Source organism: Loxodonta africana, chromosome 9, assembly GCF_030014295.1.
Source record: "Loxodonta africana isolate mLoxAfr1 chromosome 9, mLoxAfr1.hap2, whole genome shotgun sequence".
NCBI lineage: Eukaryota > Metazoa > Chordata > Mammalia > Proboscidea > Elephantidae > Loxodonta > Loxodonta africana.
In genome coordinates, this window is record NC_087350.1 from 95,740,092 (window position 1) to 95,812,180 (window position 72,089).

The 72,089-nt window shown below is 41.1% G+C and overlaps 3 protein-coding genes across 3 annotated transcripts; all 3 read right to left on the reverse strand.

Annotated features, from left to right (window-relative positions):
* Positions 1-10,021: 10,021 nt before the first annotated feature.
* LOC135232370 (interferon omega-2-like) lies at positions 10,022-10,751 on the reverse strand. The gene has a single exon (XM_064290906.1). It carries the CDS (start codon positions 10,749-10,751, stop codon positions 10,164-10,166), a length of 588 nt encoding a protein of 195 aa, XP_064146976.1. The 3' UTR covers positions 10,022-10,163.
* A 22,010-nt stretch (positions 10,752-32,761) lies between these two features.
* On the reverse strand, positions 32,762-34,798 carry LOC135232311 (interferon omega-2-like). The gene has a single exon (XM_064290431.1). It carries the CDS (start codon positions 33,533-33,535, stop codon positions 32,948-32,950), a length of 588 nt encoding a protein of 195 aa, XP_064146501.1. The 5' UTR covers positions 33,536-34,798; the 3' UTR covers positions 32,762-32,947.
* A 20,938-nt stretch (positions 34,799-55,736) lies between these two features.
* LOC135232312 (interferon omega-2-like) lies at positions 55,737-56,803 on the reverse strand. The gene has a single exon (XM_064290432.1). It carries the CDS (start codon positions 56,518-56,520, stop codon positions 55,933-55,935), a length of 588 nt encoding a protein of 195 aa, XP_064146502.1. The 5' UTR covers positions 56,521-56,803; the 3' UTR covers positions 55,737-55,932.
* Positions 56,804-72,089: the final 15,286 nt, after the last annotated feature.

Consider the following 72,089-nt stretch of genomic DNA (forward strand, 5'->3'; position numbering starts at 1 on the left):
TGCCTCTGCCCTACTCTTACGCTGGTTCCCCCCACAGGGTGAAGGAGGAAAGAAAAGCAAGGAACGAACATAGCTTAAAACAAAACTTGACGTCTCCCAACCACCACCACCAACCCAGTTTTGGAGACAAGCAATCTAAAGATTGGGCAACCCGAGGCAAAGTTTTGACAGACCCCTCCTAAATTGAAGGCCCTCTCATGCTCCCTGAGCTATTCACACACACACACACACACACACACGCAAACTTCCTGATTAAATTCTTCACTTACCATATTGCCCAGATTACCTTAAAACCTCCCAAATTCTGCCCAAATAGATACCGCCCCCTTGCTGTCCATTGGCAATCACTGTGTTCTCTGAAATCCCTTTACCCATGTCTGAGCTCTGTCTTACTACCGAGGCAATGTCGAAAAGATGCAAGGTGATTATTCAAGGTGGCAGTGAGAATTTTCTCCAAGTTATAAACGTAAGCCGCCTAATCTCCTAGTACAAACACGTTTGCAAAACAGACAATTTAAGAAAAAGTTCACGTACCATCAGACAGGAGATATTTCCTCTGATTTCCCCTGCAGTTCCACACCCAGATTGGCAGTCTCTACTGCCTCCTGCTGTTCCTAAGATATTCACTGGCTAATTTCTTTCAGAAGTAGACTGCCAGTTCCTTCTTCCTATTCTGTCTTAGTCTGGAAGCTCAGCTGAAACCAGTCTACCATAGGCGACCCTGCTGAAATTTGAATACCATTGTCATAGCTGCCACCATCACAGCAATTCTCCTGCCCCCTCGGTACGACAAACTTACAGTCGCATGCTGCTGACACTGAAGTAATTTATGCCTTCGCATACTTATTCAAACTTTATGCTCAGCCAATAATCTCAGAAGCTGGACTATACGAGAAGAATTTGGCATCAGGATTGTAGGAAGACTCATTAACTACCTCTGGTATTCAGATGACACAACCTTGCTTGCTGAAACTCAACAGGACTTGAAGCACTTACTGATGAAGATCAAAGACCACAGCCTTCAGTATGGATTCCACCTCAAGATAAAGAAAACAAAAAAATTCTCACAACCAGACCAATAAGCAACATGATGAAAAACTGAGAAGAGATTGAAGTTCTTAAGGATGTCATTTTACTTGGACCCAAAATCAACACCCATGGAAGTAAAAAAAAAAAAACTTTTTTTCTTTTTTGTAGCAGTCAAGAAATCAAACAACACATTGAATTGGGCAAATGTGCTGCAAAAGACCTCTTTCAAGTATTAAAAAGCAAAGATATCACCTTGAACACTAAGGTGCGCCTGACCCAAGCCATGGTGTTTTCAGGTGCCTCACATGCAGGTAAAAGTTGCACAATGAATAAGGAAGACTGAAGAAGAATTGATGTCTTTCAGTTATGTTATTGGCAAATAATATTGAATATGTTATGGACTGCCAAAAGAAGAAACAAGTCTGTCTTGGAAGAAGTACAGCCAGAATGCTCCTTAGAAGCAAGGATGGTGAGACTTTGTCTCTCATGCTTTGAACATGTTATCAGGAGGGGCCACTTCTTGGAGAAGGACATCATGCTTGGTAAAGTAGAGGGTCAGTGAAAAAGAGGAAGACCCTCAACAAGGTGCGTTGACACAGTGGCCGCAACAACGTGCTCAAGCATAACAGTGATTGTGAGAATGGCACAGGACCAGCAGTGTATCATTCTGTTGTACACAGGGTTACCATGAGTCAGAACCGACTCGACGGCAGGTGACGACAACCTGACAACTGCCTCTTGTATCCCACAGGGTGTAGAGGGTGTGATTAATCACAAATTTGCTCAGCAGAGAGGGTTGGAAGCAAGGAACACATTTTCCCCTTTTCTCTCTCCACATAGCTGCCTGTTGTCCAAAGACGACATGCCACGCCTGAAGCTGGAAATATTTTTCTTGTCTAAGACACATAAAAAAGGTAAACAAATTACTTTATTCCAACATTGGGGTCAGTTCTTTCCAGAAACAGCCTCTCTTAACTCTGGAAAAATATTCACTGGTAGGGGACAGAATTCTGGCTACACTTGGCTTCACAGACTTGGCCACTGTTTTAGCCTGTCTTGGCCAGTAATTTGTCCTCTTTCTCTGTGAATGTTTAGAAGCCCATAGGTAAAAATGAATACATAAAGTCCGCGACTTACAATGGAGTTCTTTTCTGAGGTCTCTGCATAAGTCGGTCCTGATGTAAGTTGAATACCTCTTTTTTGTTTTTTATTTTTCATTATTATCACTTTTTCTTATGAGTATATTTTGAAATCCAGTCTTTTTCTTTAGGTGTTAAAAACATGACATATAAACTTACAGATACATTTTAATACATACAAACATTAAAAAAGTCACAAATCATAAAAATTTACTCTGAGGATGAAGAAGAGTTGGACGATGTTGGCATTTTGTCAGTTGCAGTAATAACGCTACTTGTGGAACATTCTGGATCATCTCGGTTATCACTGGAGGCAGGGGTAGGCTTCCTACTCAGAAAATGAGTGAGTGTTGTCTATATGCTTCTATTATTTTTTTCTTCATGTATTTCGCAGCAACATCTCACAACTTCCCAAATCTGCCTAAAAACTTTAGCAAAGTGATAAGCATTTGGGTCCATGTTTTCAAGCAACTGAAGTCCCTGATTTTGTTTGGAAAAGAATTCTGATAATCGTTTCCCTGTAAAAATTTTTGACAACATCTCTCCTTCCTCTTCCTCATTTTTTCTTTCTACTTCAGCATTTCTTTCCTCTTCAAAGTACAGTAAGTTCTGATCTGTCAATATCCTGCAGTGTTTTGAACAGTAAATCATAACTGAACATCTGCGTATGATAACATCAGTGAATCACACACTACGACATCGTATGTAGTATACATTCCTAACAATAAGATGTACCAAAAATCTATCAGATGTGCCGTTCATCATAACTCAAATATGACATAAGTTGGGGACTGTCTGTGCTGTTTCTACTTCCTTTGAAAATTTACTGTTCTATCCAGGGAAGGAGCCCTGGTGGCCCAGCTGTTAAGAGCTCGACTGGTAACCAACAGGTCAGCAGCTCAAACCCACCAGCCCCTCCACAGGAGAAGGATGTGGTAGTCTGCTTCCATAAAGACCTAAACATAAAGACTAAAATGATAAAGATCATGGAAGAAAAAATAGGGACAACGTTAGGAGGCCTAATACTAGGCATAAACAGAATACAAAACATTACCAAAAATGACGAAGAGAAACCAGATAACTGGGAGCTCCTAAAAATCAAACAGCTATGCTCATCTAAAGACTTCACCAAAGAAGTGAAAAGACCACCTAAAGATTGGGAAAAAAATTTCAGCTGTAACATCTCCGACCAGAGCCTGCTCTCTGTAATCTATATGATTCTCCTAAAACTCAACCACAAAAAGACAAACAACCCAATCAAAAAGTGGGCAAAGGATATGAACACGCATTTCACTAAAGAAGATATTCGGGCAGCTAACAGATACATGAGAAAATGCTCTCAATCATTAGCCTTTAGAGAAATGCAAATTAAAACTGCGATGAGATTCCATCTCACTCCAACAAGGCTGGCATTAATCCAAAAAACACAAAATAATGAATGTTGGAGAGGCTGCGGAGAGATTGGAACTCTTATACACTGCTGGTGGGAATGTAAAATGATACAACCGCATTGGAAATCTATCTGGCGCTTTCTTAAAAAGTTAGAAATAGAACATCCATAAAATGCAGAAATCCCACTCCTCGGAATATACCCTAGAGAAATAAGAGCCTTCACACAAACAGATATATGCACACCCATGTTTATTGCAGCTCTGTTTTCAATAGCAAAAAGCTGGAAGCAACCAAGGTGTCCATCAATGGATGAATGGTTAAATAAATTGTGGTATATTCACACAATGGAATACTACGCATCGATAAAGAACAGTGACGAATCTGTGAAACATTTCATAACATGGAGGAACCTGGAAGGCATTATGCTGAGCGAAATTAGTCCGAAGCAAAAGGACAAATATTCTATAAGAGCCCTATTATAAGATCTTGAGAAATAGTATAAACTGAGAAGAACACATACTTTTGTGGTTATGAGCGGGGGAGGGAGGCAGGGTGGGAGAGAGTTATTTACTGATTAGTTAGTAGATAAGAACTACTTTAGGTGAAGGGAAGGACAATGCTCAATACACGGAAGGTCAGCTCAACTGGACTGGACCAAAAGCAAAGAAGTTTCCAGGATAAAGTGAATGCTTCAAAGGTCAGCGGAGCAGGGGCGGGGGTCTGGGGAACATGGTTTGAGGGGACTTCTAAGTCAATTGGCAAAATAATTCTATTATGAAAACATTCTGCATCCCACTTTGAAATGTGGCGTCTGGGGTCTTAAATGCTAACAAGCGGCCATCTAAGATGCAGCAATTGGTCTCAACCCACCTGGAACAAAAGGGAATGAAGAACACCAAGGTCACACAATAACTATGAGCCCAAGAGACAGAAAGGGCCACATGAACCAGAGACTTACATCATCCTGAGACCAGAAGAACTAGATGGTGCCCCACCACAACCGATGACTGCCCTGATAGGAAGCACAACAGAGAACCCCTGAGGGAGCAGGACAGCAGTGGGATGCAGACCCCCAAATTCTCATAAAAAGACCAGACTTAATGGTCTGACTGAGACTAGAGGAATCCCAGCAGTCGTGGTCCCCATACCTTCTGTTGGCACAGGACAGGAAACATTCCTGAAGACAACTGATCAGACATGGAAGGGATTGGACAATGGGTTGGAGAGAGATGCTGACGAAGAGTGAGCTACTTGTATCAGGTGGACACTTGAGACTGTGTTGGCATTTCCTGTCTGGAGGGGAGATAGGAGGGTAGAGAGGGTTAGAAACTGGCAAAATAGTAATGAAAGGAGAGACCGGAAGGAGGGAGTGGGCTGACTCATTAGGGGGAGGGTAAGTAGGAGTATGGAGTAAGGTGTATATAAGCTTATATGTGACAGAGTGACTTGATTTGTAAACGTTCACTTAAAGCTCAATAAAAATTATTAAAAAAAAAAGATTACAGCCCCGGAAGCCCTATGGGGCAGCTCCCTCTGGGGTTGTTATCATCTGAAATCGGCTCCGTGGCACTGGGGTTCCATCAGGGTGTCGTGGGCGTCACAGAGAGTTAAGCACTGGGCTACTAACCGAAAGGTACCGTTCAGAGGGGCCTTGGAAGGAAGGACTGATTGTCTGCTTCTGAGAGATCACAGCCTTGAAAACCCTGCTCTGCAACACTTGGAAACCCTACTCTGCCACGTGTGGGAGCCCTACTCTGCAACGCATGGGAACCTTACTCTGCAACACCTGGGAGCCTAACTCTGCAGCACATGGTAACCTTACTCTGCAACATAGTGGGTACCTGTGCATTGAAATCCACTGGATGGCAACTGGTAGCTGTTACATCATTATACTAGGGACATTCCCTCATTTGCATGTTTTGCTTTCGATTGGTGGCTTTATACACGGAGGAACGGAAAAGTGAAAACCGGAAACCACAAAGGACCCGGAAGCAGCTGCCTGAATGCACAGTCCAGGTTGATGAGGAGTGAAGGAGGAAAGCACCCTGGGGTTCTCTGCATTGCAGAGGAAGGAAACTATTGTGATATGGGAGTGAAAGAAAGGGATTCAGAAAGCTGGGAAAGAAGAGGGGAGTGTGCCAGGTATCAGAATCAGCAAATAAATAATGCATACCTAATGTATGACTCAATGGCAGTGGGTGGGTTTTTAATGTATGATATAAGAAACCCTGGTGTCGCACTGGTTAAAGCACTCAGCTGCTAACAAAATGGTTAGTGGTTCGAACCCACCAGTCTGTGGGAGAAAGGTCTGCTTCTGTACAGATTTATAGCTTTGGAAACCCTACGGGACAGGTCTACTCTGTCCTGTAGGACCACTATGAGTCCAAATCAACTTGATGACAGTGGGTTTGATTTTTTGTTTGGGTGGCACAATTGTTAAGCACCTGCCAGCTAACCAAAAGGTTGGCAAACTCACCAGCCAATCTGCAAGAGAAAGACCTGGCAATCTGCTCCCATAAAGATTACAGCCTAGGAAATCCTATTGGGTCAGTTCTTCTGTGCCTTATAGGGTCACTGTGAGTCGGAATTGACTCAATACCACACAACCACAACAAAAGTGTATGATACATTACATTCCAGAAAACTGGGGCTCAGACAGGTTAAGTTCATTAACCAGGATCACACATATATCCTGGCAGAATTTACATTCAGTGAGGAAATTTATATTGCATGCGTGTGAAATTTCTTATGTTTCATATTTTAGATCTTTAAAAAGTTTTAATGCATGTTTTGTTCCCCAAATTACACTCTCTTGCTCCCTGGACTGTCTTTTATTACTGGATACTCTCTCCTTTCTGCTTGTTTTCACTTAATTTTGGTCTTTAGACACTGAGAGAGTGAAATTTTCTGATCCACTTTTATTTTTCCATCTTTTGACAAAACTGGTCCAGACTATTCTACTCACTCATTGCATTTAGATTATCTGTGCATCCCTAGAGGCTCATTATGTTCCTGTGCCCCCAGTATAGAATCACAAACTAATATCTCCAAGATGTAACATTGTTGGAGGTTCCGGGTCCACATATGCATCAACCAACGAGGTGTCTGCCTTTAGAAGTTTCATGGGCACCTTCGAGTGAACATCTGTTTTCCCCTCTTGTTCAAGCTTCTGGTGAGAGAATCCCTTGTCCTCCATGTCTCCACATAACAGGAAACATGACTGAAATTCATTAGCCATGATCACTGTTTCTATGTCTTTCTCTGGAAAATTGAAAGCTCTAAGAGGTTAGGAATCGTGTTTGCTTTATTTACCTCTGTATTCCAGAATAGTCACATACTCGGCCGTAGAGACATGCTGTTTTTAAATATCACTTGACTAGAATGAATGAATGAGTAAATTTCTCATCCATTTTTCACACTGAGATGCAAATTCAGGTTATTTCCTTTTTTAAGAAAAAGCAAAAAAAACATCTTCTGTCAAGGAATTTAATAAATCAAACAAAAAATAATTAGACAAAATGTAAGGGTGAACATATTTTGTCATGCTTTAATATGTGATGAACCTGAACATGATATTCTATGAAGCAAAACTATTTTAATATCCAACATAATTGTTGTTGTTGAGTCGGTTCCGACTCATAGCGACACTATGCACAAAACAACGAAACACTGCCCTGTCCTATGCCATCCTTGCAATCGATGTTATGCTTGAGCTCATTGTTGCAGCCACTGTGTCAATCCACCTTTGTTGAGGGTCTTCCTCTTTTCTGCTGACCCCGTACTCTGCCAAGCATGATGTCCTTCTCCAGGGACTGATCCCTCCTGACAACATGTCCAAAGTATGTAAGACGCAGTCTCGCCATCCTCACCTCTAAGGAGCATTCTGGCCACACTTCCTCCAAGACAGAATTGTTCATTCTTTTGGCATTCCATGGTATATTCAATATCTTTGCCAACACCACAATTCAAAGGCGTCGACTCTTCTTCTATCTTCCTTATTCATTTTCCAGCTTCCACATGCTATGATGTGATTGAAAATACCATGGCTTGGGTCAGGCGTACCTTAGTCTTCAGGGTGAGGTCTTTGCTCTTCAACATTTTGAAGAGGGCCTTTGCAGCAGATTTGCCCACTGCAATGCGTCTTTTGATTTCTTGACTGCTGCTTCCATGGCTGTTGATTGTGGATCCAAGTAAAATGAAATCCTTGACAACTTCAATCTTTTCTCCGTTTATCATGATGTTGCTCATTGGTCCAGTTGTGAGGATTTTTATTTTCTTTATGTTGAGGTGTAATCCATACTGAAGGCTGTGGCCTTTGATCTTCATTAGTAAGTGCTTCAAGTCCTCTTCACTTTCAGCAAGCAAGGTTGTGCTATCTGCATAATGTAGGTTGTTAATGAGTCTTCCTCCAATCCTGATAACCCGTTCTTCTTCATATAGTCCATCATACAGATTAAATAGGTATGGTGAAAGAATACAACCCTGACGCACACCTTTCCTGCCTTTGAACCAATCAGTATCCCCTTGTTCTGTCTGAAAAACTGCCTCTTGATCTATGCTAATTTTCCTCTTGAGCACAATTCAGTGTTCTGGAATTCCCATTCTTCCCAATGTTATCCATAGTTTGTTAGGATCCACACAGTCGAATGCCTTTGCATAGTCAATAAAACACAGGTAAACATCCTTCTGGCATTCTCTGCTTTCAGCCAAGATCCATCTGACATCAGCAATGATATCCCTGGTTCCACTTCCTCTTCTGAAACCAGCCTGAATTTCTGGCAGTTCCCTGTCGATATACTGCTGCAGCCGCTTTTCATTAATATCATCTATATAGATAGATAGGTAGATATGTTGTTGTTGTTCCAGGAGCACTTGCTAACCTCGTTTTTTTTTTTTTTTTTAATTGTGATTTAGGTGAAAGTTTACAGAGCAAATTAGTTTATCATTAAACAGTTAATATACACATTGTTTTGCAACTTTGGTTACAAACCGCATGATATGCCAACTCTCTCTCCTTCTCCATCCCAGGTTCCCTGTTTCCATTTGTTCCATTTTCCTGGCTCCTCCTGCATTCTCATCTTTGCTTCTCAGCTGTTGTGTCCATTAGTTTCCTATACATGATTGACCTAGGAAGCACTTCCTCACATGTATTATTGTTGACCCTATAAACCTGTCTAATCTTTGGCTGAAAGATGAACCTCAGGAATGATTTCAGGACTGAGTTAAAAGGCTGTCGGGGGCTATATTCTGGGGGTTTCTCCAGTCTCTGTCAGAGCAGCATGCCTGGTCCTTTGTGTGTGTGTATGAATTTGAATTTCGTTCTAAATTTTTCTCTCACTCTATCCAGGACCCTCTCTTGTGATCCCTGCCAGAGCCAGGTGGTGGTAAATGGGCACCATCTAGTTTTTCTGGCCTCAGTCTGGTGAACGTTGTGGTAGTTGTGTCCCTTAGTTCTTTGAACTAATCTTTCCCTTGTGTCTTTGGTCTTCTTTATTCTCCTTTGCTCTAGCCAGAATGGAATTTTTATATATTTTTATTTCTCTCTCCCCCTTTTTCTTATATAAAAATTCTTAGGTTATATTTATCAAAAAACGAAAAACAACTCATTTTTGCTGAAAAAAAGTGCTTCTATCCATAAATCTTTTCAAAACTAAATGAACCCTATAAAATTAACCTTATCAAAATATTTTTTAACAATTCCCAGGCTCTCATGATCCGATATACAAAAACGAATCCCAAACTCATACCTCCATCAATAGCATTTTTGCACATGGTAGAGCCGTGTATCCAACTGCTGGTAAGACTCCTGTCAATAAAACTTCATGTCTCCCAGGCACTTTAGAAAGGACATCTAATATTTCCTTTTCTTCCCAGCATCTTTCATAGCTAAAGTTATTGTGTAAGAACATCATTTTTAAAAAATTCTTTCAGTAGTATTTAATATAGTTGGAATTAAGTAGACTTCCGTATTGTTTTTATGTTTCTTTCCGCGTATTACTGAAAGTTCTAGCACGGAGAGAATCGTGTTTGATTCATTCACCTGGATTTGACGGCAATTATATAATCTACCACTTACTCATTGGACACACATGGCATGAATACAATGAATGAGTGAGTAAATACATTTTACCATCTGTTCTCCAATTTCTTTTACAAAATTAGGGCTTTGATTTTATTCTTCAAGAATGAATTCAAGAAATTTTCTTTGATAAGAATTTATTACATAAGACATAATACAAATTTAATTAAATAAATAATAGAAAGGTGGATATGTTTTATAAATTTTAATACAATGTAAATTTGGAATTTTTTAAGACAAAAATGTAGATATTACAAATTTGGTAACAAGCCAGAAAAAATCAATAAACATAAATAAATAAATAAATAAATAGGGAGGCAGACAGATAGTCAGGACAGTCATCTCCTAAAGACTGATGTCCTTGGAGCTGAATATTTTTCTCATATACTTTTTTAATACTGCTGTCAAAGAAATTGCTGGATTTAAACTCATAAATTGTGACTAGAGCAGAAATAAGCATCTTCTGAAATGACCAGAGATATGCATGCAAGTGCGATAGGGCATATCAGTCATTGTAAGTGAAGTCAAGATGAACTCATGTCACCATCCTTTGTTCTTAACCTTTCTTGCAATTTTGTCGAAGAAGAGAAGGATCTCCTGATTTCCACTCTGACAACTTCCCAGGCACACTCACTGTATTCCTTCTCTTTCAGATAGGAACAGATTCCCTCAAAGTACTCCTTCACAGCCACTTCAGGGGCCTCAATGGGCAGGACAGATTTTTCCTCTTCCGTTGCCTGCACGAAGCAGGTCTCCAAGTCTTTCTGCTGTTTAAGGAGTCCACTGAGGAGCTGGTGCAGGCGGGTAGTGTTCCAAGGAGAAAAGGAGTCCTTTCTATGGAAGAGTTCAAAGATCTGCTGGAGCATCTCGTGGAGGAAAGCGATGGCCTGGGCCTTCTGGAGCTGGCTGCCATCCACCATCTCCTGGGGGAATCTGAAGTCCTTTCTGTCATTCAGACAGAAGAAAGTGGGGAGTCTCTTCATTTGGTCCAGAAGGTCAACGGTTTTCTCACTAGCCAGGCTGTGGTTTTGAGGCAGATCACAGCCCAGAGATAGAGCAGGGCCACAGCCGAACACCACCAGGGCTGTCAGTAAAGAGAGCAGGAGGGCCATTGGGAGAACTGAGGATGCTGCTGGCGCAACTGAGCTGGGCGTTTGGTTGAACCTTGGAACCTAGGTTCTCTGAAGACATTCGTTCTATCATGGCTTTTATATAGGGAACATAAGAGTTCTCATTTTCGAAACCATCCTCAATATTAAACTTTTGCTTCCCTTTTTTCGTTTTCATATAAGCATTTTCCATATGGCCTGAGAAGATGTCATCAAAGTCTAAATTTTTGCAATAGAACTTTAATTTTCTCAGTAAATTTCAGGTGTTCCAATGTAAGTGGATACTTGTAAAAAGCATCTTTGTCATATAGTCCACAATTTAGGTGGATATGTAAATACTCTTATACACACCATCTATATGTATATACACACATTACTCTTCTTTGTGCTGGGAACAAAGCCCTCATCCTGGGCTTTCTTTTTGCCCCCCTTACTTTACATAGGAAGTCAAAGTCAGACTCCCTCAGCCCCATGGCTTTTGTCACAAGTAAGCTCTTTAGGACAAAGCCTAGATTTTGTTCTCTGTTTTATTCATAGCTGAGCCTGATGATTATTAGTGAATAAGAATCTCCAACTGTTCTCTACCTTCTACAATACAATCATGTAGGTCTGTGTGCTTTTGCTTCACCAGGGCCACAAGGTTAGTAGTTTAATAGCCATTGCCCTTTCTTTCCACTCTTTCTTACTGGATGTCTACAGTCCTCCTCAGGCTGTGCCAGTACCCGCAGCAGGAATCCTAGTTCCTTGCAGGTGCTTATGGGTGTAGAGATTCTAATTACAAGATGAATTTATTGTCAACCTTTCCCCAGCACTACCTCACTCACAAGGTAATTATCACAGTGTAACACCCTCTCCTTTAGGGTGACAGAGTGTTCTTAAACAAAACTTCCCTGGACTCACTTGCTGAGGGCCACTGACCACATCCAGATGGCTTTAGACCCTTTTTACTGAGGAGGAATTTTTTGGTTGTCAAAATCATTAATTCTGGCGGAGCCAAGATGGCGGACTAGGCAGACGTTAGCTCGGATCCCTCTTACAACAAAGACACGGAAAAACAAGTGAATCGATCACATACATAACAATCTACGAACGCTGAACAACAAACACAGATTTAGAGACGGAGAACGAACTAATACGGGGAAGCAGCGATAGTTTCCAGAGCCTGGAGCCAGAGTACCAGTCAGGTACGGCACAAGCACAGAGACCTGCTCCACCCCCCTGAACTAACCCCGGGAGGGGGACCAGCTGGTTCCACGGGCGGCGTGGGACGCAGCCGGTAGGAGAAGTCCCCGGGAGGCAGTGACTGATCTTGGAGCAGAAAGAGCAGCATCCGAGCCGGGGAACCGTCCCGCAGGGATTTGGACTGCACGCAGGTACGCCATAAACATGGAGAGTTGCTCCACCCCCTGAACTAACCCCAGGAAGGGGACCAGCCGGGTCGCGCGGGCGGCGTGGGACGCAGCCGGTAGGAGAAGTCCCCGGGAGGCAGCGACTGGTATTGGAGTGGGGAGAACAGCGTTCCAGCCGGGACACTCGGTCGCGGCACAAGCACAGGGAGCTACTCCACCCATCTGAACTAACCCCGGCAGGGGGCCCACCTGGTTCACGGGGGCGGCACGGCCACGCGGCTGGAGAGACGAGAAGTCCCCGGGAGGCAGCGACTGATTTTGGAGTTGAGAGTGCACCGTCCCAGTAGGGGAGCCTTGACGCTGGGCGTGGGGCTGGAAGCGGAGGATCTGACCGTGACTCCAGCGGGCCAGACCCCCTGGGGGCAATCTCCACACAGCCAGCACACATAGGCGACGCGCCCGCGGGAATCTCAGATATAACAGTCATTCCAAGCAAGACAAGCAACTCTGGCTATATTCTGAGGTGCTACTCTCCTATCTCTCTGTTCCCTCCCCCACCCTCCCCAGGCGGCTTCATTAACATCTGAATAGCCTGAGCCAGAGGGAGAACTCTGAAAGGGATCTGACTGCATTTTTTTTTTAGCGGATTTTCTGGAAAAACTAGTTTCCCAGTGATGGCTCGGAGACAACAATCCATATCAAGCCACTTAAAGAAGCAGACCGTGACAGCTTCTCCAACCCCCCAAACAAAAGAATCAAAATCTTTCCCAAATGAAGATACAATTTTGGAATTATCAGATACAGAATATAAAAAACTAATTTACAGAATGCTTAATGATATCACAAATGAAATTAGGATATCTGCAGAAAAAGCCAAGGAACACACTGATAAAACTGTTGAAGAACTCAAAAAGATTATTCAAGAACATACTGGAAAAATTAATAAGTTGCAAGAATCCATAGAGAGACAACACGTAGAAATCCAAAAGATTAACAATAAAATAACAGAATTAGACAACACACTAGGAAGTCAGAGGAGCAGACTCGAGCAATTAGAATGCAGACTGGGACATCTGGAGGACCAGGGAATCAACACCAACATAGCTGAAAAAAAATCAGATAAAAGAATTAAAAAAAATGAAGAAACCCTAAGAATTATGTGGGACTCTATCAAGAAGGATAACCTGCGGGTGATTGGAGTCCCAGAACAGGGAGAGGGGACAGAAAACACAGAGAAAATAGTTGAAGAACTTCTGACAGAAAACTTCCCTGACATCATGAAAGACGAAAGGATATCTATCCAAGATGCTCATCGAACCCCATTTAAGATTGATACAAAAAGAAAAACACCAAGACATATTATCATCAAACTCACCAAAACCAAAGATAAACAGAAGATTTTAAAAGCAGCCAGGGAGAAAAGAAAGGTTTCCTTCAAGGGAGAATCAATAAGAATATGTTCTGACTACTCAGCAGAAACCATGCAGGCAAGAAGGGAATGGGACGACATATACAGAACACTGAAGGAGAAAAACTGCCAACCAAGGATCATATATCCAGCAAAACTCTCTCTGAAATATGAAGGGGAAATTAAGATATTTACAGACAAACACAAGTTTAGAGAATTTGCAAAAACCAAACCAAAGCTACAAGAAATACTAAAGGATATTGTTTGGTCACAGAACCAATAATATCAGATATCAGCACAACACAAGGTCACAAAACAGAACGTCCTGATATCAACTCAAATAGGGAAATCACAAAAACAAACAAATTAAGATTAATTAAAAAAAAAAAAATACACATAACAGGGAATCATGGAAGTCAATAGGTAAAAGATCACAATAATCAAAAAGAGGGACTAAATACAGGAGGCATTGAACTGCCATATGGAGAGTGATACAAGGCGATATAGAACAATACAAGTTAGGATTTTACTTAGAAAAATAGGGGTATATAATGAGGTAACGACAAAAAGGTATAACAACTCTATAACTCAAGATAAAAGCCAAGAAAAACGTAACGACTCAACTAACATAAAGTCAAACACTATGAAAATGAGGATCTCACAATTTACTAAGAAAAACGCCTCAGCACAAAAAAGTATGTGGAAAAATGAAATTGTCAACAACACACATAAAAAGGCATCAAAATGACAGCACTAAAAACTTATTTATCTATAATTACCCTGAATGTAAATGGACTAAATGCACCAATAAAGAGACAGAGAGTCACAGACTGGATAAAGAAACACGATCCATCTATATGCTGCCTACAAGAGACACACCTTAGACTTAGAGACACAAACAAACTAAAACTCAAAGGATGGAAAAAAGTATATCAAGCAAACAATAAGCAAAAAAGAAGAGGAGTAGCAATATTAATTTCTGACAAAATAGACTTTAGACTTAAATCCACCACAAAGGATAAAGAAGGACACTATATAATGATAAAAGGGACAATTGATCAGGAAGACATAACCATATTAAATATTTACGCACCCAATGACAGGGCTGCAAGATACATAAATCAAATTTTAACAGAACTGAAAAGCGAGATAGATACCTCCACAATTATAGTAGGAGACTTCAACACACCACTTTCGGAGAAGGACAGGACATCCAGTAAGAAGCTCAACAGAGACACGGAAGATCTAATTACAACAATCAACCAACTTGACCTCATTGACTTATACAGAACTCTCCACCCAACGGCTGCAAAATATACTTTTTTTTCCAGCGCACATGGAACATTCTCTAGAATAGACCACATATTAGGTCATAAAACAAACCTTTGCAGAGTCCAAAACATCGAAATATTACAAAGCATCTTCTCAGACCACAAGGCAATAAAACTAGAGATCAATAACAGAAAAACGAGGGAACAGAAATCAAATACTTGGAAAATGAACAATACCCTCCTGAAAAAAGACTGGGTTATAGAAGACATCAAGGAGGGAATAAGGAAATTCATAGAAAGCAACGAGAATGAAAATACTTCCTATCAAAACCTCTGGGACACAGCAAAAGCAGTGCTCAGAGGCCAATTTATATCAATAAATGCACACATACAAAAAGAAGAAAGAGCCAAAATCAGAGAACTGTCCCTACAACTTGAACAAATAGAAAGTGAGCAAGAAAAGAATCCATCAGGCACCAGAAGAAAACAAATAATAAAAATTAGAGCTGAACTAAATGAATTAGAGAACAGAAAAACAATTGAAAGAATTAACAAAGCCAAAAGCTGGTTCTTTGAAAAAATTAACAAAATTGATAAACCATTGGCTAGACTGACTAAAGAAATACAGGAAAGGAAACAAATAACCCGAATAAGAAACGAGAAGGACCACATCACAACAGAACCAAATGAAATTAAAAGAATCATTTCAGATTATTATGAAAAATTGTACTCTAACAAATTTGAAAACCTAGAAGAAATGGATGAATTCCTGGAAAAACACTACCTACCTAAACTAACACATTCAGAAGTAGAACAACTAAATAGACCCATAACAAAAAAAGAGATTGAAACGGTAATCAAAAAACTCCCAACAAAAAAAAGTCCTGGCCCGGACAGCTTCACTGCAGAGTTCTACCAAATTTTCAGAGAAGAGTTAACACCACTACTACTAAAGGTATTCCAAAGCATAGAAAATGACGGAATACTACCCAACTCATTCTATGAAGCCACCATCTCCCTGATACCAAAACCAGGTAAAGACATTACAAAAAAAGAAAATTATAGACCTATATCCCTCATGAACATTGATGCAAAAATCCTCAACAAAATTCTAGCCAATAGAATCCAACGACACATCAAAAAAATAATTCACCCTGATCAAGTGGGATTTATACCAGGTATGCAAGGCTGGTTTAATATCAGAAAAACCATTAATGTAATCCATCACATAAATAAATCAAAAGACAAAAACCACATGATCTTATCAATTGATGCAGAAAAGGCATTTGACAAAGTCCAACACCCATTCATGATAAAAACTCTCACCAAAATAGGAATTGAAGGAAAATTCCTCAACATAATAAAGGGCATCTATGCAAAGCCAACAGCCAATATCACTCTAAATGGAGAGAACCTGAAAGCATTTCCCTTGAGAACGGGAACCAGACAAGGATGCCCTTTATCACCGCTCTTATTCAACATCGTGTTGGAAGTCTTAGCCAGGGCAATCAGGCTAGACAAAGAAATAAAAGGTATCCGGATTGGCAAGGAAGAAGTAAAGTTATCACTATTTGCAGATGACATGATTATATACACAGAAAACCCTAAGGAATCCTCCAGAAAACTACTGAAACTAATAGAAGAGTTTGGCAGAGTCTCAGGTTATAAAATAAACATACAAAAATCACTTGGATTCCTCTACATCAACAAAAAGAACACCGAAGAGGAAATTACCAAATCAATACCATTCACAATAGCCCCCAAGAAGATAAGATACTTAGGAATAAATCTTACCAAGGATGTAAAAGACCTATACAAAGAAAACTACAAAGCTCTACTACAAGAAATTCAAAAGGACATACTTAAGTGGAAAAACATACCTTGCTCATGGATAGGAAGACTTAACATAGTAAAAATGTCTATTCTACCAAAAGCCATCTATACATTTAACGCACTTCCGATCCAAATTCCAATGTCATATTTTAAGGGGATAGAGAAACAAATCACCAATTTCATATGGAACGGAAAGAAGCCCCGGATAAGCAAAGCACTACTGAAAAAGAAGAAGAAAGTGGGAGGCCTCACCTTACCTGACTTCAGAACCTATTATACAGCCACAGTAGTCAAAACAGCCTGGTATTGGTACAACAACAGACACATAGACCAATGGAACAGAATTGAGAACCCAGACATAGATCCATCCACGTATGAGCAGCTGATATTTGACAAAGGACCAGTGTCAATTAACTGGGGAAAAGATAGCCTTTTTAACAAATGGTGCTGGCATAACTGGATATCCATTTGCAAAAAAATGAAACAGGACCCATACCTCACACCATGCACAAAAACTAACTCCAAGTGGATCAAAGACCTAAACATAAAGACTAAAACGATAAAGATCATGGAAGAAAAAATTGGGACAACCCTAGGAGCCCTAATACAAGGTATAAACAGAATACAAAACATTACCAAAAATGATGAAGAGAAACCCGATAACTGGGAGCTCCTAAAAATCAAACACCTATGCTCATCTAAAGACTTCACCAAAAGAGTAAAAAGACCACCTACAGATTGGGAAAGAATTTTCAGCTATGACATCTCCGACCAGCACCTGATCTCTAAAATCTACATGATTCTGTCAAAACTCAACCACAAAAAGACAAACAACCCAATCAAGAAGTGGGCAAAGGATATGAACACACATTTCTCTAAAGAAGATATTCAGGCAGCCAACAGATACATGAGAAAATGCTCTCGATCATTAGCCATTAGAGAAATGCAAATTAAAACTACGATGAGATTCCATCTCACACCAGCAAGGCTGGCATTAATCCAAAAAACACAAAATAATAAATGTTGGAGAGGCTGCGGAGAGATTGGAACTCTCATACACTGCTGGTGGGAATGTAAAATGGTACAACCACTTTGGAAATCTATCTGGCGTTATCTTAAACAGTTAGAAATAGAACTACCATACAAGCCAGAAATCCCACTCCTAGGAATATACCCTAGAGATACACGAGCCTTCATACAAACAGATATATGCACACCCATGTTTATTGCAGCTCTGTTTACAATAGCAAAAAGTTGGAAGCAACCAAGGTGTCCATCAACGGATGAATGGGTAAATAAATTGTGGTATATTCACACAAGGGAATACTACGCATCGATAAAGAACAGTGACGAATCTCTGAAACATTTCATAACATGGAGGAACCTGGAAGGCATTATGCTGAGCGAAATGAGTCAGAGGCAAAAGGACAAATATTGTATAAGACCACTATTATAAGATCTTGAGAAATAGTAAACCTGAGAAGAACACATACTTTTGTGGTTACGAGGGGGGGAGGGAGGGAGGGTGGGAGAGGGTTTTTTATTGATTAATCAGTAGATAAGAACTGCTTTAGGTGAAGGGAAAGACAACACTCAATACATGGAAGGTCAGCTCAATTGGACTGGACCAAAAGCAAAGAAGTTTCCGGGATAAAATGAATGCTTCAAAGGTCAGCGGAGCAAGCGCGGGGGTCTGGGGAACATGGTTTGCGGGGACTTCTAAGTCAATTGGCAAAATAATTCTATTATGAAATCATTCTGCATCCCACTTTGAAATGTGGCGTCTGGGGTCTTAAATGCTAACAAGCAGCCATCTAAGATGCAGCAATTGGTCTCAACCCACCTGGAGCAAAGGAAAATGAAGAACACCAAGCCCACATGACAACTAAGAGCCCAAGAGACAGAAAGGGCCACATGAACCAGAGACCTACATCATCCTGAGACCAGAAGAACTAGTTGGTGCCCGGCCACAATCGATGACTGCCCTGACAGGGAGCTCAGCAGAGGACCCCTGAGGGAGCAGGAGATCAGTGGGATGCAGACCCCAAATTCTCATAAGAAGACCAAACTTAATGGTCTGACTGAGACTGGAGGAATCCCGGCGGCCATGCTCCCCAGACCTTCAGTTGACACAGGCCAGGAACCATCCCAGAAGACAACTCATCAGAAATGAAAGGGACTGGTCAGCGGGTGGGAGAGAGATGCTGATGAAGAGTGAGCTAATTATATCAGGTGGACACTTGAGATTGTGTTGGCAACTCTAGCCTGGAGGGGGGATGGGAGGATAGAGAGAGAGGGAAGCCGGCAAAATTGTCAAGAAAGGAGAGACTGAAAGGGCTGACTCAAGACGGGGAGAGTAAGTGGGAGTAGGGAGTGAGATGTATCTAAACTTATATGTGACAGACTGATTGGATTTGTAAACGTTCACTTGAAGCTTAATAAAAGTTATTATAAAAAAAAAAAAAATCATTAATTCTCCAGAACGTTCACCTGTGCTCCTAGGGTGTTGGTGTGAAGGACACTAGTTATCATTGCTGACCTCCGCCTCTCCTGACCTATTGCCTTAGTTATCTAGTGCTGCTGTAACAGAAATACCACAAGTGTATGGCTTTAATGAACAGAAATTTTTTCTCTCACAGTCCAGTAGGCTACAAGTCCAAATTCAGGGCATCAGCTGCAGGGGAAGTCTTTTGCTTTCTGTTGACTCTGGATGAAGGTCTTTGTCATCAATCTTTCCTTGGTTGAGGGTCTTCCCAGGTGCAGGGGCCCAGGGTCCAAAGGATGCCCTCTGCTCCCAGTGCTGTTTTCTTGGTGGTATGAAGTCCTCTTCTCTGTCTGCTCGCTTCTCTCTTTTATATCTCAAAAGAGATTGGCTTAAGACACAATCTAACCTTGTTGATTGAGTTCACATAACTGCTGCCTATCCCTCCTCATCAACATCGTAGAGATAGGATTTACAGCACATAGGAAAATCACATCAAATGACAAAATGGTGGATGATCACACAATACTGGGAATCTTGGCCTAGCCAAATTAAGACGCACATTTTGGGGGAATAAAATTCAACCCATGACACCTCTGTACATAGCTACTAAATATGTCTATGGCCTTCAGATGCTAATAGCACAAGTTTTTCTTGTCTATGTCGGTAGAGGAATAACCCAATTGTAATTCTTTTACTTTTAGTAGCCAAATAATTTTTATTTTGCCAAGTACCTCTTTTATTAGTCAACTCTCTTACTTAAACTATTGAACAGTTGTTGAGCTTGAAGTTTCTGAGCTAGACACAGTCTTTCTTTTACATTAGTGATTTTTCATTTTCAATTTTTGTTAACTTTTTTCATGTGTGGGTTATTGGGCAAGGTTGTCTTGCTGCCTCTGCATTACTCCATTTCATCTTGCGGTTAATACAAAAAAAGGGAAGCAAAAGAAAGGCAAAGGGACTGTATCATTTTTCTCTATGACTTTCAGGATGCCAGATTTTTTGTTTCTTATTTCAACTTTCCTAAAAAGCAAAATCTGACAGTTGTTTGTGGGCCTAAAGAAAACAAATATTAAGTCTGACTGTCACAAAAGTGAAAGGAGGGAAGTGACTTTTTAGATGACAAAATAATGCCGTGAAAGCTAATAAAATTGGGGACTAAGGACTATGGTAGATGAGAAGAAGGAAGGTAATATTGAAGTAAGCAAAGGCAGCAAAATGGTTGCTACTGCCGGCAGCTTAAGTGGGTCAATGGACAGCCTTCAGCTTTGCAAAACCAACTCTCTGATTTATCTTTCACTTAACCCACATGTCTTCAGCTCTGGGGAGAGAAAGGAGTCAGATAATGCCTGAGTGCCCCTCTCGAGCATTTCACCGAGGTAAAGAAATTTACTCAAGCGATGAGTAGAATAGTTTCAGGAACTAGAATTAAAAGAAAGGGAATTGGGTGATTCAAAGAGATTCTGTTCTTAATCTGGATACTTATAAAAATGATATTTAAAAATGATAACAGCAAATTTTATTGTCTTGCTAAGTATGGACCACCCTTTGTTCTAAGATATGTACAAATATGAACAGAATTGTCTAGGCAACACTACGTGGATTATACTCATTTATTAAAATTGTCTAGAGAAATGAACTAGTCAGAAGATAACAAAGTTCTAAGGTAAAAACCATACAAAGAGATGAAATAATGATTTATCTGGAAGGGCCCATTAAAGGAAGTGTGGGATAGAAATGGACATGGAATTTATGAACAAAAGAGAGACCATGGCATTAAATCAGTAGTGCTGGGAAGGTCAAGTGACAAAGGATTCTGGGTTCCAACTCAAATGCCAACGTTTTGCCGTCTCTTATTTTACAAGGGACAGAAGGCATGGTGTAAATGGTTTAAACTACGCGGACTCCTATATATCCATTTACTTTTAACTCAAGTTTTCTTCTGTATAAACAAAATAAGAATAAACAAAAAGCAAATAACAATTTTCACTCTGAAGATTACCGTGGATACGGGCTCTGACTTTTCTCCTTCAGGGCCTCCCTGATTCCACGGACGCGCGTCTCCAAGGCCAATCTGTTCTCATTACCAAGGACAACAGCTCAGTTTCTCACCTTTTGTCCAAACTGAACTTCCCGTTGTCTACTGACTAGTAGATGTTTTTTACTTGCTTTTAGGCCCCAATTCTTAGGAAAGGTTCCAAACACTAAGCTTAAATGTGCCCACCCAGTGCACTATGTACCTACTGGAAAGAAAAGAAAGAGAATTCATCCAGCAATGTCACTTTTCAATTAACTAAAATAAATCAATGAATTTCCACAAGAGTCTTCACTGCCGTTAGAAATTGTGATATTCCAGTATATACGTTACTAACACTTGCTCTGCTGAGAAAACTGTGCCTTACTTGTTGCTAAGTACTCAAATGCCATCCTGTGACCCTTTTGTTCAAGTGTTGTTTCATTTTGTTTTTAGAAGGAGGCTGCAATATGACCTGAATTTAATAGCTTTGTTGGATCGCATTGGCTCCATGAATCACTTTCCCTGGGCTGTGATGACTTGCTGCATTCTGGGAAGGAAAGGAAAGCGTGCTGCTGGCACTGGAGTAACTCTGTTCCCCTCCCATGCTCTATGGGCTGCTGTGATATCAGTGGCATGGGTGCTGGGGGCACTGATGATGTCCATGTCTCTATTGGAGAGCTTCATGCTCTCGGGCTTCTCCTCCTGTGAGTCCAAATGATTTGAAGACATAATTGACTTACTGCTGCCTATTCTCCTGTTCCACCTCTTGAAGCCCTGCCACGTTCTAGTCAACACTTTAAACACCTCATTTCTCCTTTGAAGCTCTCAAACTGCAACTGACTCTTTCAACGTGCTTCAAGTTCCATGACGTACACTTTGGTTTTTGAGTAAATGAGAGCCCTGTGCCTGCCGCATCTCCTGCTTGTAGAATTGGAATGTGGACGTGCCTAAGTGAGGCATAGGTGAGCTCCTGGATTCTTCACCAGTTCATTCGATGTAGATGTGTGGTCAGTGAAGGTGATAAAGCTCCCTCTAGTTACTGTGTTTCTGTGGTCAGCTGGTCATCCATGGGATATTGTTTGCTTCAGTGCAAGGCTTGGCATGTAGAGAGAGTCGAGGCATGGCGATATTCACACTTTTGATCCCTGTGTCCCCAAACTCAGCTATCTCCAGCTGATAATGCAACGCGGCCCCCTAAAGCCATTCTAGGGAACTGCAGCAACAACCAGGGCCCCTTGGCCCCCTTCTCTGGTTCAGCACCTTGGTAGTTAACATCAAGCAAAACTGAGGGACCTGTGTAGGGCTGGTGTGTGGTGAGTGCCTTGCTGCTGTCAGGATCCCAAACCCACCCTTGTTCTCCAATGTTTTCAAATATATAACAGATTCATCACTTATGGATATGACCATAATGTGGTTATAGAAACTTGTGAGGCATAGAGACAGTACAGCACCAAATCATAGGACTTTTGCTCCCCAAACATAAAATAACAACAATCAAAAAGTAAAATTATGTTCAAAAAAAAAAAAAAAAGCATCATCCAATAGATGGAAGAGATCAAAATATTTGAAAGGTATTAAGCAATCACAGAGAAAGAGCCAGGTAAATCCAAAACTTTTCATGCCTCTGCCCTACTCCTACGCTGGTTCCCCCCACAGGGTGAAGGAGGAGAGAAAAGCAAGAAACAAACATAGCTTAAAACATAACTTTGCGTCTCCCAACCACCACCACCACCACCACCACAACCCAGTTATGGAGAGAAGCAATCTAAAGATTGGGCAAGCCGAGGCAAAGTTTTCAAAGCCCCCTCCTAAATTAAAGGCCCTCTTGTGCTCCCTGAGCAATTCACACACACACACATACGCACGCACGCACGCAAACTTCCTGAATAAATTCTTCACTTACCGTATTCCCCAGGTTACCTTAAAACCTCCCAAATTCTGCCCAAATAGATACCGCCCCCTTGCTATCCGTTGGCAATCACTGTGTTCTCTGAAATCCCGTTAACCATGTCTGAGCTCTATCTTACTACTGAGGCAATGTCGAAAAGATGCAAGGTCATTATTCAAGCTGGCAGAGAATTTTCTCCAAATTATAAACGTAAGCCTCCTAATCTCCTAGTACAAACACGTTTGTAAAACGGACGATTTAAGAAAAAGTTCATGAACCATCAGACAGGAGCTATTTCTTCTGATTTCCCCTGGAATTCCACACCCAGAATGGCAGTCTCTACTGCCTCCTGCTGTTCCTAAGATATTCACTGGCTAATTCCTTTCAGAAGTAGACTGCCAGTTCCTTCTTCCTATTCTGTCTTAGTCTGGAAGCTCAGCTGAAACCAGTCAACCATAGGCGACCCTGCTGAAATTTGAATACCATTGTCATAGCTGCCACCATCTCAGCAACTCTCCTGCCCCCTCAGTACGACAAACTTACAGTCGCATGCTGCTGACACTGAAGTAATTTATGCCTTCGCATACTTATTCAAACTTTATGCTCAGCCAATAATCTCAGAAGCTGGACTATACGAGAAGAATTTGGCATCAGGATTGTAGGAAGACTCATTAACTACCTCTGGTATTCAGATGACACAACCTTGCTTGCTGAAACTCAACAGGACTTGAAGCACTTACCGATGAAGATCAAAGACCACAGCCTTCAGTATGGATTCCACCTCAACATAAAGAAAACAAAAAAATTCTCACAACCAGACCAATAAGCAACATGATGAAAAACTGAGAAGAGATTGAAGTTCTTAAGGATGTCATTTTACTTGGATCCAAAATCAACACCCATGGAAGTAAAAAAAAAATTTTTTTTTCTTTTTTGTAGCAGTCCAGAAATCAAACAACACATTGAATTGGGCAAATGTGCTGCAAAAGACCTCTTTCAAGTATTAAAAAGCAAAGATATCACCTTGAACACTAAGGTGTGCCTGACCCAAGCCATGGTGTTTTCAGGTGCCTCACATGCATGTAAAAGTTGGACAATGAATAAGGAAGACTGAAGAAGAATTGATGTCTTTGAGTTATGTTGTTGGCAAATAATATTGAATATGTTATGGACTGCCAAAAGAAGAAACAAGTCTGTCTTGGAAGAAGTACAGCCAGAATGCTCCTTAGAAGCAAGGATGGTGAGACTTTGTCTCTCATGCTTTGAACATGTTATCAGGAGGGACCAGTGCTTGGAGAAGGACATCATGCTTGGTAAAGTAGAGGGTCAGTGAAAAAGAGGAAGACCCTCAACAAGGTGCATTGACACAGTGGCCGCAACAACGGGCTCAAGCATACCAATGATTGTGAGAATGGCGCAGGACCAGCAGTGTATCATTCTGTTGTACGCAGGATTACTATGAGTCAGAACCGACTCGACGGCAGGTGACGACAACCTGACAACTGCCTCTTGTATCCCACAGGGTGTAGAGGGTGTGATTAATCACACATTTGCTCAGCAGAGAGGGTTGGAAGCAAGGAACACATTTGCCCCTTTTCTCTCTCCACATAGCTGCCCGTTGTGCAAAGACGACATGCCATGCCTGAAGCTGGGAATATTTTCCTTGTCTAAGACACATAAAAAAGGTAAACAAATTAGTTTATTCCAACATTGGGGTCAGTTCTTTCCAGAAATAGCCTCTCTTATCTCTGGAAAAAAATTCACTAGTAGGGGACAGAATTCTGGCTACACTTGGCTTCACAGACTTGGCCACTGTTTTTGCCTGTCTTGGCCAGTATTTGGCCCTCTTTCTCTGTGAATGTTTAGAAGCCCATAGGTAAAAATGAATACATAAAGTCCGCGACTTACAATGGAGTTCTTTTCTGAGGTCTCTGCATACGTCGGTCCTGATGTAAGTTGAATACCTCTTTTTTGTTTTTTAGTTTTCATTATTATTACTTTCTCTTATGAGTATATTTTGAAATCCAGTCTTTTTCTTTAGGTGTTAAAAACATGACATATAAACTTACAGATACATTTTAATACATACAAACATTAAAAAAGTCACAAATCATAAAAATTTACTCTGAGGATGAAGAAGAGTTGGACGATGTTGGCATTTTTGTCAGTTGCAGTAATAACGCTACTTGTGGAACATTCTGGATCATCTCGGTTATCACTGGAGGCAGGGGTAGGCTTCCTACTCAGAAAATGAGTGAGTGTTGTCTATATGCTTCTATTATTTTTTTCTTCATGTATTTCGCAGCAACATCTCACAACTTCCCAAATCTGCCTATCAACTTTAGCAAAGTGATAAGCATTTGGGTCCATGTTTTCAAGCAACTGAAGTCCCTGATTTTGTTTGGAAAAGAATTCTGATAATCGTGTCCCTGTAAAAATTTTTGACAACATCTCTCCTTCCTCTTCCTCATTTTTTCTTTCTACTTCAGCATTTCTTTCCTCTTCAAAGTACAGTAAGTTCTGATCTGTCAATATCCTGCAGTGTTTTGAACAGTAAATCATAACAGTGAACATCTGAGAATGATAACATCAGTGAATCACACACTACGACATCGTATGTAGTATACATTCCTAACAATAAGATGTACCAAAAATCTATCAGATGTGCCGTTCATCATAACTCAAATATGACATAAGTTGGGGACTGTCTGTGCTGTTTCTACTTCCTTTGAAAATTTACTGTTCTATCCGGGGAAGGAGCCCTGGTGGCCCAGCTGTTAAGAGCTCGACTGGTAACCAACAGGTCAGCAGCTCAAACCCACCAGCCCCTCCACAGGAGAAGGATGTGGTAGTCTGCTTCCATAAAGACCTAAACATAAAGACTAAAATGATAAAGATCATGGAAGAAAAAATAGGGACAACGTTAGGAGCCCTAATACTAGGCATAAACAGAATACAAAACATTACCAAAAATGACGAAGAGAAACCAGATAACTGGGAGCTCCTAAAAATCAAACAGCTATGCTCATCTAAAGACTTCACCAAAGAAGTGAAAAGACCACCTAAAGATTGGGAAAAAAATTTCAGCTGTAACATCTCCGACCAGAGCCTGCTCTCTATAATCTATATGATTCTCCTAAAACTCAACCACAAAAAGACAAACAACCCAATCAAAAAGTGGGCAAAGGATATGAACACACATTTCACTAAAGAAGATATTCGGGCAGCTAACAGATACATGAGAAAATGCTCTCAATCATTAGCCTTTAGAGAAATGCAAATTAAAACTGCGATGAGATTCCATCTCACTCCAACAAGGCTGGCATTAATCCAAAAAACACAAAATAATGAATGTTGGAGAGGCTGCGAAGAGATTGGAACTCTTATACACTGCTGGTGGGAATGTAAAATGGTACAACCGCATTGGAAATCTATCTGGCGCTTTCTTAAAAAGTTAGAAATAGAACATCCATAAAATGCAGAAATCCCACTCCTCGGAATATACCCTAGAGAAATAAGAGCCTTCACACAAACAGATATATGCACACCCATGTTTATTGCAGCTCTGTTTTCAATAGCAAAAAGCTGGAAGCAACCAAGGTGTCCATCAATGGATGAATGGTTAAATAAATTGTGGTATATTCACACAATGGAATACTACGCATTGATAAAGAACAGTGACGAATCTGTGAAACATTTCATAACATGGAGGAACCTGGAAGGCATTATGCTGAGGGAAATTAGTCCGAGGCAAAAGGACAAATATTCTATAAGAGCCCTATTATAAGATCTTGAGAAATAGTATAAACTGAGAAGAACACATACTTTTGTGGTTACAAGGCGGGGAGGGAGGGAGGGTGGGAGAGGGTTATTTACTGATTAGTTAGTAGATAAGAACTACTTTAGGTGAAGGGAAGGAAAATGCTCAATACACGGAAGGTCAGCTCAACTGGACTGGACCAAAAGCAAAGAAGTTTCCGGGATAAAGTGAATGCTTCAAAGGTCAGCGGAGCAGGGGCGGGGGTCTGGGGAACATGGTTTGAGGGGACTTCTAAGTCAATTGGCAAAATAATTCTATTATGAAAACATTCTGCATCCCACTTTGAAATGTGGCGTCTGGGGTCTTAAATGCTAACAAGTGGCCATCTAAGATGCAGCAATTGGTCTCAACCCACCTGGAACAAAAGGGAATGAAGAACACCAAGGTCACACAATAACTATGAGCCCAAGAGACAGAAAGGGCCACATGAACCAGAGACTTACATCATCCTGAGACCAGACGAACTAGATGGTGCCCCGCCACGACCAATGACTGCCCTGATAGGAAGCACAACAGAGAACCCCTGAGGGAGCAGGACAGCAGTGGGATGCAGACCCCCAAATTCTCATAAAAAGACCAGACTTAATGGTCTGACTGAGACTAGAGGAATCCCAGCAGTCGTGGTCCCCATACCTTCTGTTGGCACAGGACAGGAACCATTCCTGAAACAACTGATCAGACATGGAAGGGACTGGACAATGGGTTGGAGAGAGATGCTGACGAAGAGTGAGCTACTTGTATCAGGTGGACACTTGAGACTGTGTTGGCATTTCCTGTCTAGAGGGGAGATAGGAGGGTAGAGAGGGTTAGAAACTGGCAAAATAGTAATGAAAGGAGAGACCGGAAGGAGGGAGTGGGCTGACTCATTAGGGGGAGGGTAAGTAGGAGTATGGAGTAAGGTGTATATAAGCTTATATGTGACAGAGTGACTTGATTTGTAAACGTTCACTTAAAGCTCAATAAAAATTATTTAAAAAAAAAGATTACAGCCCCGGAAGCCCTATGGGGCAGCTCCCTCCAGGGTTGTTATCATCTGAAATCGGCTCCGTGGCACTGGGGTTCCATCCGGGTGTCATGGGCGTCACAGAGAGTTAAGCACTGGGCTACTAACCGAAAGGTACCTTTCAGAGGGGCCTTGGAAGGAAGGACTGATTGTCTGCTTCTGAGAGATCACAGCCTTGAAAACCCACAGCTCTGCAACACTTGGAAACCCTACTCTGCCACGTGTGGGAGCCCTACTCTGCAACACACGGGAACCTTACTCTGCAACACCTGGGAGCCCTACTCTGCAACGCATGGGAACCTTACTCTGCAACACCTGGGAGCCTAACTCTGTAGCACATGGTAACCTCACTCTGCAACATATTGGGTAGCTGTGCATTGAAATCCACTGGATGGCAACTGGTAGCTGTTACATCATTATACTAGGGACATTCCCTCATTTGCATGTTTTGCTTTCGATTGGTGGCTTTATACACGGAGGAACGGAAAAGTGAAAACCAGAAACCACAAAGGACCCGGAAGCAGCTGCCTGAATGCACAGTCCAGGTTGATGAGGAGTGAAGGAGGAAAGCACCCTGGGGTTCTCTGCATTGCAGAGGAAGGAAACTATTGTGATATGGGAGTGAAAGAAAGGGATTCAGAAAGCAGGGAAAGAAGGGGGGAGTGTGCCAGGTATCAGAATCAGCAAATAAATAATGCATAGCTAATGTATGACTCAATGGCAGTGGGTGGGTTTTTAATGTATGGTATAAGAAGCCCTGGTGTCGCACTGGTTAAAGCACTCGGCTGCTAACAAAACAGTTAGTGGTTCGAACCCACCAGTCAATCTGTGGGAGAAAGGTCTGCTTCCGTACAGATTTATAGCTTTGGAAACCCTACGGGACAGGTCTACTCTGTCCTGTAGGACCACTATGAGTCCAAATCAACTTGATGGCAGTGGGTTTGATTTTTTGTTTGGGTGGCACAATTGTTAAGCACCTGCCAGCTAACCAAAAGGTTGGCAAACTCACCAGCCAATCTGCAAGAGAAAGACCTGGCAATCTGCTCCCATAAAGATTACAGCCTAGGAAATCCTATTGGGTCAGTTCTTCTGTGCCTTATAGGGTCACTGTGAGTCGGAATTGACTCAATACCACACAACCACAACAAAAGTGTATGATACATTACATTCCAGAAAACTGGGGCTCAGAAAGGTTAAGTTCATTAACCAGGATCACACATATATCCTGGCAGAATTTACATTCCGTGAGGAAATTTATATTGCATGCGTGTGAAATTTCTTATGTTTCATATTTTAGATCTTTAAAAAGTTTTAATGCATGTTTTGTTCCCAAAATTACACTCTCTTGCTCCCTGGACTGTCTTTTATTACTGGATACTCTGTCCTTTCTGCTTGTTTTCACTTAATTTTGGTCTTTAGACACTGAGAGAGTGAAATTTTCTGATCCACTTTTATTTTTCCATCTTTTGACAAAACTGGTCCAGACTATTCTACTCACTCATTGCATTTTGATTATCTGTGCATCCCTAGAGGCTCATTATGTTCCTGTGCCCCCAATAAAGAATCACAAACTAATATCTCCAAGATGTAACATTGTTGGAGGTTCCGGGTCCACATATGCATCAACCAACGAGGTGTCTGCCTTTAGAAGTTTCATGGGCACCTTCGAGTGAACATCTGTTTTCCCCTCTTGTTCAAGCTTCTGGTGAGAGAATCCCTTGTCCTCCATGTCTCCTCATAACAGGAAACATGACTGAAATTCATTAGCCGTGATCACTGTTTCTATGTCTTTGTCTGGAAAATTGAAAGCTCTAAGAGGTTAGGAATCGTGTTTGCTTTATTTACCTCTGTATTCCAGAATAGTCACGTACTCGGCCGTAGAGACATGCTGTTTTTAAATATCACTTGACTAGAATGAATGAATGAGTAAATTTCTCATCCATTTTTCACACTGAGATGCAAATTCAGGTTATTTCCTTTTTTAAGAAAAAGCAAAAAAACCCTCTTCTGTGAAGGAATTTAATAAATCAAACAAAAAATAATTAGACAAAATGTAAGGGTGAACATATTTTGTCATGCTTTAATATGTGATGAACGTGAACATGATATTCTATGAAGCAAAACTATTTTAAATATCCAACATAATTGTTGTTGTTGAGTCGGTTCCGACTCATAGCGACACTATGCACAAAACAACGAAACACTGCCCTGTCCTATGCCATCCTTGCAATCGATGTTATGCTTGAGCTCATTGTTGCAGCCACTGTGTCAATCCACCTTTGTTGAGGGTCTTCCTCTTTTCTGCTGACCCCGTACTCTGCCAAGCGTGATGTCCTTCTCCAGGGACTGATCCCTCCTGACAACATGTCCAAAGTATGTAAGACGCAGTCTTGCCATCCTCGCCTCTAAGGAGCATTCTGGCCACACTTCCTCCAAGACAGAATTGTTCATTCTTTTGGCATTCCGTGGTATATTCAATATCTTTGCCAACACCACAATTCAAAGGCGTCAACTCTTCTTCTATCTTCCTTATTCATTTTCCAGCTTCCACATGCTATGATGTGATTGAAAATACCATGGCTTGGGTCAGGCGTACCTTAGTCTTCAGGGTGAGGTCTTTGCTCTTCAACACTTTGAAGAGGGCCTTTGCAGCAGATTTGCCCAATGCAATACGTCTTTTGATTTCTCAACTGCTGCTTCCATGGCTGTTGATTGTGGATCCAAGTAAAATGAAATCCTTGACAACTTCAATCTTTTCTCCGTTTATCATGATGTTGCTCATTGGTCCAGTTGTGAGGATTTTTATTTTCTTTATGTTGAGGTGTAATCCATACTGAAGGCTGTGGCCTTTGATCTTCATTAGTAAGTGCTTCAAGTCCTCTTCACTTTCAGCAAGCAAGGTTGTGCTATCTGCATAATGTAGGTTGTTAATGAGACTTCCTCCAATCCTGATAACCCGTTCTTCTTCATATAGTCCATCATACAGATTAAATAGGTATGGTGAAAGAATACAACCCTGACGCACACCTTTCCTGACTTTGAACCAATCAGTATCCCCTTGTTCTGTCTGAAAAACTGCCTCTTGATCTATGCTAATTTTCCTCTTGAGCACAATTCAGTGTTCTGGAATTCCCATTCTTCCCAATGTTATCCATAGTTTGTTAGGATCCACACAGTCGAATGCCTTTGCATAGTCAATAAAACACAGGTAAACATCCTTCTGGCATTCTCTGCTTTCAGCCAAGATCCATCTGACATCAGCAATGATATCCCTGGTTCCACTTCCTCTTCTGAAACCAGCCTGAATTTCTGGCAGTTCCCTGTCGATATACTGCTGCAGCCGCTTTTCATTAATATCATCTATATAGATAGATAGGTAGATATGTTGTTGTTGTTCCAGTAGCACTTGCTAACCTCTTTTTTTTTTTTTAATTGTGATTTAGGTGAAAGTTTACAGAGCAAATTAGTTTATCATTAAACAGTTAATATACACATTGTTTTGCTACTTTGGTTACAAACCGCATGATATGCCAACCCTCTCTCCTTCTCCATCCCAGATTCCCTGTTTCCATTTGTTCCATTTTCCTGGCTCCTCCTGCATTCTCATCTTTGCTTCTCAGCTGTTGTGTCCATTAGTTTCCTATACATGATTGACCTAGGAAGCACTTCCTCACATGTATTATTCTTGACCCTATAAATCTGTCTAATCTTTGGCTGAAAGATGAACCTCAGGAATGATTTCAGGACTGAGTTAAAAGGCTGTCGGGGGCTATATTCTGGGGGTTTCTCCAGTCTCTGTCAGACCAGCATGCCTGGTCTTTTGTGTGTCTGTGTGAATTTGAATTTCGTTCTAAATTTTTCTCTCACTCTATCCAGGACCCTCTCTTGTGATCCCTGCCAGAGCCAGGTGGTGGTAAATGGGCACCATCTAGTTTTTCTGGCCTCAGTCTGGTGAACGTTGTGGTAGTTGTGTCCATTAGTTCTTTGGACTAATCTTTCCCTTGTGTCTTTGGTCTTCTTTATTCTCCTTTGCTCTAGCCAGAATGGAATTTTTATATGTTTTTATTTCTCTCTCCCCCTTTTTCTTACATAAAAATTCTTAGGTTATATTTATCTAAAAACAAGAAACAACTAATTTTTGCTGAAAAAAAATGCTTCTATCCATAAATCTTTTCAAAACTAAATAAACCCTATAAAATTAACCTTATCAAAATATTTTTTAACAATTCACAAGCTCTCATGATCCGATATACAAAAACGAATCCCAAACTCATACCTCCATCAATAGCATTTTTGCACATGGTAGAGCCGTGTATCCAACTGCTGGTAAGACTCCTGTCAATAAAACTTCATGTCTCCCAGGCACTTTAGAAAGGACATCTAATATTTCCTTTTCTTCCCAGCATCTTTCATAGCTAAAGTTATTGTGTAAGAACATCATTTTTAAAAAATTCTTTCAGTAGTATTTAATATAGTTGGAATTAAGTAAACATCAGTATTGTTTTTATGTTTCTTTCCCTGTATCACTGAAAGTTCTAGCACGGAGAGGATCGTGTTTGATTCGTTCACCTGGATTTGACGGCAATTATATAATCTACCACTTACTCATTGGACACACATGGCATGAATACAATGAATGAGTGAGTAAATACATTTTACCATCTGTTCTCCAATTTCTTTTACAAAATTAGGGCTTTGATTTTATTCTTCAAGAATGAATTCAAGAAATTTTCTTTGATAAGAATTTATTACATAAGACATAATACAAATTTAATTAAATAAATAATAGAAAGGTGGATATGTTTTATAAATTTTAATACAATGTAAATATGGAATTTTTAAAAACAAAAATGTAGATATTACAAATTTGGTAACAAGCCAGAAAAAATCAATAAACATAAATAAATAAATAAAGAGGGAGGCAGACGGATAGTCAGGACAGTCATCTCCTAAAGACTGATGTCCTTGGAGCTGAATATTTTTCACATATACTTTTTTAATACTGCTGTCAAAGAAATTGCTGGATTTAAACTCATAAATTGTGACTAGAGCAGAAATAAGCATCTTCTGAAATGACCAGAGATATGCATGCAAGTGCGATAGGGCATATCAGTCATTGTAAGTGAAGTCAAGATGAACTCATGTCACCATCCTTTCTTCTTAACCTTTCTTGCAAGTTTGTCGAAGAAGAGAAGGATCCCCTGATTTCCACTCTGACAACTTCCCAGGCACACTCACTGTATTCCTTCTCTTTCAGATAGGAACAGATTCCCTCAAAGTACTCCTTCACAGCCACTTCAGGGGCCTCAATGGGCAGGACAGATTTTTCCTCTTCCGTTGCCTGCACGAAGCAGGTCTCCAAGTCTTTCTGCTGTTTAAGGAGTCCACTGAGGAGCTGGTGCAGGCGGGTAGTGTTCCAAGGAGAAAAGGAGTCCTTTCTATGGAAGAGTTCAAAGATCTGCTGGAGCATCTCGTGGAGGAAAGCGATGGCCTGGGCCTTCTGGAGCTGGCTGCCATCCACCATCTCCTGGGGGAATCTGAAGTCCTTTCTGTCATTCAGACAGAAGAAAGTGGGGAGTCTCTGCATTTGGTCCAGAAGGTCAACGGTCTTCTCACTAGCCAGGCTGTGGTTTTGAGGCAGATCACAGCCCAGAGATAGAGCAGGGCCACAGCCGAACACCACCAGGGCTGTCAGTAAACAGAGCAGGAGGGCCATTGGGAGAACTGAGGATGCTGCTGGCGCGACTGAGCTGGGCGTTTGGTTGAACCTTGGAGCCTAGGTTCTCTGAAGACATTCGTTCTATCATGGCTTTTATATAGGGAACATAAGAGTTCTCATTTTCGAAACCATCCTCAATATTAAACTTTTGCTTCCCTTTTTTCGTTTTCATATAAGCATTTTCCATATGGCCTGAGAAGATGTCATCAAAGTCTAAATTTTTGCAATAGAACTTTAATTTTCTCAGTAAATTTCAGGTGTTCCAATGTAAGTGGATACTTGTAAAAAACATCTTTGTCATATAGTCCACAATTTAGGTGGATATGTAAATACTCTTATACACACCATCTATATGTATATACACACATTACTCTTCTTTGTGCTGGGAACAAAGCCCTCATCCTGGGCTTTCTTTTTGCCCCCCTTACTTTACATAGGAAGTCAAAGTCAGACTCCCTCAGCCCCATGGCTTTTGTCACAAGTAAGCTCTTTAGGACAAAGCCTAGATTTTGTTCTCTGTTTTATTCATAGCTGAGCCTGATGATTATTAGTGAATAAGAATCTCCAACTGTTCTCTACCTTCTACAATACAATCATGTAGGTCTGTGTGCTTTTGCTTCACCAGGGCCACAAGGTTAGTAGTTTAATAGCCATTGCCCTTTCTTTCCACTCTTTCTTACTGGATGTCTACAGTCCTCCTCAGGCTGTGCCAGTACCCGCAGCAGGAATCCTAGTTCCTTGCAGGTGCTTATGGGTGTAGAGATTCTAATTACAAGATGAATTTATTGTCAACCTTTCCCCAGCACTACCCCACTCACAAGGTAATTATCACAGTGTAACACCCTCTCCTTTAGAGTGACAGAGTGTTCTTAAACAAAACTTTCCTGGACTCACTTGCTGAGGGCCACTGACCACATCCAGATGGCTTTAGACCCCTTTTACTGAGGAGGAGTTTTTTGTTGTCAAATCATTAATCCTCCAGAACGTTCACCTGTGCTCCTAGGCTGTTGGTGTGAAGGACGCTAGTTATCATTGCTGACCTCCGCCTCTCCTGACCTATTGTCTTAGTTATCTAGTGCTGCTGTAACAGAAATACCACAAGTGTATGGCTTTCACAAAGAGAAATTTATTCTCTCACAGTCCAGTAGGCTACAAGTCCAAATTCAGCGCATCAGCTGCAGCGGAAGTCTTTTGCTTTCTGTAGACTCTGAATGAAGGTCTCTGTCATCAATCTTTCCTTGGTTGAGGATCTTACCATCTGCAGGGGCCCCGGGTCCAAAGGATGCCCTCTGCTCCCAGAGCTGTTTTCTTGGTGGTATGAAGTCCCCTTGTCTGTATGCTCCCTTCTTTCTTTTATATCTCAAAAGAGATTGGCTTAAGACACAATCTAACCTTGTTGATTGAGTTCACATAACTGCTGCCTATCCCTCCTCATCAACATCGTAGAGATAGGATTTACAACACTTAGGAAAATCACATCAAATGACAAAATGGTGGATGATCACACAATACTGGGAATCTTGGCCTAGCCAAATTAAGATGTACATTTTGGGGGAATAAAATTCAACCCATGACACCTCTGTACATAACTACTAAATATGTCTATGGCCTTCAGATCCTAATAGCAAAAGATTTTCTGGTCTATGTAGGTAGAGGAATAACCCAATTGTAATTCTTTTACTTTTAGTAGCCAAATCATTTTTATTTTGCCAAGTACAGCTTTTATTAGTCAACTTTCTTACTGAAACTATTGAACAGTTGTTGTGCTTGAAGTTTCTGAGCTAGACACAGTCTTTCTTTTACATTAGTGATTTTTCATTTTCAATTTTTGTTAACGTTTTTCATGTTGTGGTTTACTGGGCAAGGTTGTCTTGCTGCCTCTGCATTACTCCATTTCATCTTGCGGTTAACACAAAAAAAGGGAAGCAAAAGAAAGGCAAAGGAACTGTATCATTTTTCTCTATGAGTTTTAGGATGCCAGATTTTTTGTTTCTTATTTCAACTTTCCTAGAAAGCAAAATTTGACAGTTGTTTGTGGGCGAAAAGAAAACAAATATTAAGTCTGACTGTCACAAAAGTGAAAGGAGGGAAGTGACCTTTTAGCTGACAAAGTGATGACGTGAAAGCTAACAAAATTGGGGACTAAGGACTATGGTAGATGAGAAGAAGGAAGGTAATACTGAAGTAAGCAAAGGCAGCAAAATGGTTGCTACTGCCAGCAGCTTAAGTGGGTCAATGGACAGCCTTCAGCTTTGCAAAACCAACTCTCTGATTTATCTTTCACTTAACCCACATGTCTTCAGCTCTGGGGAGAGAAAGGAGTCAGATAATGCCTGAGTGCCCCTCTCGAGCATTTCACCGAGGTAAAGAAATTTACTCAGGTGATGAGTAGAATGGTTTCAGGAACTACAATTAAAAGAAAGGGAATTGGGTGATTCAAAGATATTCTGTTCTTAATCTGGATATTTATCAAAATGATATTTAAAAATGATAACAGCAAATTTTATTGTCTTGCTAAGTATGGACCACCCTTTTTTCTAAGATATTTACAAATATGAACAGAATTGTCTAGGCAACACTATGTGGATTATACTCATTTATTAAAATTGTCTAGAGAAATGAACTAGTCAGAAGGTAACAAAATTCTACAGTAAAAACTATAGAAAGAGTTGAAATAATGATTATCTGGAAGGGCCCATTAAAGGAAGTGTGGGATAGAAATGGACATGCAATTTATGAACAAAAGAGAGACCCTGGCATTAAATCCATAGTGCTGGGAAGGTCAAGTGACAAAGGATTCTGGGTTCCAACTCAAATGCCAAAGTTTTACCATCTCTTATTTAACAACGGACAGAAGGCATGGTGTAAATGGATTAAACTACGCAGACTCCTATAAATCTATTTACTTTTAACTCAAGTTTTCTTCTGTATAAACAAAATAAGAATGAACAAAAAGCAAACAACAATTTCCACTTTGAAGATTGCCGTGGATACGGGCTCTGACTTTTCTCCTTCACGGCCTCCCTGATTCCATGGATGAGCGTCTCCAAGGCCAATCTGTTCTCATTACCAAGGACAACAACTCAGTTTCTCACCTGTCTTCCAAACTGAACTTCCCGTTGTCTACTGACTAGTAGATGTTTTTTACTTGCTTTCGGGCCCCAATTCTCAGGAAAGGTTCCAAACACTAAGCTTAAATGTGTCCACCCAGTGCACTATGTACCTACTGGAAAGAAAAGAAAGAGAATTCATCCAGCAATGTCACTTTCAATTAACTAAAATAAATCAATGAATTTTCACTGCCATTAGAAATTGTGATATTCCAGTATATACATTACTAACATTTGCTCTGCTGAGAAAACTGTGCCTTACTTGTTACTAAGTACTCAAATGCCATCCTGTGACCCTTTTGTTCAAGTGTTGTTTCATTTTGTTTTTAGAAGGAGGCTGCAACATGACCTGAATTTAATAGCTTCCTTGGATCGCATTGGCTCCATGAATCATTTTCCCTGGGCTGTGATGACTTGCTACATTCTAGAAAGGAAAGAAAAGTGTGCTGCTGGCACTGGAGTAACTCTCGTGCCTTCCCATACTCTATGGGCTGCTGTGATATCAGTGGCATGGGTGCTGGGGGCACTGATGATGTCCATGTCTCTATTGGAGAGCTTCATGCTCTCGGGCTTCTCCTCCTGTGAATCCAAATGATTTGAAGACATAATTGACTTACTGCTGCCTATTCTACTGTTCCACCTCTTGAAGCCCTGCCATGTTCTAGTCAACACTTTAAACATCTCATTTCTCCTTTGAAGCTCTCAAACTGCAACTGACTCTTTCAACGTGCTTCAAGTTCCATGACGTACACTTTGGTTTTTGAGTAAATGAGAGCCCTGTGCCTGCCGCATCTCCTGCTTGTAGAATTGGAATGTGGACGTGCCTAAGTGAGGCATAGGTGAGCTCCTGGATTCTTCACCAGTTCATTCGATGTAGATGTGTGGTCAGTGAAGGCGATAAAGCTCCCTCCGGTTACTGTGTTTCTGTGTTCAGCTGGTCATGCATGGGATATTGTTTGCTTCAGTGCAAGGCTTGGCGTGTAGAGAGAGTCGAGGCATGGCGATATTCACACTTTTGATCCCTGTGTCCCCAAACTCAGCTATCTCCAGCTGATAATGCAACGCGGCCCCCTAAAGCCATTCTAGGGAACTGCAGCAACAACCAGGGCCTCTTGGCCCCCTTCTCTGGTTGAGCACCTTGGTAGTTAACATCAAGCAATACTGAGGGACCTGTGTAGGGCCGGTGTGTGGTGAGCGCCTTGCTGCTGACAGAATCCCAAACCCACACTTGATCTCCAATATTTTAAAATATATAACAGATTCATCACCTATGGATATGACCATAATGTGGTGATAGAGATTTGTGAGGCATAGAGACAGCACAGCACCAAATCATACAACTTTTGCTCCCCAAACATAAAAATAAGAACACTCAAAATGTAAAATTGCGTGGGGGCGGGGCCAAGATGGCGGACTATGTGGACGCTACCGCAGATCCCTCTTGCAACAAAGACTCAGAAAAACAAATGAATCAATCACATACATAACAATCTATGAACCCTGAACAACAAACACAGATTTAGAGACAGAGAACGAACAAATACGGGGAGGCAGCAATTGTTTTCAGAGCCTGGAGCCAGCTTACCAGGCAGGTGACCTTTGGCGCCCGTTTTGGGGCAGAGCCCAGGGGGGCAGATGGCACAAACAAGGGGCCCAGCCCTGGCCCCCAAACTCATTCCGGGAGGGGGCCCTGCCGGTTCGCATGGGCGGCGTGGCGGCGCAGCCGGTGGGAGAAGTCCCCAGGAGGCAGTGACAGGTCTTGGAGCAGGGAGAGCAGCGTCCCAGCCGGGAAGCCGTCCCACTGGGATTTTGGCGGGGTGCGGGCACGGCATAAGTGCGGGGAGCTGCTCCACCCCCCTGAACTAACCCCGGAAGGGGGCCCACCCGGTTCGGGTGGGCGGCGTGGCGACGCAGCCCGTGGGAGAAGTCCCCGGGAGGCAGTGACAGGTCTTGGAGTGGGGAGAGCAGCGTCCCAGCCGGGGAGCCGTCCCACCGGGATTTTGGCGGGGCGCGCACGGCATAAGCTGGGGAGCTGCTCCACCCCCCTGAACTAGCCCCGGGGGGGGCCCAGCCGGTTCGCGGAGGCGGCGTGGTGATGCGGCCGGTGGGGGAGGTCCCCGGGGAGGCAGCAACTGGTCTTGGAGCGGGAGAGCGGCATCCCAGCCGGGATGCGCAGTCGCGGCACAGGCGCGGGGAGCTGCTCCGCTCGCCTGAGCTGACCCCGGGGAGGACCAGCCGGTTCGCCGGGGCGGTGCGGCGACATGGCGGGACGGGGAGTCCCTGGGAGGCAGCGACTGATTTTGGAGTCGGGAGTGCACTGTCCCAGTAGGGAAACCTTGACGTTGGGCGTGGGGCTGGCAGCGGAGGATCTGACCGTGACTCCAGCGGGCCAGACCCCCCGGAGGCAATCTCCACACAGCCAGCACACATAGGCGACACGCCCTGTGGAAATCTCAGATATAATAGTCATTCCAAGCAATACAAGCAACTCTGGCTATATTCTGAGGTGCAACTCTCCTATCTCTCTGATCCCTCCCCCACCCTCTCCAGGTGGCTTCATTAATATCCGAATAGCCTGAGCCAGAGGGAGGACTCTGATAGGGATCTGACTGCATTTTTTTTTAGCAGATTTTCTGGAAAAACTAGTTTCCCGGTGATGGCTCGGAGACAGCAGTCCATATTAAACCTCATAAAGAAGCAGACCATGACAGCTTCTCCAACCCCCCAAACAAAAGAATCGAAATCTTTCCCAAATGAAGATACAATCCTGGAATTATCAGATACAGAATATAAAAAACTAACTTACAGAATGCTTCAAGACATCACAAACGAAATAAGGCAAACTGCAGAAAAAGCCAAGGAACACACTGATAAAACTGTTGAAGAACTCAAAAAGATTATTCAAGGACATAGTGGAAAAATTAATAAGTTGCAAGAATCCATAGAGAGACAGCATGTAGAAATCCAAAAGATTAACAATAAAGTTACAGAATTAGACAACGCAATAGGAAGTCAGAGGAGCAGACTCGAGCAATTAGAATGCAGACTGGGACATCTGGAGGACCAGGGAATCAACACCAACATAGCTGAAAAAAATCAGATAAAAGAATTAAAAAAAATGAAGAAACCCTAAGAATCATGTGGGACTCTATCAAGAAGGATAAGTTGCGGGTGATTGGAGTCCCAGAACAGGGAGGAGGGACAGAAAACACAGAGAAAATAGTTGAAGAACTCCTGACAGAAAACTTCCCTGACATCATGAAAGACGAAAGGATATCTATCCAAGATGCTCATCGAACCCCATTTAAGATTGATCCAAAAAGAAAAACACCAAGACATATTATCATCAAACTCACCAAAACCAAAGATAAACAGAAAATTTTAAAAGCAGCCAGGGAGAAAAGAAAGGTTTCCTTCAAGGGAGAAACAATAAGAATACGTTCTGACTACTCAGCAGAAACCATGCAGGCAAGAAGGGAATGGGACGACATATACAGAACACTGAAGGAGAAAAACTGCCAGACAAGGATCATATATCCAGCAAAACTCTCTCTGAAATATGAAGGCGAAATTAAGATATTTACAGAGAAACACAAGTTTAGAGAATTTGCAAAAACCAAACCAAAGCTACAAGAAATACTAAAGGATATTGTTTGGTCAGAAAACCAATAATATCAGGTACCAGCACAATACAAGGTCACAAAACAGAACGTCCAGATATCAACTCAAATAGGGAAATCACAAAAACAAATTAAGATTAATTAAAAATAATAATAATAACACACATAACAGGGAATCATGGAAGTCAATAGGTAAAAGATCACAATAATCAAAAAGAGGGACTAAATACAGGAGGCATTGAACTGCCAGATGGAGAGTGATGCAAGGCGATATAGAACAATACAAGTTAGGTTTTTACTTAGAAAAATAGGGGTAAATAATAAGGTAACCACAAAAAGGTATAACAACTCCATAACTCAAGATAAAAGCCAAGAAAAACGTAACGACTCAACTAACATAAAGTCAAACACTATGAAAATGAGGATCTCACAATTTACTAAGAAAAACGCCTCAGCACAAAAAAGTATGTGGAAAAATGAAATTGCCAACAACACACATGAAAAGGCATCAAAATGACAGCACTAAAAACTTATTTATCTATAATTACTCTGAATGTAAATGGACTAAATGCACCAATAAAGAGACAGAGAGCCTCCGACTGGATAAAGAAACACGATCTATCTATATGCTGCCTACAAGAGACACACCTTAGACTTAGAGACACAAACAAACTAAAACTCAAAGGATGGAAAAAAATATATCAAGCAAATAATGAGCAAAAAAGAAGAGGAGTAGCAATATTAATTTCTGACAAAATAGACTTTAGACTTAAATCCACCACAAAGGATAAAGAAGGACACTATACAATGATAAAAGGGACAATTGATCAGGAAGACATAACCATATTAAATATTTATGCACCCAATGACAGGGCTGCAAGATACATAAATCAAATTTTAACAGAACTGAAAAGTGAGACAGACACCTCCACAATTATAGTAGGAGACTTCAACACACCACTTTCGGAGAAGGACAGGACATCCAGTAAGAAGCTCAATAGAGACACGGAAGACCTACTTACAACAATCAACCAACTTGACCTCATTGACTTATACAGAACTCTCCACCCAACTGCTGCAAAGTATACTTTTTTTTCTAGCGCACGTGGAACATTCTCTAGAATAGACCACATAGTAGGTCATAAAACAAACGTTTGCAGAGTCCAAAACATCGAAATATTACAAAGCATCTTCTCAGACCACAAGGCAATAAAACTAGAAATCAATAACAGAAAAAGTAGGGAAAAGAAATCAAATACTTGGAAAATGAACAATACCCTCCTGAAAAAAGACTGGGTTATAGAAGACATCAAGGAGGGAATAAGGAAATTCATAGAATGCAACGAGAATGAAAATACTTCCTATCAAAACCTCTGGGACACAGCAAAAGCAGTGCTCAGAGACCAATTTATATCGATAAATGCACACATACAAAAAGAAGAAAGAGCCAAAAGCAGGGAACTGTCCCTACAACTTGAACAAATTGAAAGTGAGCAACAAAAGAATCCATCAGGCACCAGAAGAAAACAAATAATAAAAATTAGAGCTGAACTAAATGAATTAGAAAACAGAAAAACAATTGAAAGAATTAACAAAGCCAAAAGCTGGTTCTTTGAAAAAATTAACAAAATTGATAAACCATTGGCTAGACTGACTAAAGAAATACAGGAAAGGAAACAAATAACGCGAATAAGAAACGAGAAGGACCACATCACAACAGAACCAAATGAAATTAAAAGAATCATTTCAGATTACTACGAAAAATTGTACTCTAACAAATTTGAAAACCTAGAAGAAATGGATGAATTCCTGGAAAAACACTACCTACCTAAACTAACACATTCAGAAGTAGAACAACTAAATAGACCCATAACAAAAAAAGAGATTGAAACGGTAATCAAAAAACTTCCAACAAAAAAAAGCCCTGGCCCGGACAGCTTCACTGCAGAGTTCTACCAAACTTTCAGAGAAGAGTTAACACCACTACTACTGAAGGTATTTCAAAGCATAGAAAATGACGGAATACTACCCAACTCATTCTATGAAGCCACCATCTCCCTGATACCAAAACCAGGTAAAGACATTACAAAAAAAAGAAAATTATAGACCTATATCCCTCATGAACATAGATGCAAAAATCCTCAACAAAATTCTAGCCAATAGAATCCAACAACACATCAAAAAAATAATTCACCATGATCAAGTGGGATTTATACCAGGTATGCAAGGCTGGTTTAATATCAGAAAAACCATTAATGTAATCCATCACATAAATAAAACAAAAGATAAAAACCACATGATCTTATCAATTGATGCAGAAAAGGCATTTGACAAAGTCCAACACCCATTTATGATAAAAACTCTTACCAAAATAGGAATTGAAAGAAAATTCCTCAACATAATAAAGGGCATCTATGCAAAGCCAACAGCCAATATCACTCTAAATGGAGAGAACCTGAAAGCATTTCCCTTGAGAACAGGAACCAGACAAGGATGCCCTTCATCACCACTCTTATTCAACATCATACTTCAAGTCCTAGCCAGGGCAATTAGGCTAGACAAAGAAATAAAGGGTATCTGGATTGGCAAGGAGGAAGTAAAGTTATCACTATTTGCACATGACATGATCTTATACACAGAAAACCCTAAGGAATCCTCCAGAAAACTACTGAAACTAATAGAAGAGTTTGGAAGAGTCTCAGGTTATAAAATAAACATACAAAAATCACTTGGATTCCTCTACATCAACAAAAAGAACACCGAAGAGGAAATAACCAAATCAATACCATTCACAGTAGCCCTCAAGAAGATAAAATACTTAGGAATAAATCTTACCAAGGATGTAAAAGACCTATACAAAGAAAACTACAAAGCTCTACTACAAGAAATTCAAAAGGACATACTTCAGTGGAAAAACATACCTTGCTCACGGATAGGAAGACTTAACATAGTAAAAATGTCTATTCTACCAAAAGCCATCTATACATATAACGCACTTCCGATCCAAATTCCAATGTCATATTTTAAGGGGATAGAGAAACAAATCACCAATTTCATATGGAAGGGAAAGAAGCCCCAGATGAGCAAAGCATTACTGAAAAAGAAGAAGAAAGTAGGAGGCCTCACTCTACCTGATTTCAGAACCTATTATACAGCCACAGTAGTCAAAACAGCCCGGTACTGGTACAACAACAGGCACATAGACCAATGGAACAGAATTGAGAACCCAGATAAAAATCTATCCATGTATGAGCAGCTGATATTTGACACAGGACCAGTGTCAGTTAATTGGGGAAAAGATAGTCTTTTTAACAAATGGTGCTGGCATAACTGGATATCCATTTGCAAAGGAATGAAACAGGACCCATACCTCACACCATGCACAAAAACTAACTCCAAGTGGATCAAAGACCTAAACATAAAGACTAAGACGATAAAGATCATGGAAGAAAAAACAGGGACAACACTAGGAGCCCTAATACAAGGCATAAACAGAATACAAAACATTACCAAAAATGACAAAGAGAAACCCGATAACTGGGAGCTCCTAAAAATCAAACACCTATGCTCATCTAAAGACTTCACCAAAAGAGTAAAAAGACCACCTACAGACTGGGAAAGAATTTTCAGCTATGACATCTCAGACCAGCACCTGATCTCTAAAATCTATATGATTCTGTCAAAACTCAACCACAAAAAGACAAACAACCCGATCAAGAAGTGGGCAAAGGATATGAACACACATTTCACTAAAGAAGATATTCAGGCAGCCAACAGATACATGAGAAAATGCTCTCGATCATTAGCCATTAGAGAAATGCAAATTAAAACTACGATGAGATTCCATCTCACACCAACAAGGCTGGCATTAATCCAAAAAACACAAAATAATAAATGTTGGAGAGGCTGCGGAGAGATTGGAACTCTTATACACTGCTGGTGGGAATGTAAAATGGTACAGCCACATTGGAAATCTATCTGGCGTTATCTTAAACAGTTAGAAATAGAACTACCATACAACCCAGAAATCCCACTCCTCGGAATATACCCTAGAGATACAAGAGCCTTCATACAAACAGATATATGCACACCCATGTTTATTGCGGCTCTGTTTACAATAGCAAAAAGCTGGAAGCAACCAAGGTGTCCATCCACAGATGAATGGGTGAATAAATTGTGGTATATTCACACAATGGAATACTACGCATCGATAAAGAACAGTGACGAATCTGTGAAACATTTCATAACACGGAGGAACCTGGAAGGCATTATGCTGAGCGAAATTAGTCAGAGGCAAAAGGACAAATATTCTATAAGACCACTATTATAAGATCTTGAGAAATAGTAAAAACTGAGAAGAACACATACTTTTGTGGTTACGAGGGAGGGAGGGAGGTAGGGAGGGAGAGGGTTTTTTATTGATTAATCAGTAGATAAGAAATGCTTTAGGTGAACGGAAAGACAACACTCAATACATGGAAGGTCAGCTCAACTGGACTGGACCAAAAGCAAAGAAGTTTCCGGGATAAAGTGAATGCTTCAAAGGTCAGCGGAGCAGGAGCGGGGGTCTGGGGAACATGGTTTGAGGGGACTTCTAAGTCAATTGGCAAAATAATTCTATTATGAAAACATTCTGCATCCCACTTTGAAATGTGGCGTCTGGGGTCTTAAATGCTAACAAGCGGCCATCTAAGATGCATCAATCGGTCTCAACCCACCTGGAGCAAAGGAAAATGAAGAACACCAAGGTCACACGACAACTAAGAGCCCAAGAGACAGAAAGGGCCACATGAACCAGAGACCTACATCATTCTGAGACCAGAAGAACTAGATGGTGCCCAGCCACAACCGATGACTGCCCTGACACCACAACAGAGAACCCCTGAGGGAGCAGGAGATCAGTGGGATGCAGACCCCAAATTCTCATAAAAAGACCATGCTTAATGGTCTGACTGAGACTAGAGGAGTCCCGGCGGCCATGCTCCCCAGACCTTCTGTTGGCACAGGAGAGGAACCATCCCTGAAGACAACTCATCAGACATGAAAGGGACTGGTCAGCGGGTGGGAGAGAGATGCTGATGAAGAGTGAGCTAATTATATCAGGTGGACACTTGAGAGTGTGTTGGCAACTCTTGTCTGGAGGGAGGATGGGAGGATAGAGAGAGAGGGAAGCTGGCAAAATTGTCAAGAAAGGAGAGACTGAAAGGGCTGACTCAATGAGGGGAGAGCAATTGGGAGTACGGAGTAAGATGTATGTAAACTTATATGTGACAGACTGATTGGATTTGTAAATGTTCACTTCAAGCTTAATAAAAGTTAATAAAAAAGTAAAATTATGTTCAAACAAAAAAAAAAAGGTCATCCAATAGATGGAAGAGATCAAAATATTAGAAAGGTATTAAGCAATCACAGAGAAAGAGCCAGGTAAATCCAAAACTTTTCATGCCTTTGCCCTACTCTTACGCTGGTTCCCCCCACAGGGTAAAGGAGGAAAGAAAAGCAAGGAATGAACATAGCTTAAAACAAAACTTGGCGTCTCCCAACCACCACCACCAACCCAGTTTTGGAGACAAGCAATCTAAAGATTGGGCAACCCGAGGCAAAGTTTTGACAGACCCCTCCTAAATTGAAGGCCCTCTCATGCTCCCTGAGCTTTTCACACACACACACACACACACACACACACACACACACACACACACGCAAACTTCCTGATTAAATTCTTCACTTACCATATTGCCCAGGTTACCTTAAAACCTCCCAAATTCTGCCCAAATAGATACCGCCCCCTTCCTGTCCATTGGCAATCACTGTGTTCTCTGAAATCCCTTTACCCATGTCTGAGCTCTATCTTACTACTGAGGCAATGTCGAAAAGATGCAAGGTGATTATTCAAGGTGGCAGTGAGAATTTTCTCCAAGTTATAAACATAAGCCGCCTAATCTCCCAGTACAAACACGTTTGTAAAACGGACAATTTAAGAAAAAGTTCACGTACCATCAGACAGGAGATATTTCCTCTGATTTCCCCTGCAATTCCACACCCAGAATGGCAGTCTCTACTGCCTCCTGCTGTTCCTAAGATATTCACTGGCTAATTTCTTTCAGAAGTAGACTGCCAGTTCCTTCTTCCTATTCTGTCTTAGTCTGGAAGCTCAGCTGAAACCAGTCTACCATAGGCGACCCTGCTGAAATTTGAATACCATTGTCATAGCTGCCACCACCTCAGCAACTCTCCTGCCCCCTCAGTACGACAAACTTACAGTCGCATGCTGCTGACACTGAAGTAATTTATGCCTTCGCATACTTATTCAAACTTTATGCTCAGCCAATAATCTCAGAAGCTGGACTATACGAGAAGAATTTGGCATCAGGATTGTAGGAAGACTCATTAACTACCTCTGGTATTCAGGTGACACAACCTTGCTTGCTGAAACTCAACAGGACTTGAAGCACTTACTGATGAAGATCAAAGACCACAGCCTTCAGTATGGATTCCACCTCAACATAAAGAAAACAAAAAAATTCTCACAACCAGACCAATAAGCAACATGATGAAAAACTGAGAAGAGATTGAAGTTCTTAAGGATGTCATTTTACTTGAATCCAAAATCAACACCCATGGAAGTAAAAAAAAAAACTTTTTTCTTTTTTGTAGCAGTCAAGAAATCAAACAACACATTGAATTGGGCAAATGTGCTGCAAAAGACCTCTTTCAAGTATTAAAAAGCAAAGATAGCACCTTGAACACTAAGGTGCGCCTGACCCAAGCCATGGTGTTTTCAGGTACCTCACATGCACGTAAAAGTTGGACAATGAATAAGGAAGACTGAAGAAGAATTGATGTCTTTCAGTTATGTTATTGGCAAATAATATTGAATATGTTATGGACTGCCAAAAGAAGAAACAAGTCTGTCTTGGAAGAAGTACAGCCAGAATGCTCCTTAGAAGCAAGGATGGTGAGACTTTGTCTCTCATGCTTTGAACATGTTATCAGGAGGGGCCACTTCTTGGAGAAGGACATCATGCTTGGTAAAGTAGAGGGTCAGTGAAAAAGAGGAAGACCCTCAACAAGGTGCATTGACACAGTGGCCGCAACAACGGGCTCAAGCATAACAGTGATTGTGAGAATGGCACAGGACCAGCAGTGTATCATTCTGTTGTACACAGGGTTACCATGAGTCAGAACCGACTCGACGGCAGGTGACGACAACCTGACCACTGCCTCTTAGTATCCCACAGGGTGTAGAGGGTGTGATTAATCACAAATTTGCTCAGCAGAGAGGGTTGGAAGCAAGGAACACATTTTCCCCTTTTCTCTCTCCACATTCCTGCCCATTTTCCAAAGTGGACATGCCATGCCTGAAGCTGGGAATACTTCCCTTGTCTAAGACACATAGAAAAGGTAAACAAATTAGTTTATTCCAATATTGGAGTCAGTTCTTTCCAGAAACAGCCTCTCTTAACTCTGGAAAGAAATTCACTGGTAGGGGACAGAATTCTGGCTACACTTGGCTTCACAGACTTGGCCACTGTTTTTGCCCGTCTTGGCCAGTAATTGGCCCGCTTTCTGTGTAAATGTTTAAAAGGCCACAAGTAAAAATGAATACATAGAATCCGCGACTTACAATGGGGTTCTTTTCTGAGGTCTCTGTATAAGTCGGTCCTGATGTAAGTTGAATACCTCTTTTTTCTTTCTTAGTTTTCATTATTATTACTTTTTATTATCAGAATATTTTGAAATCCAGTCCTTTTCTTTAGGGGTTAAAAACATGACATATAAACTTACAGATACATTTTAATACATACAAACATTAAAAAAGTCACAAATCATAAAAATTTACTCTGAGGATGAAGAAGAGTTGGACGATGTTGGCATTTTGTCAGTTGCAGTAATAATGCTACTTGTGGAACGTTCTGGATCATCTGGGTTATCACTGGGGGCAGGGGTAGGCTTCTTACTCAGAAAATTAGTGAGTCTTGTCTATATGCTTCTTCTATTTTTTTCTTCATATATTTTGCAGCAACATCTCACAACTTCCCAAATCTGCCTGTCAACTTTAGCAAAGTGATAAGCATTTGGGTCCATGTTTTCAAGCAACTGAAGCCCCTGATTTCGTTTAGAAAAGACTTCTGCTAATCATTTCATGTAAAAATTTTTGACATCTCTCCTTCCTCTTCCTCATTTTTTCTTTCTTCTTCAGCATTCCTTTCCTCTTCAAAATACCGTAAGTTCTGATCTGTCAATATCCTGCAGTGTTTTGAACAGTAAATCATAACTGAACATCTGAGAATGATAACATCAGTGAATCACACACTACGACATCGTATGTAGTATACATTCCTAACAATAAGATGTACCAAAAATCTATCAGATGTGCCGTTCATCATAACTCAAATATGACATAAGTTGGGGACTGTCTGTGCTGTTTCTACTTCCTTTGAAAATTTACTGTTCTATCCGGGGAAGGAGCCCTGGTGGCCCAGCTGTTAAGAGCTCGACTGGTAACCAACAGGTCAGCAGCTCAAACCCACCAGCCCCTCCACAGGAGAAGGATGTGGTAGTCTGCTTCCATAAAGACCTAAACATAAAGACTAAAATGATAAAGATCATGGAAGAAAAAATAGGGACAACGTTAGGAGCCCTAATACTAGGCATAAACAGAATACAAAACATTACCAAAAATGACGAAGAGAAACCAGATAACTGGGAGCTCCTAAAAATCAAACACCTATGCTCATCTAAAGACTTCACCAAAGAAGTGAAAAGACCACCTAAAGATTGGGAAAAAAATTTCAGCTGTAACATCTCCGACCAGAGCCTGCTCTCTATAATCTATATGATTCTTCTAAAACTCAACCACAAAAAGACAAACAACCCAATCAAAAAGTGGGCAAAGGATATGAACACGCATTTCACTAAAGAAGATATTCGGGCAGCTAACAGATACATGAGAAAATGCTCTCAATCATTAGCCTTTAGAGAAATGCAAATTAAAACTGCGATGAGATTCCATCTCACTCCAACAAGGCTGGCATTAATCCAAAAAACACAAAATAATGAATGTTGGAGAGGCTGCGGAGAGATTGGAACTCTTATACACTGCTGGTGGGAATGTAAAATGATACAACCGCATTGGAAATCTATCTGGCGCTTTCTTAAAAAGTTAGAAATAGAACATCCATAAAATGCAGAAATCCCACTCCTCGGAATATACCCTAGAGAAATAAGAGCCTTCACACAAACAGATATATGCACACCCATGTTTATTGCAGCTCTGTTTTCAATAGCAAAAAGCTGGAAGCAACCAAGGTATCCATCAATGGATGAATGGTTAAATAAATTGTGGTATATTCACACAATGGAATACTACGCATCGATAAAGAACAGTGACGAATCTGTGAAACATTTCATAACATGGAGGAACCTGGAAGGCATTATGCTGAGCGAAATTAGTCCGAAGCAAAAGGACAAATATTCTATAAGAGCCCTATTATAAGATCTTGAGAAATAGTATAAACTGAGAAGAACACATACTTTTGTGGTTATGAGGGGGGGAGGGAGGCAGGGTGGGAGAGGGTTATTTACTGATTAGTTAGTAGATAAGAACTACTTTAGGTGAAGGGAAGGACAATGCTCAATACACGGAAGGTCAGCTCAACTGGACTGGACCAAAAGCAAAGAAGTTTCCGGGATAAAGTGAATGCTTCAAAGGTCAGCGGAGCAGGGGCGGGGGTCTGGGGAACATGGTTTGAGGGGACTTCTAAGTCAATTGGCAAAATAATTCTATTATGAAAACATTCTGCATCCCACTTTGAAATGTGGCGTCTGGGGTCTTAAATGCTAACAAGCGGCCATCTAAGATGCAGCAATTGGTCTCAACCCACCTGGAACAAAAGGGAATGAAGAACACCAAGGTCACACAATAACTATGAGCCCAAGAGACAGAAAGGGCCACATGAACCAGAGACTTACATCATCCTGAGACCAGAAGAACTAGATGGTGCCCCGCCACAACCAATGACTGCCCTGATAGGAAGCACAACAGAGAACCCCTGAGGGAGCAGGACAGCAGTGGGATGCAGACCCCCAAATTCTCATAAAAAGACCAGACTTAATGGTCTGACTGAGACTAGAGGAATCCCAGCAGTCGTGGTCCCCATACCTTCTGTTGGCACAGGACAGGAAACATTCCTGAAACAACTGATCAGACATGGAAGGGACTGGACAATGGGTTGGAGAGAGATGCTGACGAAGAGTGAGCTACTTGTATCAGGTGGACACTTGAGACTGTGTTGGCATTTCCTGTCTGGAGGGGAGATAGGAGGGTAGAGAGGGTTAGAAACTGGCAAAATAGTAATGAAAGGAGAGACCGGAAGGAGGGAGTGGGCTGACTCATTAGGGGGAGGGTAAGTAAGAGTATGGAGTAAGGTGTATATAAGCTTATATGTGACAGAGTGACTTGATTTGTAAACGTTCACTTAAAGCTCAATAAAAATTATTTTAAAAAAAAAGATTACAGCCCCGGAAGCCCTATGGGGCAGCTCCCTCCGGGGTTGTTATCATCTGAAATCGGCTCCGTGGCACTGGGGTTCCATCCGGGTGTCGTGGGCGTCACAGAGAGTTAAGCACTGGGCTACTAACCGAAAGGTACCTTTCAGAGGGGCCTTGGAAGGAAGGACTGATTGTCTGCTTCTGAGAGATCACAGCCTTGAAAACCCACAGCTCTGCAACACTTGGAAACCCTACTCTGCCACGTGTGGGAGCCCTACTCTGCAACACACGGGAACCTTACTCTGCAACACCTGGGAGCCCTACTCTGCAACGCATGGGAACCTTACTCTGCAACACCTGGGAGCCTAACTCTGTAGCACATGGTAACCTCACTCTGCAACATATTGGGTAGCTGTGCATTGAAATCCACTGGATGGCAACTGGTAGCTGTTACATCATTATACTAGGGACATTCCCTCATTTGCATGTTTTGCTTTCGATTGGTGGCTTTATACACGGAGGAACGGAAAAGTGAAAACCAGAAACCACAAAGGACCCGGAAGCAGCTGCCTGAATGCACAGTCCAGGTTGATGAGGAGTGAAGGAGGAAAGCACCCTGGGGTTCTCTGCATTGCAGAGGAAGGAAACTATTGTGATATGGGAGTGAAAGAAAGGGATTCAGAAAGCAGGGAAAGAAGGGGGGAGTGTGCCAGGTATCAGAATCAGCAAATAAATAATGCATACCTAATGTATGACTCAATGGCAGTGGGTGGGTTTTTAATGTATGATATAAGAAACCCTGGTGTCGCACTGGTTAAAGCACTCGGCTGCTAACAAAATGGTTAGTGGTTCGAACCCACCAGTCTGTGGGAGAAAGGTCTGCTTCTGTACAGATTTATAGCTTTGGAAACCCTACGGGACAGGTCTACTCTGTCCTGTAGGACCACTATGAGTCCAAATCAACTTGATGGCAGTGGGTTTGATTTTTTGTTTGGGTGGCACAATTGTTAAGCACCTGCCAGCTAACCAAAAGGTTGGCAAACTCACCAGCCAATCTGCAAGAGAAAGACCTGGCAATCTGCTCCCATAAAGATTACAGCCTAGGAAATCCTATTGGGTCAGTTCTTCTGTGCCTTATAGGGTCACTGTGAGTCGGAATTGACTCAATACCACACAACCACAACAAAAGTGTATGATACATTACATTCCAGAAAACTGGGGCTCAGAAAGGTTAAGTTCATTAACCAAGATCACACATATATCCTGGCAGAGTTTACATTCCGTGAGGAAATTTATATTGCATGCGTGTGAAATTTCTTATGTTTCATATTTTAGATCTTTAAAAAGTTTTAATGCATGTTTTGTTCCCAAAATTACACTCTCTTGCTCCCTGGACTGTCTTTTATTACTGGATACTCTGTCCTTTCTGCTTGTTTTCACTTAATTTTGGTCTTTAGACACTGAGAGAGTGAAATTTTCTGATCCACTTTTATTTTTCCATCTTTTGACAAAACTGGTCCAGACTATTCTACTCACTCATTGCATTTTGATTATCTGTGCATCCCTAGAGGCTCATTATGTTCCTGTGCCCCCAATAAAGAATCACAAACTAATATCTCCAAGATGTAACATTGTTGGAGGTTCCGGGTCCACATATGCATCAACCAACGAGGTGTCTGCCTTTAGAAGTTTCATGGGCACCTTCGAGTGAACATCTGTTTTCCCCTCTTGTTCAAGCTTCTGGTGAGAGAATCCCTTGTCCTCCATGTCTCCTCATAACAGGAAACATGACTGAAATTCATTAGCCATGATCACTGTTTCTATGTCTTTGTCTGGAAAATTGAAAGCTCTAAGAGGTTAGGAATCGTGTTTGCTTTATTTACCTCTTTATTCCAGAATAGTCACATACTCGGCCGTAGAGACATGCTGTTTTTAAATATCACTTGACTAGAATGAATGAATGAGTAAATTTCTCATCCATTTTTCACACTGAGATGCAATTCAGGTTATTTCCTTTTTTAAGAAAAAGCAAAAAAAACATCTTCTGTGAAGGAATTTAATAAATCAAACAAAAAATAATTAGACAAAATGTAAGGGTGAACATATTTTGTCATGCTTTAATATGTGATGAACGTGAACATGATATTCTATGAAGCAAAACTATTTTAAATATCCAACATAATTGTTGTTGTTGAGTCGGTTCCGACTCATAGCGACACTATGCACAAAACAACGAAACACTGCCCTGTCCTATGCCATCCTTGCAATCGATGTTATGCTTGAGCTCATTGTTGCAGCCACTGTGTCAATCCACCTTTGCTGAGGGTCTTCCTCTTTTCTGCTGACCCCGTACTCTGCCAAGCATGATGTCCTTCTCCAGGGACTGATCCCTCCTGACAACATGTCCAAAGTATGTAAGACGCAGTCTCGCCATCTTCACCTCTAAGGAGCATTCTGGCCACACTTCCTCCAAGACAGAATTGTTCATTCTTTTGGCATTCCATGGTATATTCAATATCTTTGCCAACACCACAATTCAAAGGCGTCAACTCTTCTTCTATCTTCCTTATTCATTTTCCAGCTTCCACATGCTATGATGTGATTGAAAATACCATGGCTTGGGTCAGGCGTACCTTAGTCTTCAGGGTGAGGTCTTTGCTCTTCAACACTTTGAAGAGGGCCTTTGCAGCAGATTTGCCCAATGCAATACGTCTTTTGATTTCTCAACTGCTGCTTCCATGGCTGTTGATTGTGGATCCAAGTAAAATGAAATCCTTGACAACTTCAATCTTTTCTCCGTTTATCATGATGTTGCTCATTGGTCCAGTTGTGAGGATTTTTATTTTCTTTATGTTGAGGTGTAATCCATACTGAAGGCTGTGGCCTTTGATCTTCATTAGTAAGTGCTTCAAGTCCTCTTCACTTTCAGCAAGCAAGGTTGTGCTATCTGCATAATGTAGGTTGTTAATGAGTCTTCCTCCAATCCTGATAACCCGTTCTTCTTCGTATAGTCCATCATACAGATTAAATAGGTACGGTGAAAGAATACAACCCTGACGCACACCTTTCCTGACTTTGAACCAATCAGTATCCCCTTGTTCTGTCTGAAAAACTGCCTCTTGATCTATGCTAATTTTCCTCTTGAGCACAATTCAGTGTTCTGGAATTCCCATTCTTCCCAATGTTATCCATAGTTTGTTAGGATCCACACAGTCGAATGCCTTTGCATAGTCAATAAAACACAGGTAAACATCCTTCTGGCATTCTCTGCTTTCAGCCAGGATCCATCTGACATCAGCAATGATATCCCCGGTTCCACGTCCTCTTCTGAAACCAGCCTGAATTTCTGGCAGTTCCCTGTCGATATACTGCTGCAGCCGCTTTTCATTAATATCATCTATATAGATAGATAGGTAGATATGTTGTTGTTGTTCCAGGAGCACTTGCTAACCTCTTTTTTTTTTTTTTAATTGTGATTTAGGTGAAAGTTTACAGAGCTAATTAGTTTATCATTAAACAGTTAATATACACATTGTTTTGCAACTTTGGTTACAAACCGCATAATATGCCAACCCTCTCTCCTTCTCCATCCCAGGTTCCCTGTTTCCATTTGTTCCATTTTCCTGGCTCCTCCTGCATTCTCATCTTTGCTTCTCAGCTGTTGTGTCCATTAGTTTCCTATACATGATTGACCTAGGAAGCACTTCCTCACATGTATTATTGTTGACCCTATAAACCTGTCTAATCTTTGGCTGAAAGATGAACCACAGGAATGATTTCAGGACTGAGTTAAAAGGCTGTCGGGGGCTATATTCTGCGGGTTTCTCCAGTCTCTGTCAGACCAGCATGCCTGGTCCTTTGTGTGTGTGTGTGAATTTGAATTTCATTCTAAATTTTTCTCTCACTCTATCCAGGACCCTCTCTTGTGATCCCTGCCAGAGCCAGGTGGTGGTAAATGGGCACCATCTAGTTTTTCTGGCCTCAGTCTGGTGAACGTTGTGGTAGTTGTGTCCATTAGTTCTTTGGACTAATCTTTCCCTTGTGTCTTTGGTCTTCTTTATTCTCCTTTGCTCTAGCCAGAATGGAATTTTTATATATTTTTATTTCTCTCTCCCCCTTTTTCTTATATAAAAATTCTTAGGTTATATTTATCAAAAAACGAAAAACAACTCATTTTTGCTGAAAAAAAGTGCTTCTATCCATAAATCTTTTCAAAACTAAATAAACCCTATAAAATTAACCTTATCAAAATATTTTTTAACAATTCCCAGGCTCTCATGATCCGATATACAAAAACGAGTCCCAAACTCATACCTCCATCAATAGCATTTTTGCACATGGTAGAGCCGTGTATCCAACTGCTGGTAAGACTCCTGTCAATAAAACTTCATGTCTCCCAGGCACTTTAGAAAGGACATCTAATATTTCCTTTTCTTCCCAGCATCTTTCATAGCTAAAGTTATTGTGTAAGAACATCATTTTTAAAAAATTCTTTCAGTAGTATTTAATATAGTTGGAATTAAGTAGACTTCAGTATTGTTTTTATGTTTCTTTCCGCGTATTACTGAAAGTTCTAGCACGGAGAGAATCGTGTTTGATTCATTCACCTGGATTTGACGGCAATTATATAATCTACCACTTACTCATTGGACACACATGGCATGAATACAATGAATGAGTGAGTAAATACATTTTACCATCCGTTCTCCAATTTCTTTTACAAAATTAGGGCTTTGATTTTATTCTTCAAGAATGAATTCAAGAAATTTTCTTTGATAAGAATTTATTACATAAGACATAATACAAATTTAATTAAATAAATAATAGAAAGGTGGATATGTTTTATAAATTTTAATACAATGTAAATATGGAATTTTTTAAGACAAAAATGTAGATATTACAAATTTGGTAACAAGCCAGAAAAAATCAATAAACATAAATATATAAATAAATAAATAGGGAGGCAGACGGATAGTCAGGACAGTCATCTCCTAAAGACTGATGTCCTTGGAGCTGAATATTTTTCTCATATACTTTTTTAATACTGCTGTCAAAGAAATAGCTGGATTTAAACTCATAAATTGTGACTAGAGCAGAAATAAGCATCTTCTGAAATGACCAGAGATATGCATGCAAGTGCGATAGGGCATATCAGTCATTGTAAGTGAAGTCAAGATGAACTCACGTCACCATCCTTTGTTCTTAACCTTTCTTGCAATTTTGTCGAAGAAGAAAAGGATCTCCTGATTTCCACTCTGACTACTTCCCAGGCACACTCACTGTATTCCTTCTCTTTCAGATAGGAACAGATTCCCTCAAAGTACTCCTTCACAGCCGCTTCAGGGGCCTCAATGGGCAGGACAGATTTTTCCTCTTCCATTGCCTGCACGAAGCAGGTCTCCAAGTCTTTCTGCTGTTTAAGGAGTCCACTGAGGAGCTGGTGCAGGCGGGTAGTGTTCCAAGGAGAAAAGGAGTCCTTTCTATGGAAGAGTTCGAAGATCTGCTGGAGCATCTCGTGGAGGAAAGCGATGGCCTGGGCCTTCTGGAGCTGGCTGCCATCCACCATCTCCTGGGGGAATCTGAAGTCCTTTCTGTCATTCAGACAGAAGAAAGTGGGGAGTCTCTGCATTTGGTCCAGAAGGTCAACGGTTTTCTCACTAGCCAGGCTGTGGTTTTGAGGCAGATCACAGCCCAGAGATAGAGCAGGGCCACAGCCGAACACCACCAGGGCTGTCAGTAAACAGAGCAGGAGGGCCATTGGGAGAACTGAGGATGCTGCTGGCGCGACTGAGCTGGGCGTTTGGTTGAACCTTGGAGCCTAGGTTCTCTGAAGACATTCGTTCTATCATGGCTTTTATATAGGGAACATAAGAGTTCTCATTTTCGAAACCATCCTCAATATTAAACTTTTGCTTCCCTTTTTTCGTTTTCATATAAGCATTTTCCATATGGCCTGAGAAGATGTCATCAAAGTCTAAATTTTTGCAATAGAACTTTAATTTTCTCAGTAAATTTCAGGTGTTCCAATGTAAGTGGATACTTGTGAAAACATCTTTGTCCTATAGTCCACAATTTAGGTGGATATGTAAATACTCTTATACACACCATATATATGTATATACACACATTACTCTTCTTTGTGCTGGGAACAAAGCCCTCATCCTGGGCTTTCTTTTTGCCCCCCTTACTTTACATAGGAAGTCAAAGTCAGACTCCCTCAGCCCCATGGCTTTTGTCACAAGTAAGCTCTTTAGGACAAAGCCTAGATTTTGTTCTCTGTTTTATTCATAGCTGAGCCTGATGATTATTAGTGAATAAGAATCTCCAACTGTTCTCTACCTTCTACAATACAATCATGTAGGTCTGTGTGCTTTTGCTTCACCAGGGCCACAAGGTTAGTAGTTTAATAGCCATTGCCCTTTCTTTCCACTCTTTCTTACTGGATGTCTACAGTCCTCCTCAGGCTGTGCCAGTACCCGCAGCAGGAATCCTAGTTCCTTGCAGGTGCTTATGGGTGTAGAGATTCTAATTACAAGATGAATTTATTGTCAACCTTTCCCCAGCACTACCTCACTCACAAGGTAATTATCACAGTGTAACACCCTCTCCTTTAGAGTGACAGAGTGTTCTTAAACAAAACTTTCCTGGACTCACTTGCTGAGGGCCACTGACCACATCCAGATGGCTTTAGACCCCTTTTACTGAGGAGGAATTTTTTGGTTGTCAAAATCATTAATTCTCCAGAACGTTCACCTGTGCTCCTAGGGTGTTGGTGTGAAGGACACTAGTTATCATTGCTGACCTCTGCCTCTCCTGACCTATTGCCTTAGTTATCTAGTGCTGCTGTAACAGAAATACCACAAGTGTATGGCTTTAATGAACAGAAATTTTTTCTCTCACAGTCCAGTAGGCTACAAGTCCAAATTCAGGGCATCAGCTGCAGGGGAAGTCTTTTGCTTTCTGTTGACTCTGGATGAAGGTCTTTGTCATCAATCTTTCCTTGGTTGAGGGTCTTCCCAGGTGCAGGGGCCCCGGGTCCAAAGGATGCCCTCTGCTCCCAGTGCTGTTTTCTTGGTGGTATGAAGTCCTCTTGTCTGTCTGCTTGCTTCTCTCTTTTATATCTCAAAAGAGATTGGCTTAAAACACAATCTAACCTTGTTGATTGAGTTCACATAACTGCTGCCTATCCCTCCTCATGAACATCGTAGAGATAGGATTTACAACACATAGGAAAATCACATCAAATGACAAAATGGTGGATGATCACACAATACTGGGAATCTTGGCCTAGCCAAATTAAGACGCACATTTTGGGGGAATGAAATTCAACCCATGACACCTCTGTACATCGCTACTAAATATGTCTATGGCCTTCAGATGCTAATAGCAAAAGTTTTTCTTGTCTATGTCGGTAGAGGAATACCCCAATTGTAATTCTTTTACTTTTAGTAGCCAAATAATTTTTATTTTGCCAAGTACCTCTTTTATTAGTCAACTCTCTTACTTAAACTATTGAACAGTTGTTGAGCTTGAAGTTTCTGAGCTAGACACAGTCTTTCTTTTACATTAGTGATTTTTCATTTTAAATTTTTGTTAACTTTTTTCATGTTGTGGTTTATTGGGCAAGGTTGTCTTGCTGCCTCTGCATTACTCCATTTCATCTTGCGGTTAATACAAAAAAAGGGAAGCAAAAGAAAGGGAAAGGGACTGTATCATTTTTCTCTATGACTTTCAGGATGCCAGATTTTTTGTTTCTTATTTCAACTTTCCTAAAAAGCAAAATTTGACAGTTGTTTGTGGGCGAAAAGAAAACAAATATTAAGTCTGACTGTCACAATAGTGAAAGGAGGGAAGTGACTTTTTAGATGACAAAGTGATGACGTGAAAGCTAACAAAATTGGGGACTAAGGACTATGGTAGATGAGAAGAAGGAAGGTAATATTGAAGTAAGCAAAGGCAGCAAAATGGTTGCTACTGCCAGCAGCTTAAGTGGGTCAATGGACAGCCTTCAGCTTTGCAAAACCAACTCTCTGATTTATCTTTCACTTAACCCACATGTCTTCAGCTCTGGGGAGAGAAAGGAGTCAGATAATGCCTGAGTGCCCCTCTCGAGCATTTCACCGAGGTAAAGAAATTTACTCAGGCGATGCGTAGAATAGTTTCAGGAACTAGAATTAAAAGAAAGGGAATTGGGTGATTCAAAGAGATTCTGTTCTTGATCTGGATATTTATCAAAATGATATTTAAAAATGATAACAGCAAATTTTATTGTCTTGCTGAGTATGGACCAGCCTTTGTTCTAAGATACGTACAAATATGAACAGAATTGTCTAGGCAACACTATGTGGATTATACTCATTTTTTAAAATTGTCTAGAGAAATGAACTAGTCAGAAGATAACAAAGTTCTAAGGTAAAAACCATACAAAGAGATGAAATAATGATTTATCTGGAAGGGCCCATTAAAGGAAGTGTGGGATAGAAATGGACATGGAATTTATGAACAAAAGAGAGACCATGGCATTAAATCAGTAGTGCTGGGAAGGTCAAGTGACAAAGGATTCTGGGTTCCAACTCAAATGCCAAAGTTTTACCATCTCTTATTTTACAAGGGACAGAAGGCATGGTGTAAATGGTTTAAACTACGCGGACTCCTATATATCCATTTACTTTTAACTCAAGTTTTCTTCTGTATAAACAAAATAAGAATAAACAAAAAGCAAATAACAATTTTCACTCTGAAGATTGCCGTGGATACTGGCTCTGACTTTTCTTCTTCAGGGCCTCCCTGATTCCACGGACGCGCGTCTCCAAGGCCAATCTGTTCTCATTACCAAGGACAACAGCTCAGTTTCTCACCTTTTGTCCAAACTGAACTTCCCGTTGTCTACTGACTAGTAGATGTTTTTTACTTGCTTTTAGGCCCCAATTCTTAGGAAAGGTTCCAAACACTAAGCTTAAATGTGCCCACCCAGTGCACTATGTACCTACTGGAAAGAAAAGAAAGAGAATTCATCCAGCAATGTCACTTTTCAATTAACTAAAATAAATCAATGAATTTCCACAAGAGTCTTCACTGCCGTTAGAAACTGTGATATTCCATTATATACATTACTAACACTTGCTCTGCTGAGAAAACTGTGCCTTACTTGTTGCTAAGTACTCAAATGCCATCCTGTGACCCTTTTGTTCAAGTGTTGTTTCATTTTGTTTTTAGAAGGAGGCTGCAATATGACCTGAATTTAATAGCTTCCTTGGATCGCATTGGCTCCATGAATCACTTTCCCTGGGCTGTGATGACTTGCTGCATTCTAGGAAGGAAAGGAAAGTGTGCTGCTGGCACTGGAGTAACTCTGTTCCCTTCCCATGCTCTATGGGCTGCTGTGATATCAGTGGCATGGGTGCTGGGGGCACTGATGATGTCCATGTCTCCATGAATAAGCTTCATGCTCTCGGGCTTCTCCTCCTGTGAATCCAAATGATTTGAAGACATAATTGACTTACTGCTGCCTATTCTCCTGTTCCACCTCTTGAAGCCCTGCCATGTTCTAGTCAACACTTTAAACATCTCATTTCTCCTTTGAAGCTCTCAAACTGCAACTGACTCTTTCAACGTGCTTCAAGTTCCATGACGTACGCTTTGGTTTTTGAGTAAATGAGAGCCCTGTGCCTGCCGCATCTCCTGCTTGTAGAATTGGAATGTGGACGTGCCTAAGTGAGGCGTAGGTGAGCTCCTGGATTCTTCACCAGTTCATTCGATGTAGATGTGTGGTCAGTGAAGGTGATAAAGCTCCCTCTAGTTACTGTGTTTCTGTTCCCAGCTGGTCATCCACAGGATATTGTTTGCTTCAGTGTAAGGCTTGGCGTGTAGAGAGAGTCGAGGCATGGCGATGTTCACACTTTTGATCCCTGTGTCCCCAAACTCAGCTATCTCCAGCTGGTAATGCAACGTGGCCCTCTAAAGCCATTCTAGGGAACTGCAGCAACAACCAGGGCCTCTTGGCCCCCTTCTCTGGTTGAGCACCTTGGTAGTTAACATCAAGCAATACTGACGGACCTGTGTAGGGCTGGGGTGTGGTGAGTGCCTTGCTGCTGTCAGGATCCCAAACCCACCCTTGTTCTCCAATGTTTTCAAATATATAACAGATTCATCACTTATGGATATGACCATAATGTGGTTATAGAAATTTGTGAGGCATAGAGACAGTACAGCACCAAATCATACAACTTTTGCTCCCCAAACATAAAAATAAGAACAATGAAAAAGTAAAATTATGTTAAAAGAAAAAAAAAAAAGGATCATCTAATAGATGGAAGGGATCAAAATATTTGAAAGGTATTAAGCAATCACAGAGAAAGAGTCAGGTAAATCCAAAACTGTTCATGCCTTTGCCCTACTCCTACGTTGGTTCCCCCCACAGGGTGGAGGAAGAAAGAAAAGCAAGGAACAAACATAGCTTAAAACATAACTTGGCGTCTCCCAACCACCGCCACCAACCCAGTTATGGAGACAAGCAATCTAAAGATTGGGCAACCTGAGGCAAAGTTTTGAGAGACCCCTCCTAAATTGAAGGCCCTCTCGTGCTCCCTGAGCTATTCACACACACACACACACACACACACACACACGCAAACTTCCTGATTAAATTCTTCACTTACCATATTGCCCAGGTTACCTTAAAACCTCCCAAATTCTGCCCAAATAGATACCACCACCTTGCTGTCCATTGGCAATCACTGTGTTCTCTGAAATCCCGTTAACCATGTCTGAGCTCTATCTTACTACTGAGGCAAGGTCGAAAAGATGCAAAGTCATTATTCAAGCTGGCAGTGAGAATTTTCTCCAAGTTATAAACTTAAGCTGCCTAATCTCCTAGTACAAACACGTTTGTAAAACGGACAATTTAAGAAAAAGTTCACGTACCATCAGACAGGAGATATTTCCTCTGATTTCCCCTGCAATTCCACACCCAGATTGGCAGTCTCTACTGCCTCCTGCTGTTCCTAAGATATTCACTGGCTAATTCCTTTCAGAAGTAGACTGCCAGTTCCTTCTTCCTATTCTGTCTTAGTCTGGAAGCTCAGCTGAAACCAGTCTACCATAGGTGACCCTGCTGAAATTTGAATACCATTGTCATAGCTGCCACCATCACAGCAACTCTCCTGCCCCCTCAGTACGACAAACTTACAGTCGCATGCTGCTGACACTGAAGTAATTTATGCCTTCGCATAAATCATTCAAACTTTATGCTGAGCAAATAATCTCAGAAGCTGGACTATATGAGAAGAATTTGGCATCAGGATTGTAGGAAGACTCATTAACTACCTCTGGTATTCAGGTGACACAACCTTGCTTGCTGAAACTCAACAGGACTTGAAGCACTTACTGATGAAGATCAAAGACCACAGCCTTCAGTATGGATTCCACCTCAACATAAAGAAAACAAAAAATTCTCACAACCAGACCAATAAGCAACATGATGAAAAACTGAGAAGAGATTGAAGTTCTTAAGGATGTCATTTTACTTGGACCCAAAATCAACACCCATGGAAGTAGCAGTCAAGAAATCGAACAACACATTGAATTGGGCAAATGTGCTGCAAAAGACCTCTTTCAAGTATTGAAAAGCAAAGATATCACCTTGAACACTCAGGTGCGCCTGACCCAAGCCATGGTGTTTTCAGTTGCCTCACATGCAGGTAAAAGTTGAACAATGAATAAGGAAGATTGAAGAAGAATTGATGTCTTTCAGTTATGTTATTGGCAAATAATATTGAATATGTTATGGACTGCCAAAAGAAGAAACAAGTCTGTCTTGGAAGAAGTACAGCCAGAATGCTCCTTAGAAGCAAGGATGGTGAGACTGTCTCACATGCTTTGAACATGTTATCAGAAGGGACCAGTTCTTGGAGAAGGACATCATGCTTGGTAAAGTAGAGGGTCAGTGAAAAAGAGGAAGACTCTCAACAAGGTGCATTGACACAGTGGCCGCAACAACGTGCTCAAGCATAACAGTGATTGTGAGAATGGCACAGGACCAGCAGTGTATCATTCTGTTGTACACAGGGTTACCACGAGTCAGAACCGACTCGACGACAGGTGACGACAACCTGACAACTGCCTCTTGTATCCCACAGGGTGTAGAGGGTGTGATTAATCACACATTTGCTCAGCAGAGAGGGTTGGAAGCAAGGAACACATTTTCCCCTTTTCTCTCTCCACATAGCTGCCCGTTGTGCAAAGACGACATGCCATGCCTGAAGCTGGGAATATTTTCCTCGTCTAAGACACATAAAAAAGGTAAACAAATTAGTTTATTCCAACATTGGGATCAGTTCTTTCCAGAAACGGCCTCTCTTATCTCTGGAAAAAAATTCACTAGTAGGGGTCAGAATTCTGGCTACACTTGGCTTCACAGACTTGGCCACTGTTTTTGCCTGTCTTGGCCAGTAATTGGCCCTCTTTCTCTGTAACTGTTTAAAAGCCCACAGGTAAAAACGAATACATAGAGTCCGCGACTTACAATGGGGTTCTTTTCTGAGGTCTCTGCATAAGTCAGTCCTGATGTAAGTTGAATACCTCTTTTTTGTTTTTTAGTTTTCATTATTATTACTTTTTATTATCAGAATATTTTGAAATCCAGTCCTTTTCTTTAGGGGTTAAAAACATGACATATAAACTTACAGATACATTTTAATACATACAAACATCAAAAAAAGTCACAAATCATAAAAATTTACTCTGAGGATGAAGAAGAGTTGGACGATGTTGGCATTTTGTCAGTTGCAGTAATAATGCTACTTGTGGAACGTTCTGGATCATCTGGGTTATCACTGGGGGCAGGGGTAGGCTTCTTACTCAGAAAATTAGTGAGTCTTGTCTATATGCTTCTTTTATTTTTTTCTTCATATATTTTGCAGCAACATCTCACAACTTCCCAAATCTGCCTGTCAACTTTAGCAAAGTGATAAGCATTTGGGTCCATGTTTTCAAGCAACTGAAGCCCCTGATTTCGTTTAGAAAAGACTTCTGCTAATCATTTCACGTAAAAATTTTTGACATCTCTCCTTCCTCTTCCTCATTTTTTCTTTCTTCTTCAGCATTCCTTTCCTCTTCAAAATACCGTAAGTTCTGATCTGTCAATATCCTGCAGTGTTTTGAACAGTAAATCATAACAGTGAACATCTTCAAGTGAACATCTGAGAATGATAACATCCCCGAATCCCACACTGCGACATCGTATGTAGTACACATTCCTAACAATAAGGTGTACCAAAAATCTATCGGATGTGCCGTTCATCATAACTCAAATATGGCATAAGTTGGGGACTGTCTGTGCTGTTTCTACTTCCTTTGAAAATATACTGTTCTATCCGGGGAAGGAGCCCTGGTGGCCCAGCTGTTAAGAGCTCGACTGGTAACCAACAGGTCAGCAGCTCAAACCCACCAGCCCCTCCGCAGGAGAAAGATGTGGTAGTCTGCTTCCATAAAGATTACAGCCCGGGAAACCCTATGGGGCAGCTTCCTCCAGGGTTCTTATCAGTTGAAATCGGCTCCGTGCCAATGGGGTTCCATCAGGGTGTCGTGGGCGTCACAGAACGTTAAGCACTGGGCTACTAACCGAAAGGTACCCATTCAGAGGGGCTTGGAAGGAAGGACTGAGTGTCTGCTTCCGAGAGATCACAGCCTTGAAAACCGTGCTCTGCAACACTTGGGAACCCTACTCTGCCACGTGTGGGAGCCCTACTCTGTAACACATGGGAGCCTAACTCTGCAGCACATGGTAACCTTACTCTGCAACATATTGGGTTGCTGTGCATTGAAATCCACTGGATGGCAACTGGTAACTCTTACCTCATTGTACCAGGGACATTCCCTCATTTGCATCTTTTGCTTTCGATTGGTGGCTTTATACACGGAAGGGAAAATTGAAAACCAGAAACCACAAAGGACCAGGAAGCAGCTGCCTGAATGCACAGTGCAGGTTGATGAGGAGTGAAGGAACAGAGTACCCTGGGGTTTTCTCCATTGCAGAGGAAAAAAACTAATATGATATGGAAGTGAAAGGAAGGGATTCAGAAAGCGGGGAAAAAAGGGGGGAGTGTGCCAGGTATAAGAGTCAGCAAATAAATAATTCATAGCTAACGTATGCTATAAGAAGCCCTGGTGGTACAGTCGTTAAAGCACTTGGCTGCTAACCAAAAGGTCAGTGGTTCAAACCTACCAGTCAATCTATGGGAAAAAGATATAGAAGTCTGCTTCCGTAAAGATTTATAGCTTTGGAAACCCTATGGAACAGTTCTGCTCTGTCCTGTAGGATCACTATGACTCCAAATCAATGTGATTGCAGTGGGTTTGATTTTTTCTTTTGGTGGCACAATTGTTAAGCACTCGGCAGCTAACCGAAAGGTTGGCAGTTCAAACCCACCAGCCAATCTGCAAGAGAAAGACCTGGCAATCTGCTCCCATAAAGATTACAGCCTAGGAAATTCCATCGGATCAGTTCTTCTGTGTCTTATAGGGTCACTGTGAGTGGGAATTGACTCAATAGCACACAACAACAACAACAAAAATGTATAATATAGTACATTTCAGAGAACTGGGGCTCAGAAACTTTAAGGTAATTAACCGGGATCACACATATGTCCGGACAGAATCTAGATTCAGTGAGGAAGTTTATATCGCATGGATATGAAATTGCTTACGTTTCATATTTTAGAACTCTAAAAAGTTTTAATTTGTGTTTTGTTCCCCAAATTTCACACACTCTCTTCCTCCCTAGACTGTCTTTTATTAGTGGATACCCTTGTTCTTTCTGCTTGTTTTCACTTAATTTTGCTCTTTACTTTGGACACTGGGGGAGTAAAATTTTCTGATCCACTTTTACTTTTCCATCTTATGACAAAACTGGTCCAGTCTATTCTACTCACTCATTGCATTTTGATTATCTGTGCATCCCTAGAGGCTCATTATGTTCCTGTGCCCCCAGTAAAGAATCACAAACTAATATCTCCAAGATGTAACATTGTTGGAGGTTCCAGGTCCACATATGCATCAACCAATGAGGTGTCTGCCTTTAGAAGTTTCATGGGCACCTTGAAGTGGACATCTGTTTTCCCCTCTTGTTCAAGCTTCTGGTGAGAGAATCCCTTGTCCTCCATGTCTCCTCGTAACGTGAAACATAACCAAAATCCAGTAACAATGATTATAGTTTCTATGTCTCTTTCTCTGGAAAACTGAAAGCTCCAAGAGGTTAGGAACCATTTTTGCTTTATTTACCTCTATATTCTAGAACAGTCACATACTTGGCATAGAGATATGCTGTGTTTAAATATCACTTGACTACAATGAATGGATGAGTAAGTTTATCGTCCATTCATCACATTCAGTTGCAAATTCAGGTTATTTCCTTTTTTAAGAAGAAAGAAAAAAAACTCTTCTATGGAAGAATTTAATAAATCAAACAAAAAATAATTTGACAAAATGTAAGGGTGAACATATTTTGTCATGCTTTAATATATGATGAAAGTGAACTTGATATTACATGAAACAAAACTATTTGAAATACCCAACATATTATAGCCTAGATAAAGCAGATGAATGAAGGAATACATAATATCTTAGACTGGGTTCTCTAGGGAAGCAAAACCAGGGAAGTATATATATATATACAGCGATTTATCTTAAGGAAATGGCTCATGTGGTTGTAGAGGCTGGCAAGTCTCAAGTTTCTGGGTCAGGCATCAGGCTGGAGGCTTCCCCTGACTCCCGTGGTTACAGGGGCTGATGAACTCATAATCTAGAAGGTCAGATGATAGACCATGGGCTCGTGGGGCTGAGGAAGCTAACAAATCCCAAAAGTGGAGAGTAAAATGGCAGGCATCTGGTTCACAGGGCTGCAGAAGCAGACAAATTCAAGAATCGGCAGGTCGGATGACAGGTTGAAGCTCCAAGAACCAGAGGTCAGATGATGACAAGCAGATGCAGGATCCAGAGCAAGAGTGAACTTTGCCATAGCATCCATATATAGGCTAGATGTAGGTCACGTCCTTAGGGAAACTCCCCTTATGTGAGATTCTTGAGTAAGATAGTGACTTCAGTAAGGGTGTGAATTGAGTAACAAAGTGACTTGAGTAAGGGTATGACTTGAATCATGCCCTTTCGTAATGGTGTGACTCGAGATACACCGCACACTTCACCATCCTCATTAATATATACATCCCATACTTTTCCTGTCTCATTAACATATAGAGACTTCTTAGGATTTACAACACGTAAATGGAGGGTAATAACGCAATACCATTAAATGAAGGACAATTACATCAGATCACAAAATGGAAGAGAATTGCACAATACTGGGAATCATGGCCTTGCCAAGTTGACATACATAACATTTACCATCACACATACATGACATCAGCATAGCCATCTCTTAAAAACTGATGTCCCAGAGATAATCACACTAGCAAGAGGAGCTTTTGAAGAATTTAGCTCTCTCCATGTTAAAGCAGAAACAAAAGTCTTTAGAAAGACTGAACATGCAAGAGTATGAATTAGTGTATTAGTCGATGAGAATCATTTCAGTAACTTTCCAGGCACCATTTCTTACTTCTTAATCTTTCTTGTGAGTTTGTTGATGAAGAGAAGGATCTCCTGATTTCCACCCTGACAACTGCCAATGCAGAGTCATTTCATTGCTTCTCTTTCACGTAGAGATGGATTCCTTGGAAGACCTCTTCACCTCCAGCATATGAATGGCCACTGTTTCCCAGAGATGTCTCTTCCAGTCTCACTTTCTATGCCAAACAGATCTCCAAGTCTTCCAGCTACTGGTGAATTTTAGTGCCAAGTTTTCCAAGAAAGTTCATATTCCAAGCAGGAGAGGAGTCATTTTGTGGGTTGAAGGGGTTGTTGCTTTGCTGGAGCTTTTTGTGGAGGACAGGGATGATCCAGCCTTTTGGAGCTGGCTGCTATCCACCATGTCCCAGGGGAGTCTGAACTCATTTCTGTATTTCAGGTGGGGTGTGATGGATTGAATTGTGTCCCACCAAAATATGTGTCAACTTGGTTAGGCCATGTGTGGTTGTTCTCCATTTTGTTATTTTCCTATGTGTTACAAATCATAATATCTGCCTGTGGTTAAAAGGATTAGGGTGGGGTGTAACACTCTTGCTCATGTCACCTCCCTGATCCAATGTAAAGGGAGTTTCCCTGGGGTGTGGCCTTCACCACCTTTTCTCTCTCAAGAGATAAAAAGGAAGGGGAATCAAGTAGAGAGTGGGACTTCATACCACTAAGAAAGCAGCACCGGGAGCAGAGTGTGTCCTTTGGACCCGGCTCCCTGAGCCTGAGAAGCTCCTCGACCCAGGGAAGATTGATGTCAAGAAGCCTTCCTCCAGAGCGGACAGTGAGTAAAAGCCATTCTCTGAAGCTGACACCCTCAATTTGGACTTGTTACCTACTAGACTGTGAGAGAATAAATTTCTCTTTGTTAAAGCCCTCCACTTGTGGTATTTCTGTTAGAGCAGCACTAGATGACCAAGACATGGGGAAAGGAGAGATTTTCTTTTTTAGTCCAGAAGCACCAGTTAATCAGTCCATGATTCTGAGGCAGCCCACAGCCCAGAGATCAGATGGTGCTCTAACTATCTACCACTAGGGCCAGTTAATACGTGTATATGCAGTGGGGGTGGAGGGCAACAACTGAGAATCTCGGAGATGTTGTTGGCCGGGATGAGGTGTGTTTTTTATGCATGTCTCTTAAATAGAGAACATAAGGGTTTTCATAGCGTATAGAATGTATACTTTCTTTCCTTTTTTTTCTTTCCTCTATGTATTCTGAAAATAAACTTAGAATACATCAAAATTTTAAATTATTCTTTTCAATTTTTTAAATTTCAGTTTAATTTGCCCAAAGAAACTTCATATGTTTCAATACAAATGGATGCAAATCGATCAAGTGAGCCAAATCTTTCATTCAAGTAAAACCTATGTAAATAGTGCTCCTCTGCTTGCTAAGAACAAGTTTTACCTCTGATTCAGGGCTCCATTTTTACCCTCTTTGTTTTGCATGGCAGCCAAATTTCCTTGGCCCTCTGGGTTTGTCGTCTTGCTAAAGGATTTATTAGACCTGTTTGACAGGTACCTCCTTAGGACAGAAGACTATCTGCTGTTGACTATTTTATCATTGGCAAAAGGTTCATAGTAATTACTGAAGGTATAATTATTAATGAATAACATTCTCAGATTTTCTCTGATGAAGAAAGACATTCAATTATGGCCAATGGACTGGGCTTCACCAGGGCTTTGTGTCCAGGCATTTTTCACTCTTTCAACCTTTTCTTACAAGAGTACTAAAGACTCTTCAGATAATTGTGTCCACTGCCTTTAATCACTGGGTAGTATCCCAATTTCTTTGTTGCTCATGGGTGTGTCAGTTCTAATTTTAAGGCCTGCAACATTTTTAGCCCTTCTCCAGTCCCACTTCACCTCTCAAGTCAACTGTCACTTTTTTAGATTACCCCCTGGCTCAAAGTCCACACAGCCACACATCTTTAACTTAAAGTACAAAAGGAAAGTGACTCTCAATAACTCACTCTTCAGTGGACTGGCATGAGTACTCTCATCACAACTTTGAATTTGTAGCACACTTTTATTGGAGGGTGACTGCTTTTCTCCCCGATCAACTGCACAACCCCAGCATTTTTTTTTCTGAATAGCATACCTTGTCAATTTTGACTCCCTCTTCTTTTGATCAGTGACTCATGTAAGAAATATTTCCATAGCTTCCAGATGATGTGAGAAAAAAGCTATGCTGAACATGTGGGGGCAGGGAGACAGAGTAGGAGTAAGGAAACTACCCATTTTTTCATTCTTGGTTTTTCCACTTTAACCTTAAACAGAAAAAGACTTTTATTTTGCCAAATGTTGATTTCTCTGTTGAGTTCAATTCTTTAAACTGTTGAACACTTATTATGCTCTAATTTCCCGAGTTGGCCACAGGAGATTCTGTGGTGACTTACCTTTCATCGGAAACTTCTGTTGAAGTAACTAATAACCCTCCAAAGACTGTTCAGTCCAGGCATTTCTATTGAGCCTCTTAGTTCATTGTTCTCTGTCTCACAGCAAACATATAGAGCATAGACTTCCAGCATATGATGCTGGTTAAAATGAACCTTCCTCTCTTTACTGACTTGAGATTCCTTAAAATTTTATACCTTCTCTTTCATTTACAATTTTTCTAGACAAGGTTTCTCTTGATGGATCTGAATTATTTTCTATTTCACCTTCTGGTTAGTACCAAAATTGTTGTTAGATGCCCTCAAGTTGGTTCTGACTCATAGAGACCCAATTGTACAACAGAACAAAACACCGCCCAATCCTGTGCCATCCTCATAATCATGGTTGTGCTTGAGCTCATTGTTGTTGTGCTTGAGCCCTGTGTTGATCCACCTCATTGTGGGTCTTCCTCTTTTTCAATGACCTTCTACTTAACTAAGCATGATGTCCTTCTCCAGAGACTGGTCCCTCCTGAAAACGTGCTCAAAGCATGTGAGATGTAGTCTTGGCATCCTTGCTTCTAAGGAGCATTCTGGTTGTACTTCTTCTGAGACAGATTTGTTCATTCTTTTGGCAATCCATGGTATATGCAATATTCTTCACCAATACCACAATTCAGAGGTGTCGATTCTTCTTCACTCCTTGTTATTCATCATCAAGCTTTTACATTCATATCAGCCAACTGTAAAGACTAATGACTTGGGCCAGGTGAACCTAGTCTTCAAGGTGACGTCTTTGCTTTTTAACACTTTGAAGAGGTCTGTTGCAGCAGATTTGCCCAATTTAATGCATCGTTTGATTTCTTGACTGCTGCTTCCATGGGTGTTGATTGTGGATCTAAGCAAAATGAAATCCTCGACAATTTCAATCTTTTCTCTGTTTATGATGATGTTGCTCAATGGTCCAGTTGTGAGGATTTTTGTTTCCTTGATGTTGGGGTATAATCCCTACTGAAGGCTGTGGTCCTTGATCTTCATCAGAATGTCCTTCAAGTCCACTTTGATTTCAGCAAGCAAGGTTGTGTTATCTGCATAACCCGGGTTGTTAATGAGTCTTCCTCCAATCCTGATGCCCTGTTTTTCATATAGTCCAGTTTCTCAGATTATTTGCTCAGCATACAGACTGAATAAGCATGATGAAAGATACAAGCTTGATGCACAGCTTTTCTCACTTTAAACTAAACAGTATCTCCTTGTTTTGTTCAAACAACTGCCTCTTGAGCTATGTACAGGCTCATCATGAGCACAATTAAATGTTCTGGACTTCTCATTCTTTGCAATGTTATCAATAATTTGTTATGATCCACACAGTCAAATGCCTTTGCATAGTCAATAAAACACAGGTTAACATATTTCTGGAATTTTCTGCATTCTGCCAGGATCCATCTGACATCAACAATGATGTCCCTCATTCAATGTCCTCTTCTGAATCCAGTTTGAATTTCTGGCAGTTTCCTGTTGACGTACTGCTACAGCCACTTTTGAATGATCTTCAGCAAAATTATAACTGTGTGTAATAGTAATGATATTGTTCAATAATTTCCATATTCGATTGGTTCACATTTCCTTGAAATGGAATATGAACACCTTATAAATAGCAGTGGAACATTGTCTGCATTAGTGCCAGAAGATAAGTTCCTCAGGTTGGAAGGCATTCAAAACACAACTGGGGAAGAGTTGTCTCCTCAAGTAGAACCAAAAAAAAAAAAAAAGACTGTTGTTGTCAACTCTGACTCATAGCAACCCTATAGGACAGGGTAGAACTGCCCCATAGGGTTTCCAAAGACAGGCTGTCGAACTCAAACTGCTGACCTTTTCATTCGCAGCCGAACTCTTAACTACTATGCCATCAGGGTTTCCTCCTCAATGTAGAGTCGACCTTAACAGGATGGAGTCAAGCTTTCAGGACATTCATTTGTTGATGTGGCATGACTCAAATTAAAAAAAGACAGCTGCAAAGATACATTAAAATTATGAACCTGGGGGGGGGGGTGGGACCAAGATGGCTGACTAGGTAGAAGTTTCCGCCTATCTCTCTTGCAACAAAGACTTGAAAAAACAAGTGAATCGATTATATACATGACAATCTATGAACCCTGACCAACAAACGCAAAACAAAGAAATTGATCTGAGTGACAGGGGAGCAAAAAGCCGTGCACTGACGCAGCAACTGCTTCCAGAGCTGGCGTCCCGCAACACAGCCTTGAGCCCTCCGGTTCCCTGGTGCCAGAGTGGTGGGGCTGATCACAGCTTACTGAGACAGGCAAGC

Bases quoted from the DNA above. Each gene is read 5' to 3' on its own strand.
- LOC135232312 (XM_064290432.1), bottom strand. From the start codon at position 56,520: ATGGCCCTCCTGCTCTGTTTACTGACAGCCCTGGTGGTGTTCGGCTGT.
- LOC135232311 (XM_064290431.1), bottom strand. From the start codon at position 33,535: ATGGCCCTCCTGCTCTGTTTACTGACAGCCCTGGTGGTGTTCGGCTGT.
- LOC135232370 (XM_064290906.1), bottom strand. From the start codon at position 10,751: ATGGCCCTCCTGCTCTCTTTACTGACAGCCCTGGTGGTGTTCGGCTGT.